At 46.1% G+C, this 51,377-nt stretch overlaps 2 protein-coding genes across 3 annotated transcripts; both read left to right on the top strand.

The window, feature by feature from the left end:
- The first annotated feature begins 3,403 nt into the window (after nt 1–3,403).
- LOC130492789 (myosin light polypeptide 6-like) lies at nt 3,404–29,886 on the top strand. The gene is made up of 7 exons (XM_056866578.1): nt 3,404–3,687; nt 13,529–13,556; nt 20,682–20,825; nt 25,630–25,803; nt 28,320–28,397; nt 28,935–28,977; nt 29,775–29,886. The coding sequence occupies exons 1-6, from the start codon at nt 3,502–3,504 to the stop codon at nt 28,961–28,963; spliced, it is 639 nt and encodes a 212-aa protein (XP_056722556.1). The 5' UTR covers nt 3,404–3,501; the 3' UTR covers nt 28,964–28,977; nt 29,775–29,886.
- A 6,421-nt stretch (nt 29,887–36,307) lies between these two features.
- Nucleotides 36,308–49,836, top strand: LOC130492800 (myosin light polypeptide 6). Of its 2 annotated transcripts, XM_056866589.1 has the most exons (7): nt 36,308–36,327; nt 36,577–36,604; nt 43,907–44,050; nt 44,516–44,689; nt 45,341–45,418; nt 46,186–46,225; nt 49,752–49,821. In XM_056866589.1, exons 1-6 carry the CDS (start codon nt 36,325–36,327, stop codon nt 46,212–46,214), a joined length of 456 nt encoding a protein of 151 aa, XP_056722567.1. In that variant the 5' UTR covers nt 36,308–36,324; the 3' UTR covers nt 46,215–46,225; nt 49,752–49,821. The 2 variants fall into 2 exon arrangements, with proteins under 2 accessions (XP_056722567.1, XP_056722575.1); XM_056866597.1 differs by lacking the exon at nt 46,186–46,225 and having other exon boundaries at nt 49,752–49,836.
- The last annotated feature ends 1,541 nt before the right edge of the window (nt 49,837–51,377 follow it).

Consider the following 51,377-nt stretch of genomic DNA (forward strand, 5'->3'; position numbering starts at 1 on the left):
CGATCCCAATTTAACAATAATTATATATACGGAGAAATCTGCTTTAAGGGAAGGAGTGGGAGGGATGCTGGCTTCTGAAACAGGAACAAGGCTAAATCCTCCCCTTTAATAAAGTTGTAACACAAAGTTGTCCAGAATGTGGGGGAAGAAGCTTTGGCAGGACAACTGGCACCATTGATCAAGTCCTCCTTAGCACAAAGCCAGGAGGTTTGCCTTTTGGTTCTCAGCTGCCCTGTCAATCCTCATCTCTTTTGTTAGCTTTAGACTTTAAGCTAATGTGTCTAGAGCTGGCATCTGAGGATTGCAGAGTGTTCCACTGGCATTCATTGAGCCTCCTGGTTGGAACATGGTGAAAAAACATTCACAGGAAGAACTTGTTTGGCCTAATACTGGCTTCCAGTTTTCCTAGTCCCCCAGCAGGTGTACCAACATCTGGTACGGGGCAGCTATTTTCTCAAAGTCAAAGCTACATCTGAAATGTTGGCAGGCCTGAGGAGTCTGAGTCTGCAGCTCTTTGTGAGGTTGGGAAGTATTTTCTCTTCTGGATGACACTTAGCATTTATATAACACCTCCTAAGTGCTCAAAGCACTACATGTGTGCGCGCTCTCTCAGTGATTTCATAACAGACCTGACAAGTAGGCCGCTATTGTTATCCCCAGGAGATAACCAGGCCGCACCTGGAGGTTGAGAACCCTAATTCCACATGTGTAACCACCAAGACAGACTCATATTCCATTACCATGCATTTAAATGGGTGGGAGGATCCTTTTACTACTTTGATAGATCAAGGGGAAATATTAACTCCCCCTGCTTCTGTTCGTAATATTAACAAGAGTTTGCTGCTATACTACTATTAAGTATGTTCTAAGTTACCAACCAGGGATGAGAAGGAGTTGATACCAAGACTGACAAATAATGAGGGGGGAATTAGAAGAAGAGAGAGAAATCAAGGCATATCATGGAAGGAAGGAAGCAAAATGAAGGAGGACAAAAGTGTGGAAAGAGGAAGAGATTGAGTAAAGAGGAAAGATTGGTTTATTTTCTACAACACACTAAGAAGATCTGGCTGAGCAGATAAAACTATGGAACTGGATGAAAGGAATGGAAGACTGCTGGAAACAACCCTGTTGTGGGAGGCTGAAGCTTGGCAATGACTAGCAGCCCTGAGTTGTGCTGGCTTTTTTTGCCTTGCTCCAGTGCTGGCTTGGTTAATGGGTGCAAGTGTTTGCCTCCTTGTAGTAAACTTTGTAGAAAGGTGTGGTGAGCAAAAAGCAGAGCTGCTGCTGTTTACTGTGCTCTGCCTTCCCTGTGCTCCTAGTGGCTGCAGTGCAGAACTTCGTTAGAAGTAAAATCAAGATGCATTCTAACTGCAGCACGATGCTGGCTTCAGCTGACTTGGGCCCCAGGGATTTTTTCCTCCCAGTCCCCACCCCCCACCCCGTTGGCAGCCATGCAAGTGCCCATCAGGGCCAGAAGAGGTGCCTACCCAGAGGGAAAGAGCAGATGAAGAGACAAGAAAGAAAAGCAAAGATCTTTGCCTTAATCCTCATAGGTACACCACAATGAGGATTAAGGCAAAGATCTTTGCTTCTCTGGTGCTCAGCTTGTGTTTACTGTCTTTAGCTCTCTTGTTCTGCAGCACTGGCCCACAATCCTATATTTGACATCAGTGAGGTTATAAACAGTACCCCCTTCCTGTCACATGACCTCAGTGTTATGTAACTTCCTGCCACATGGGTGAAGCTCATTGAATCATTGAGAGCCAGCGTGGTGTAGTGGTTAAGAGTGGCAGACTCTAATCTGGAAAACTGGGTTTGATTTCCCTCTTCTCTACATGAAGCCTGCTGGGTGACCTTAGGATAGACACAGTTCTCTCAGAACTATCTCAGCCCCACCTAACTCACAAAGTGGCTGTTGTGAGGAGGGGAAGGGAAGGTGATTGTAAGCCGGTTTGAGACTCCTTAAAGGTAAAGGTCCCCTGTGCAAGCACCGGGTCATTCCTGACCCATGGGGTGACGTCACATCCCGACGTTTCCTAGGCAGACTTTGTTTATGGGGCGGTTTGCCAGTGCCTTCCCCAGTCATCTTCCCTTTACCCCCAGCAAGCTGGGTACTCATTTCACCGACCTCGGAAGGATGGAAGGCTGAGTCAACCTTGAGCCGGCTGCCTGAAACCGACCTCCGTCGGGATCGAACTCAGGTCGTGAGCAGAGCTTTTGACTGCAGTACTGCAGCTTTACCACTCTGCGCCATGGGGCTCCTTGAGACTCCTTAAAGGCAGAGAAAAAGTGGGGTATAGAAACCAACTGTTCCTCTGGATTCCATGCTCAATGCATCCTGAGTCTGGAAGGGTGCCCTAAGGCATATCTGCCTTAAGTGTAGTTGAGATGGATTTAGGGTGGGAGCTTGAGCTATCTTGGAGAAGAAAATGGATTTCTGAACCAAAGCAACTCTTCAAATCTGAATCCAGTCCTTGGAAGGAAGTAGAAGTCTTGGAAACCTTCACAAAATTTGGGGATGTATATTCTACTATTGCTGAGGAAGAAAAACTCTTGGTTACTAGAGACTGTTTATGAGTGGTGTCTTTCTGTGTTTGTTTCCTCCCTCTTAATCTTGCAAGCAAAAGTATAGCAACAACAGGGCTAAATATGTGGGGCTGGGGAGAACTGTTGAAGTCTTTCTGGAGCCCCACACAGCTTTCTGACATATAAGCTCTGCTTTCCCCTCTGCACACTGAGGCAGGCCCATTCAAATATAAGCCTCCCTGTAATTCAAAAACCAAACAATTAGTTCAACTAAATATTATTTGGATCAGTATCTCTCCAATTCCCACACAACGCAGCTTTGCACTGCCTTGGCATTGAAATCTTCAGCATTATGTTCTTTGGCTGACCATGCTACCCAGGGTCTAACATATCCTCCAGATAAACGTGTTGCTATTGCTTTGTGATAAGGGAGCAGCCCCCATCTTTCGATTTGCCAGGAATTACAGAAGAGCCCCGTGCAAGAAGAAGGATGGAGAAACTCTGTACTGGGGAAAGTCTCAGGTAACTATGCCACAACAGATAGACTGGGCTCTGCTCTGTAGGTTTATTAGCAGACTGGTTAATCCAGCCTTCATAGAGGATGAACCCCACCCTTGTTTGCCTTCTTTCAGTCCATATCACTGGCACAGAGGTTTTGCTGAGCTGGCTGGCTTGGTGCCTGTTAGGCATGTCCTTAGCTGAGCTGGCTAGCTAAAGGATGCTTTGTTGCAGCAAAGCCCTTGGAGATCTCCTGGACTTGAATGGAGGGAGGAACTAGCATTGCTGAAGGTGACTGATGCTCCCATTTTTAGACACATTCCCTCTCCGTACCCGGCTACTCCTCTCGGGCTGACATCACTGTATCCCACAGAGCTATTTAAGCAGTCACAAGGCAGAGCCAGCCTGAGCTGGGGATCCTGCCTGCGTATGCCGACTGCCCCTTTACTTCCCTCCAAGTAGGAGACACAGAGCAACATGCCCCCCAAGAAGGATGCCCCAGTGAAGCGGCCAGTAGCCCCTCCTGCCAAACCGGCTGCTAAGCCAGCTGCTGCAAAGCCAGCCGCCCCAGCAGCTAAAGCCAAAGTGCAAGACACAGTTCCAGCACCACCATCAGCACCAGAGAAACCCAAGGAGCCTCCAATTGACCTCTCCAAAGTGGTGGTGAGTGAGACATGGCATGGGTGAAGGGGCAAGACACTGGCACTTTGCAGCCTCCACTGGCAAAGAAGCAGGTTGGTGTAAGGAGATGGCTGTCGGGTTCATTTCCCTGGTCTGAGGTCATTCCCTATGAGGAGCCTTTATTGGCGCATGGTGGGCTATTTTATTACAAGATGTCACTAACGTGGCTGGGGGAGGGGGTGAATATTGCTAAAACTGGGGGCCCTTAGTGTGAATTTGCTGTACTAAGAAGAAGAGGTGCCGAATATTCATCTGTGAATATTGATAAATTGGAAGTGTGTGTGTAGAGTGCCGTCAAGTTTCAGCCGACTTATGGCAACCCCATAGGGTGTTGAATATTCATCAGTGAATATTGGGAAACTGGAAATACAGAACACAGTTCTTTCCCACTGAACCCCTGCCACAGAGGGGGTTATAAAGATGTTCGTGATTCCATAAGATCGTGAGGCTAGTGACAGACAATAGTTGTAGTGATTAGAGAGAGCATTGCTTCCCACACCATACACATTTTTCTTTTCTCCTACTATCATCAAAAAAGATTTGTAGATTTTTGAAGCACAAAATCCTGCAAAATCAGTATACCGGTGGTTCGAGTGGTAAATGAGCACACCACTAGCAGGGATTCTGCTTTCAAACCCCTGGCTCTCTGAAAACATTACAGTTAGTCTTCAGTATTAAGCAATATTCCTTCCAAGGATTAAGCTATTTCTCCCAGGCAGGCAGGTCAGAATGAGTGAAAAACAAAGCAAAAACCCTGACTTTACTTGGTGGCTTGAAATGAATGGACAGGCTGTACCTGTGCACGCAGGCACATGCCTTCATGCATACCCATATCTGCAAGAGACACCAAATAATTGGCAACCCCCTACTCTATTGGGTTCTATCCAGCAGCTGGAATCAACTTTCCTAGGGGCGGAAAAGACTGGGGGAAGGGGAATGGCAAACATTTGCATCCACCAATGCCTTCCACCGATGGAATGCTGGATCCAGTCTGCTGTTTCCATTCTATCTCTACAAGCTCAGGTGTCAATTAGATTAAAAAGGTGGGGCTACTGGAATGCAAAATCTAACATTTTTCCTGTGAATAAAACCTCTTGTACAATTTTGCATTTTGGGAGAACTTGGGTTTTGAATTGTTTGCCCAGCTAACTCTAGCTAAAGTAAAACATATCAAATCTGATTTCTCTTACCTTTTTTTTTTTTTTTTTGCCATCAAGTCACAGCTGACTTATGGCGACCCCATAGGGTTTTAAAGGCAAGAGTTTTGGAGGTGGTTTGCCATTGCCTGCCTCCGCGTCATGAACCTGGTATTCCTTGGAGGTCTCCCATCCAAATACTAGCCAGAGTCAGGTCTGAGAGTATGTGACTGGCCCAAGGTAACTCAGCAAGCTTCCGTGGCATGAGTGGGGACTTGAACCTGTGTTTCCCAGAACCTAGTCTGACACCTTAACCACTACACTACTCTGGCCCTCTTCTTGTACTAGAAGTAGTCATTTAAAGGTGTTACAAGCTTTTGACCTTCAAAAGGATATTCTTCAGGCATAAAGGACAAACAAAAACAACCCCCAGGGATCTCAGGCATCTGTCCTGGGCCCTATGTTGTTCAACATCTTTATAAATGATTTGGATGAAGGAATAGAGGGGATACTTATTACATTTGTAGATGATAATAAATTGGGAGGGTCTACCAAATATGGTAGAAGTCAGAGCCAGGATACAGAGCCAGGATAATCTCGATAAGCTGAAGAACTGGGCTAAAACTAATAAAATGAATTTCAACAGAGATAGATGTAGAGTTCTACATTTAGGTAGGAAAAACCAAATGCATAATTATAGAATGGGGGAGATCTGTCTCGGCAGTAGTGTGTGCGAAAAGGATCAAGGGATCTTAGTAAACCATACACTGAACATGAATCAGCAGTGTGATGCAGTAGCTAAAAAGGCAAATGCAATGTTGGGCTGTATCAAGAGACGCATAGTGTCCAGATCATGCAAAGTGATAGTATCACTTTGCTCTGGTTAGACCTCATCTAGAGTACTGTGTTCAGTTTTTGGCACCACAATTTAAAGAGGATGTAGACATACTGGAACTTTTCCAGAGGAGGACAACAAAGATGGTGAGGGGTCTGGAGACCAAGTCCTATGAGAAAAGGTTGAAGGAGCTTGGTATGTTTAGCCTGAAGAGGAGATGACTGAGAGGGGATATGATAACCATTTTCAAGTACGTGAAGGGCTGTCATATAGAGGATGGTGCTGAGTTGTTTTCTGTTGTCCCAGAATGTCAGACAGGAACCAACGGGTTGAAATTAAATTAAAAAGTAGCCATTTTTTTCAGAGGAACAGATCTCTTTAGTCTGAAGATCAGTTATAATTACTCTTACAGCACTTTAAATTTCATCTGTCTTCACAATGTCCTGTGAAGTAGGGCACCGTTTCTTTTCTTTTTTTTTAGACAAGCAGCTAAGGAACAGAGAGAAAGCTTGCCCATGTCTAGTGAATCCATGAGTGAGCAGGGACTGAACCGAAGTTAACAATATGGCAAAATACACATGTGCCCCATAAAGTCCTCCTAATCACTGCACATGAAAAAACAGGAAGAGAGTTTATAAAAGCACTGGTTCTGAATCAATTGATAGTCATGCAGGAAGTCTGATTTGTAACAACATTTCAGCCTTCCTGTGCTTTACAATGCATAGCATGGTGCAGTGGTTAGAGTATCAGTCTATGATCTGGGAAACCCAGGTTTGAATCCCCACTATGCCTTGGAAGTTCACTGGGTGACCTTGGGGGTAGGCACTCTCTTTCAGCCTAACCTACCTCACAGGGTTGATGTGAGCATAAAAAAGAGGATGGGAAAATGATGGTGTAAGTAGATTTGGGTCCCCATTAGGAAGAAAAATGGGATATAAAATCTCTAAATAAGTAAGTAGGTGATTTTGGTCTCTGTCTACAGAACCACAATGGGTCTCATAATTTTGGTAGCTGCAGTGATACAAAAAAGATCAAGGAATGTTTGAATCAGTCAGGTCTCTTATCTCTAGGCAGGTCCGGTTCTCCGGCTAAGCCACCCAAGTGGCTGCTTGGGGAAGCACAATGAAGAAGGGGACTGGACTGTGCACCACAGCGACACATCTTGCTTCAAGCCATCAGGCATCCCCTCTGGGCCCACAACACCACCAGCTGGTCCAAGCCAACCCCCAGCACCATTGCTGAGAGGTCTTGGCTTGGACCCCACCCCCCAGTGGCAGTGCAGAGAAGGTTACCAACTGGCCAGAGGAAAAAATGTCCTGAAGTTTCATATGCAGAAATGGGCAGTTGAAGCTTTTCACGGCATGGAGTTCAATAACATCACCTAATAACTGCTGCAGATCTAATGGATATTAAAGGGACAGTTACGATTTGAAAGTTGGCAGCCTTAAGTGCTGGCCCAGGGTGTGTGTGTTAGGTGTCACTTGCTAGAGGAAAAGTCGATATCTTGAACGGTCTCTGTCTGTAGATCCATTCTGCTTGTAAGGAAGATAAGCACAGGGGCAAGCCTGTGAATGAACAGAAGTTGAACTGCTGTTTTTGCTATGGAGTTTTGCAATGTTAATCTGGCCTGCTGACCATAATCTGTACTGTTCGTCATGATAGCTAAACGAAACCTCCATGTTCAAAAGCTATACATGTTGGTGTATTGTACTTCCAGAGGACTCTTGCTCCCTGTTGGAGCAAAATGCTGGGCTAGAAAGACCTTGTTCTATTACAACAAGGCAAGTTATTATGTCAACGTGCCCATCAGGTTTGACTTATAAAAGTAACAAATAGACTTAAATATGCACAAACTATGATAAGGTTGCCACAATTTTTCCTGGCAGAAATTATGTGCAGCCACAAATTTACCAGGTGCAGACTCACCTTGTTATGGGAAAGCTTCATCTGCTGGATTTCAGTGTGTCATGTAGCTAGCTTCTTAAGGACAGTGACTGAAAGTTATCAGGAAAAGATGGTGACTCAAGCAGAAACTGATGGTTTCTGCTCAAGGAAACTATGAAAATGCTAGACAGTGTTGGGAGAGAAATTTCTCCCACCTTAACAGGGCCTCTTGTATTCAGCAATGACGACTGGGAAGGGCAGCATTGCTAAGGTTAGGGGGTCAGAGGGACAAGATAAATTTAGCAGTTGAAAAAGCTCCTGTTATTTTAACGACAGGTCTGAAACAGCAGGCGCAAAAGCCTGGTATTTGGCTTGCATTCTTGGAGAGCTGGACCAGGGACAGGTGGCCACAAGCAGGGGGATTAGCATATCCCCCTTTTTTACAGGGAACAGTTATTTCGATCCTACCTCTATGGCACTGCCGTGCTGGGATGCCACCTTCTGAGCCCTGGAGGATCAAGTTGCGGGAGGACTGGGGTAAGGGCTTCAATAAAGAGAATGACCACCCGTCCTAGATGAAAAAGAAAGCCCTTGTTTGAACCTGATCTAAATTCCAGTCCCAGGAACCTCCTGCTGGATTGCAATGACTGCTGGACTGAGCATCTCCTGTATGCAGAGGGCTCCTCCATCACCAACATACCGGTAGCTCCCCAGTCATGAGACAAGAATCTCTGCTGCTTAATTTATAATAAACAAAACCTTTAGATTTAGGAGGGGAAGAACTCTCCTAAGGAGAAAGGGGAGTGGGCTAAGCGTAAGGCATTTATATACATAATATACATTTCCACCCACCCTCTCAAGTGAAGAAATGTCCCCTTATTGAGGGGCACGCACCCCCCAGTCAACCCAATGTGTAGATTACCAAAAGAGAGGCTTAATTTAGATATTTTGGAGGTGTCATTCTTCCCACACAGCTTATTTTTAATTTATCTCCTTACAAAATACCCTAATTGGAACATACGAGGTTTATGCAGTAGAGGAACAGGTTTGCTGTGGAAAGTGGCGTCATCCCAATAAGCAATCCCTTAGCAGTAGAGCTTTCTTGAGAGGACTGCAGGGGCACCCAGGTGGGAGAAGGCAGCTTGTCATACCCCCCGCCCCATTTATTTCCTTCCGAGACACTCTAAGTAGAACACAATAGGTTTATGGGGGAAAGTAGGGGTGAATACGAGGAAGTCTAGATATATAAGATCAGTGTCAATAAGTGACCCCCCCCCCCATATTATGGAGAGAGAGAGAGAGAGACAGCATGGTGTAGTGGTTAAGAACATCTGGAGAGCCGGGTTTGATTCCCCACTCCTCCACATGAAGCCTGATGGGTCACCTTGGGCCAGTCAGTCACAGTCCTCTCAGAACTCTCTCAGCCCACATGGAGGCAGGCAATGGAAAACCACCTCTGAAAGTCTCTTGCCTTGAAAACCCTACGGGTCGACATAAGTCAGCTGTGACTTGACAGTGCACGCGCACACACACGTATATTATGAAGAGATACCCCCTCGCAGCCTTAGGCATAGGAAGAGGTGAAGGACGAGGCACCTCAGTGGGGTTTCCTGAGGAAACTATCGAGAAAGGCTCTTCAGTCCTCCTCTTCCCCTCCTCTTTCTTTTTCTTCGGCTCCTCCATCCCACCTTGCAACATCTGGAGCCATCTCAGCCAGCTTGTGGGGCCTCACAGAAATGGGCTTGGAGCAGAAGTATCAGCCGCCTCACTCTCTTCATCCATGCACCGCCAGCCCAGCTTCCTTCAGGAAGCAGTAGGGCTGCCAGGTCCCTCTTTGCTATCGGCGGGAGATTTTTGGGGTGGAGCCTGAGGAGTGGAGGGGTTTGGGAGGGGAGGTGGAGTCTGAGGAGGGCGGGGTTTGGGAGGGGAGGGACTTAAATGCCATAGAGTCCAGCAGCCCAAGTGGCCATTTTCTCCTGGTGAACTGATCTCTATCGGCTAGAGATCAGTCGTAATAGCAGGAGATCTTCTGCTATTACCTGGAGGTTGGCAACCCTAGGAAGCAGATCCGGAGAGTTCAGCAACCAGGACTTCCCTGCCAGTAGCTTCACAATTGCCTGAAGCTGGCTGCAGCAGCAAAAGCCACCAGGCTGGCACTCGCTCGGGGCTTCCGGTGCCCAACATGATCAAAAGCAGCCTGTGCCCATGGCAGCATTTCAACTGAAGGCAAACTTGCCCAAACTTGCCGTAGCACTTTTCTTCCAGCAGGGGCTTAACTAGAAAAAAACCAAGATATTTGTATGCCCAGTCTGTGCTCATTTTCCCCCTGGACAGGAAGTAAAAAAACTGGACCACCCGGTACAAAACCGGGCACCTGGCAACCATAACCAGGCCTGGGGGAGAGACCTCCTTTCCGGCTCAGATAGGGTTGCCAGGTCTCCCCTGGCCACCGGCGGGGGTGTTTGGCTGCCCAGGCAATATGGTAACAAACAAACAAACAAAAAAGTACCAGAAGACTGCCATGTATACTAGTACTGGTAATCCATAACATAATTGGCAATGTTGTATAACCAGTACAAACACTAAAGATAAAACGACATTAAACACATTCATAACTAGGCGATGACCACTGCAGACTATTGTTGGCCACTTGGGGGAAGGAAACCAGGTTGCCAGCTTCACTTTGGGAAATTCCTGAAGATTTGGGGCAGTGACTATGGAGAGTGGAGAGTGAGGAGGGGAAGGGGACAGCAGGTATGTGATGCCACAGAATCTGCCCTCTGAAGCTGCCATTTCCTCCTGGGAAATGGATCTCTGTAGTCTGAACTCAGTTATAATTCCAGGAGAACTCCAGCCCCCACCTTGAGGTTGGTACCAGTAGCCTTAGCGGGAGACAAAAGTTTGGGGATCCTGGTTGCTCTGGGGGCCCATGGAGGAGGGAAAATAATGTAATTTGCTTTCATATGATGTTTTGGTTGAGTGTGGGTGGGGTGAGGGATCTAGGGGCTCAGGTTGGATCTCAGCAGCCCTGGAAATAGAGAAAACACCTGTTTTTGGATTAATTTATTGGTGGGAATACAGAAATTAAGGGGTGTAAAATACTTGGGAGTTTGGGGCAGCACAGGCCATAACAATAAGCAGCAAAACAAACAAAAAGCTATGCCATATACTCTTCTTTCCCCTGCACATGAATCTTGTCTCCCTCTTTCTCTGATAGCACTGACAGGGCAATGAAAAGAAAAACTTTAAAAGCATGAAAGTTGTGGAGCAGATTATTAGAGCATCTGTCTGAGGATAAAACAATCTTGTGCAAGACCACACCACACACTAGCTCTAGGAAACACATGCTTGACACTTCTGTGTTAGCATACCCCCCCACCCAACCCCTTCCATAAGGCTCTGTACATCATTAAGGCCTATGAACTGTATAGTGTGGACATAATTGGTCCAAAATTTGTCACTGTTCTATGCAAAGCAAAGCCCTTCGGCTAAACTTTAGGATTGATCCAAATTCCAGTATAGCCATAAATAAATAAACGGCCTTTGATAAGATACACTCAGGCTTGGATCTTATACCTTGGCTCTGCTCATACTTTCTTTTTCCATTGTGGAGCTCCAAAGTTCCTCGCTCAAGAGGAATGGGGTCTGCAGCAGAGGACTACCTCTGCAATGGATGAAAGAAGCTCAAGTAGACACCAGGTATAGGATGCAAAATTTATATCTGCCTTCCAAAGCTGTGAAGAGGAGAGTGGGGTCCCTTTGCCTGGTGGGGAGGCCAGCCTCTGGGTGAGACTGTTCCAGCCACGAGGACTGGTCTAGGGTGGCATGGTCCCGAGCCCCTAGGGTGGCCTGGTCAACCCGCCCTTCTGCGGAGGCCATGTTGTCCTGGGGTGAGTTCTCCCTCCCCCAGCCACGTCAGGAGAGGAGGTGATACCACAGGACTGGAGGACCACCGACACAGCTGCTGCCCTCTGCTCAGCTGCTCCCAGTGCCCGCAGGTGCTGGATAACTGGTGCCTCAAAGGTGACAGGGTCTGGAGCAGCACCTGAAAAACAGAAGGGAGACATCAGAGACAGCCGTGCTATCACCATTGGAGGATCATGTCACCTCGCCCTCTGGAAAGTGTCCTGAGCCATATGCAGATCATCGGGGTGGAGCAACGTGAGACAGGGGTGCCTGATGGTGGATGACCATGGCCAGGAAGCTGGGCAGAGTGTGGGCCAGTCCATGGGGATTTGTGCCCCTCGTTCCGGCCGCCTGGCATGGCTCCTAGAACCCTCACCCGGGAGCCACCCTATCTGGTGGGCATCTTGCTGGTGTCATCAAAGCCCTGATGGTTGTGATGGCCCCCTCCCCCCCCCCCGGTCTCCACATCTGAGTGGCGGTGGCCACTGATTGGGTGAGGGCCCATCTCCCTAGTCCATTGTGGCTCCTCCACCAGTGCACCACCAGTCCATTATGGTCAGGCCCCCCTCCCCCACACTCCATTCCCCCCAATGCCACCTTTCTATTTTGTACAGGTCCTTTGGGACTCCCTTTAAGAGGGATACAGCATCTTCCAAGCTTGGACATGCCATGCCCTCTCAGCCTGGGTGCAAGAGACAGGCCCTTGCTTGGCGGGTCCTGCCTCCACCTCTGCCCATCCTGGGGTGCAGTTAAAAGCATCCAGCCACTAGGGCTGGACACGGGAATTGCTCAGCCTGAACAGATGGCTGTTCCTGTGTCTGTGCTTGCCCTGGGGATCCCAGGTGTGAGAGCATGAGACTTCCAAGCTCAGATACCACCCAACCCCATGAAGCAGGAATGGTTCTCCCACGGACCCAGGCCCCTGGCAACAACCCTCCCAATCATGGTGGCCCCCACCAACGCTGCTATGGCCAGCCAGGGAGCAAGCCATGACTGTGGCCAGCACCCTCCAACCCCTCCCGAGCCCTGCAATCCCCTCCCTGGGGTGCCCGATCCACTAAAAGTCTGCAGGGACCATATGCTGATTTTTGGGGGCCGGACCAAGGTGGGAGGGGTGTGGTGGGCCACTTAGGCTTGAGTGGATCAGGAATGAGATGGGGAGATGAGCTGGCGCTGAGCCATCCATCCGCTAATCAGTCCAGCTCTTATCTTTGGTTTGAGGGGATGCGGCGGCCTGAGGCATGCCCCTGCACCGGTTTGCATCGCCACTCTGTGGTGGTGCTGTAAGTCCCCCCCACGCCAGCATCCACGCCAGTTTGCATGGCGCAAGTGGCATTTGTGCCGGCGCAGGCCTTCTGCCGCCACCTCCTGTTACACTTTGCCCCCCCACCCACCCCCCGCTTCAGGATTGCATGTTTAGAATCCCAAGTTTAATATTTTTCAGTAAGTTTCTAACTCTTAATGACTACATAGGTATGTTTAAAAATTGATTAATGTGGCTAATGAAGTTGTTAGGGAGGGGGTGTGGCTCAGTGATAGAGCATCTGCTTGGCATGCAGAAGGTCCCAGGTTCAATCCCTGCCATCTCCAGTTAAAAGGACCAGGCAGTAGGCGATGTGAAAGACTTCAGCTTGATACCCTGGAGAGCCGCTGTCAGTCTGAGTTGACAATACTGACCTTGATGGACCAAGGGTCTTTTTCAGTATAAGGTAACTTCATATGTCCATGTGTCCTTCAAACAATTTCAGGTGAAGATTAGATGGACAGGACAAATGTCAAAACTGACACATGCCCAGAAAAAGATGGATGGTACATAAGCCTAGCTTTCATGTCCAATAATTAGCATTCTTTTTAGAGCTTTAACATGTGCTGTGGTCATTCAACCCTGCCTGGAAAAAGGTTCTGCAAGTTTTAAAGACAGCATATTATAACTTTACATTTCCATCCATAATTTGCTCCAGTTAACTATGTCTTCTTGGCCAACTGGACATCCTATTTCAAGAACTGTCACTCCTTTCTTGTGATTGCTATAAACTCTGATCGCTTTCTTTTCTCTTTCCAGATTGAATTCACTAAGGAGCAGCTAGAAGGTAAGTCCATTTCCTATGATGGGCCAATGGCTTTCCCAGTCTTCACACATGTGTTTGTTGGCTTTAGCAAAGCCTGTAGGCAAACCTCTCTGTGATTCACCATGGAACTAATATCCAACTAAAATACTGTTTTGTGTGCATTGGGCATTTATTTGTTGTTTATTTTGCCATAGCTCTCAAGGGCAGAAATCGTTGTTATAATAGTTGCATATCTGGTGCTGACAGAACCAGCTCCAGATCTCCTCCTCCATAACATATAGTAATATAAAAAGCATGACAGTATATCCCCACTTCCACATCCTAATTTTGGGAGCAAGAAAACTCTGAGAGCAATAACATAATGTCACACTTTTAATAATATGGGAAATGTCCAGGTATACCTAGTTGTGGCCTAACATGGTGCCTATGGGGGCCCTGGCACCTTAAAATGTGTTTCTGTTTGCTCATTTGTTTCTTTCCCAAATAATCTTTTCCCCAATGCAAAGAACCAGGCCTGGCTTTTCTCTACTTCACTGGAGTGAGAGAGAGGATTGTCAGCTGGCCATAAGAAAAACATCCTGTCCCTTTGTCATAGGCTTAATCTGTGAAAATGGGCAGGTGAAGCTTTTCAGTGATGTGGAGGCAAATCACATCACCTGGTATTTGCTGCAGCTCAAACTGATAGCTAGAGGGACCAGTTTAAAACTTGGCAATCCTAGTGAGAGATGCTTCAGAAGAGCCCAGAAAGCATCATGTTTGTATCTTTAATAATGATAGAATGAGAAATTGCAGCAGGAACAGATTATCATGTAGAGATGAGAAACAATTCCCCTGCTGAATATATTTTTTAAATACCACTGTTACGTGCACAGAGGCTCTAGTGTTTTCGCCTGCCCTGCTAGATTCAACCATTCCAAAAGCAAACCACATAATATTTCTGGCAGAATGGATGTGATAGTAGAGAACAGTTCAGACTGTCTGTCGACTAGGAAGCCAAGGCTTCCAAGGGCCATTTCCTTCAGATAATAGGCTCCTGAATACAAAATGCACAGACATTCTATCAAGAATTATGAATGCAAGCATGTATGAATCATGGCTTTTCTTTTCCAAGTCAGCTGCTGACTATTTGCAGGCTTCTTCTTTTTTTGGCAACCATCCATTTTATGGAACAGCCTCCTCAAACAATTGAGGAAGGCCTCGCCTGGTGGCATTTCTAAGTGGGGATAAAAGAGAATTCTTCAAGGAGGCTTTTGGAGCTTCCCATCCAGAGGCATTCAGCCTCAGGCTCCAATGCTCAGAGGCAACATCAGGGAGAGCTGGATGGCCCCACGTGTGTAGCAGGCGGCCGGATGAGACAGACCACTGGTCTGACCCTGCTGGGCTCATCTTACATTCTTACGTCCTTTTTGAATGTTTGTTAATGTTGTTATTGTCCATTATTTGCAAATGATATCAAGAATTTAAACTTCATTGGCCGTGATGGGTCACAGTTAGGATTGTGCATATCGATATACCTGAACCAAAAATAAACCTGAAATTTGCTGTTTCTGCAATATTCGGGTCTCGGGTAGACCGAATACCAAAACCTGAGAATCTGCCTGAAGCTGAATAGGTGATTCCCGAAAAAGCTGAATAGATATTTGGCTTTTTCAGGTTTTGGCTATTCGCCTTTGCTCAAATGCACAGCTCTGTGCTTTCTCCCATTTTTCTATCTTTGTCTGGTTTTGTCAGGGCCCCATAGTTGGGGTCCTTTTGACATAGGGGTCCTGTAATTGGAGCCAGCTTGGTCAGGCCAAACTAGTCTGGAAGGGGCTCACCCAGTCCCGTCCATAGGGATATACCCTCCAACTAAAAAATGGCCGCTTCTACAGCTACTTATTGGGCTTTTGAAGAAGACTCCTCACCCTCATGGATGAGCAATCTCCTTCGCAACAGCTACCTTGGTCATGACTTCGGCTGGCTCCGATATCACCCCCCTCCCGAAAACCTGCTCTCAAACTGAAGGTCGCCCTGAGTCAAGGCTTCGTTTTCCTGCACCGTGACCATCTCTTGAAATCAGATTTTTGATGACTGTAATAAAGAACTGTTCACAGCATGTCATTTGACATGAAAATAAATGTTTTCTGTGCCTTATTTTTCTTGCATTTAAGCCGTTTCCCTCAGTTTGGAAGCTAATTTGCATGGACCATGCTACGCGCCCAAGATACAAAGAGAGCCCCCAGACTTTGAGGCACCAGCCTGCCAACTGGCTCTTTCCGCCAGTCCTCGGCAATGCTGAACTTCTGAACCTGAAAACCGATGGACAGCTCAGCTCGCAAATGCCTGGAAGGTGGGGGTGACCCCTTTGCGGGCCCATAAAATTGGACCCCCTGCCCCAACATTCACCAAACTTCTGTGTCCATTTAAGGAGAATCCCTTGCAGCTATGCTGCAAATTTGGTGACTCCAAAAATGCCTCCACAGGCACTTCGAAAAAATCTCCATAGACTATAACAGACCCACATTTTTTTGGTAAACCCAGAAATAAAGCCGAAATACCCCTTTACTGGTATGGGTATTACGCTTATTCTGGTTTTACTGAAAAAATCGGGCCCAATAAACCCGAACATGTATTTTATCCAGTGTGCTTTATGTATGTTGTAAACTGCCTTGAGCTCCATAAGAAAGAAATGTGGCTAATAAATACTCATAAAGAAAGATTTTATTCTTTCTCAGTCCAGAACTCATTCCAGTTACCACTCATTACTTTGATAGGGAATGCTGCCATTTTAATATATTTGTTTCATGCAGAGCATGCAGAGCACGTACTTCATAGTCTGGTATCAGAAGTACCTAAAAAATATTAGAAGCAGCTTAGATTTTATGCCAGTCATTTCTGCTATACATTTAAAACATTTAATGGTAACCAGTTTTAGAAGTACAATTTTATACTGTTGATGCATCTTAACTAGGGTTGCCAGGTATAGTCTGGCAATAGGGTTGCCAACTCCAGGCTTGGAAATTCCTGGAGATTTGTGGGGTGGAACCTGCAGAGGGCGAAGTTTGGGGAGGGGAGAGACCTCAGTGGGGTATAAAGCAATAACGTCTACCCTTCAAAACAGCCATTTTCTCCAGGGAACCTGAGCTCTGTTGTCAGGAGATCAGTTGTAATTCCGGGAGATCTCCTGGCCCACCTGGAGATGGGCAACCATCAACCAGGGGTGTGGACATGTGGGGCTGCTGTCGGCAACATTGTAACAGCATTTGCAGGGAAAACTTGGAAGTGATGTTTCCGGCAATTCCTAAAGAGGATTGACTTCATTTCCAGTTTTTTTCCTAGAAATAATGCCATTGGGCCAACGGCCATTTTTTGTTTTTTATTTTTCACCCACCACTACTCTGAGTAGCAGTGGGAAACAGAAGGTGGGGGCAGGGGATCCCTCACTCCCACTAGGAGCATAGTAGCCCTAATGCTAACAGAAAGCAACCCATCACACTATAGTTTTCTAAATTCCTCTATGAAAGTTGTAAAACTTTTGTACAGGAAGTTAGGAAACTGTAGTTGTGATGGGTTGCTTTCTGTTAAAATGCCTCCACAGTATAAGCTTGTGCTTCTAAAACTGTTTTTACTGTAATGGCTTTTACTGTAACGGCATTTCACAGAACAGCAAAAAAAATACTACATTTATAAACAGTTTTTCTCATTAAAATGGATCACAGGTTGCTTAGTTTGGAGCAATGACTCTTAACATGCCTGGAAACTGGTTTATATTATTAACACGGATATGTCAAAGTCAAAGGTATTTATTACGGTCCAGGACCAGCAAATACAGCAAAAATATAAAAAATGGGAACAATTAAAAATAATCATGGTACACATCAACCACAAATTCAGATAAACGTAGTGTATTTAACATATTAACACTCCTTAAGTTAAGGAGTGTTAATATGTTAAAATATTTATAAAATCACCCCAAGGATTTAAAATCTGTACCGCTCTTTAAATTAAGAACACTTATTAGTTTTTTTGAGGTTATAGACCTGGGCACAAAACCTGGCAACCCTTCGTGTCCTTTGATGGTTTTTATCCGATAGGAGATATTCTATTTTGATTTTATTAGATCTCCCTGGGAATCTTTCCAACAATGGCCAATAGATTCACTGCAGATTTTGTTGTATAAGGCACATTCCAGCAATATGTGCTTAGTTGATTCAATCTCTCTTTGTGGACAAGCACATAATCTCTGTACATAGGATGTTTTCTTATATTTCCCCTCCAGTACAGCAGAGGGTAAGGTATGGCTTCTGGCTAGCGTAAATGCCCTTCTGGCTTTGTTAGATTCCAGAAAATACAGATAGGCTGCTGGGACTGCAGTATTAACACGGATATGCCTTTGGAGACTACCAACATATTAATGTAACTATCCTTCTATGACACTCCATGGACAGTAATCACTTTGTATTTTTATCTTACCCTTCGTCCATGGAGCTAATGTACACACAGTAAAGCTGAGAGAGAGTGATTAGCCTACAGACCCTCGGCGAGCTTTGTGGCTGAGTAGGGATTTGAACCCAGGCCTTTCCAATCCTACCCAGACATATGAACTGCTATGTCATACACCTACTATAATGACAAGTACAGGACAACTCTCCTAATCCCTGCCTAAAATCTATAACTGAGCAAGTCTAAAGTATTCCAGAGAAGATCCTGTATTAAATTATGTTTTATAAAAGATGGAGTAAATATATTTCCAGAAAAATAAAATAATGGCAAAGGGGATTAACTGAATGAACCCAATTTACAGCCTAGTTCTATGCCATGCTTATACAGAAAGTCTCACTAAGCTCATTGGGTCTTACTACCTAGGAATTTTATCTGTTTTGCATAATTTGCAGTTAGCATTGTTTTCTGTAATCCTAGTCTAATTGAATTGTTCATTTGTTGTTTTGTGCTGTTTGATTACACTGTTTTATATCCTGTAATCCAACTTGAATCCCAGTAAGAAAGGCAGACTATAAATAAAGTAAATAAATAATATTAGATGTGGACAGGAGGAATAAACATTCCACTGAAACTTTCAGCAGCAAGTGTATGGAATGCCCCATTTGCTCAACTGATAGAGGAGCATGGGTTTGGGTATAGGTCTCTGTAGAAACAGAAACACAAAGCTGTAAGGGACCTCAAGACGGTCAGTTAGTCCAACCCCCTGCACAACACAGGAAATTCACAACTGCCTCCCCCCACACTCCCCCAGTGATCCCTGCTCTATGCCCTATGTAGGACCATGGCTTAGTGGCAGAGCATATGCATTGCATGCAGAAGGTTCCAGATTCAGTCCCTGGCACCTTCAGTTAAAGGGACTAGGCCACGGGTCGGCAAACTCATTAGTAAAAAAAGCCAAATATCAACAGTACAACGATTGAGATTTCTTTTGAGAGCCAAATTTCTTAAACTTAAACTATATAGGTAGGTACACTGTTTATTAACTTAATAAACTTTAATTAAAGTTTTAAGTCTTAATTAAACTATAGGTGTGTGTGTGTGTGTGTGTGTGTGTGTGTGTTTAGTGCCGTCAAGTCGCTTCCGACTCATGGCGACCCTATGAATGAAAGTCCTCCGAAACGTCCTATCGTTGACAGCCTTGCTCAGATCTTGCAAATTGAAGGCTGTGGCTTCCTTTATTGAGTCAATCCATCTCTTGTTGGGTCTTCCTCTTTTCCTGCTGCCCCCCAACTTTTCCTATCATGACGGTCTTTTCCAGTGACTCTTGTCGTCTCATGACTATAGGTACACTGACTAAAACTTGATATCATACTTAATAGTGATCTTATTTATTGATAAAAATTAAATGGTAAGTCCCTGCCATTTCCCCCTCCCCCTCCCCGTCCGGAGTCCTCGTCTGGAGGCCTGGTCTACCGCCATAAAAGCCTATTGGTAGACCTGGCCTCCGGCTGACTCCCATTGGGAGGCCAGGTCTACCCATTGGCTTTCTTGGCAGTAGACTGGCCTCCGGAGGCCCATAGAAGCCAATTGGTAGACCTGGCCTCTGAAGGGGGAGTTTTCCCCCTCCTCGGAGTCCAGGTCTACTGCCAAGAAAGCCAGTGGGTAGACATGGCCTCCCAATGGGACTCAGCCAGAGGCCAGGTCTACCAAAGGAAGCCTGCCCCGCCCAATAGTTGATAGGCGGGGGGGGGGCAGGAAGCGCCAAGCCGCCCGCCCAGCAATCGCGCGGCTAGAGGGGAGGGGAGGCTTTAGCCTCCCAACCATTGAGGGCAAGGGAAAGGGGGACCCGGCCATTCTCCACGGTGGGGGGGGGGAAGACAGCGCGCCCGCTCACCCGCTCTCTCTCTCTCTCAGGCGCGCCGGCTCCGCAGCCCGGCTGCCAGTGTGAGCGGGCGCAAGAGCAGGGGCTCTGAACCAAGTTCGGAGAGCTGCACACAATGGGCCAAAGAGCCGCATGTGGCTCTGGAGCCGCAGTTTTGAGACCCCTGGACTAGGCAAGTAGGTGATGGAAGGATATGAACCTCTACTTAAGACTATGGAGAGCTGCCACAAGTCTGAGTAGACAGAACTGATCTTGACAGACCAGTGGTCTAGACCTTGTTTAAACCTCTAACACAGTTCCCCTTCCCCCCATTCTGACACGTGCATATAATATCATGAGTAATAAAATTAAAATGTACATGTTATTTTTGAAATGTCATGACTAGGCTGTATCATGATAATGAGTTTGCAGCCCAGCTCTCTCTCCCCCCCACCACATTTGCCATGCCCTGCTTGTGCCCACCTGGGTCTAAATAGCAATGCCTGTGTTCTACCCAAGGTTGCTATAGGATTAGAGGGGACATCTAAATATAAAATGAATTCCTCAGAAACTAAATCTCTTCAGTGAGCAAGATGATGCTTCTTTGGAAAGGGTCACTGAGATCCTCTTCACCTTGGGAAGGAAATGACCCCTCTCTGTTCATATTGGCCATGGGTATTAGAAAATGGGCAGTTTAAACAGACTTCACAGATGGTGGTGTCCAGTTTCTTGGGATTATGTTAATCGTCTAGTTGACAGCTGGCATTACAAGCTTGACATTTTATCCTAAAAAGCCCCAGGCTCCCCACTGCTTGCCAGTTCCAAGACCTCACTGCATTGTAAGTTTGATCTGATCTCCACAGATTACAAGGAGGCCTTTGGGCTCTTTGACCGAGTCGGTGATGGCAAAATCCAGTTAAGCCAGTGTGGAGACTTGATGAGGGCCCTGGGCCAAAATCCCACAAATGCTGATATCATGAAAGTTCTGGGACACCCCAAGCATGATGGTAAGTTGCTTCTGCAGTTTCACATATAAGGAAAGGCTTGGTACCAGAACTTTAGGTTCCAGGATACAGGGGATTACAGGACGGAACTTTGTTTTCATTTAAGAAAAGGTCACTTTCTGGCTATTTATGCTCTGGAATTTTGAGTTGGGTTTGCCTCTTTCCAGACACACAGATTTCTGATCTTAATTCTCAAAACTGGGGACTTTCCATCCCTGGTGAAATATGGAGCTTCTGATTTCCTACCCCCTAACAATCCTGTTTTTTAAGTGGCTGTAGGGTTTTTTAAAAAATACATCACCATCCCCCCTGCCAGCCAACCAGGTGGGGGGGAGCTTACTCCTGGGCACATTTACTCGGTTGCTCCCGCCCTCCAGGAAGCCTGAAGATTTCAGGGTGGGGTCTCTGTGTGGGGGCTTCTCCCTCTTTGGCTTGGGGTGGGGGAGTCCCTTCTTCTGTTCCCAACCTCATCCCTTGGCTGAGCGACCTGGGTGGTAGCAGCGGCACCTGTTGCAGCGTGATGTAGTGGTTAAGAGCGGCGGATGCTAATCTGGAGAACCGGGATTGATTCCCCACTCCTCTACATGAAGCCTGCTGGGTGACTTTGGGCTAGTCACAGTTCTCTCCGAACTCTCTCAGCCCCAACTACCTCACAAGGTGTCTGTTGTGGGGAGAGGAAGGGAAGGAGATTGTAAGCTGGTTTGATTCTCCTTAAAATGCAGAGAAAATTGGCATATAAAAGCAAACTCTCCTTCTCCTCCCCCCTCCCCGGTGGCCAGGGCTCTGTTTTGGCAGCGCCCTGGCTGTGTGTCTTGGGCGGTGATCTCTGATCCATGCCCCCACCCCACCCCCACATTCACACAGAGTGAGCGGAAGCCAGTGGCAGAGGTGACGCACTGGTGGCAAACCCCTGCACCCCTTTCCACAGCTCGCAGCTGGATGCTGCACCAGGGGTGGCTCAGCAACCCCAGGAAGGAGACACTGGATACCCCAAATACCCCGATCCCCCAGCAGGGAGTGGAGCGCCCTCTGCCTGCAGGAAATGAAAGAATCCCATCAGCCCTGCAGAGGGAATCTTTTATTTTAACTCAGCCAAATGGCCCTGATGTCCACAAGCACACACCCATCCCCCTGGTCCTTTTTTTGGTTTCCATGGGTATTTTAGCAAAAAAATGCTAAAATAGTCAATATAAATGAAGAGAAGCCGAGGGAAAGAATTGAACCTAGTGGCCATTTTATGGCCAAAGCAGAGAAGGACAGTGTCAAGGCAGGGGGTCTAGCACCGGCAAACATTAAAGAACTCTCTTTGCTGAAACTGATCAGAAAGGACTCATATGGGACACACACACCCTGCTCCATTTCCTGAAATTTTAAAACACGCTACTGAAAATCACCAAAATGGCTCCAAGGGGGAAGGGTCTGAAGGGGGAATGGGCATGAGGAAAGAAACCTGCATGTAACATAATTCACAGGAATTGTCTTGATTAGCTTCGCTTTGGGATCAAGGCAAAATTTAAATTTGCAATAAAATAGGTTCCTGAAAAAGTGGGACAAGTGCTATTGCCAAAGTTAATGACAAGTATGATTCCTGCTTAATTTCTTTTTTACGCTCCATGTCCAACTTGCCAACATGTATTTCTGGTCCAGCAATTCATTTGAAATTTGCTGAACCATCTTTGGAAGCTCAAGCTTGGATTGCAACATTTACCTTTACTTTAAAAATTCTTTAGTCCCCAGAGGGGTGCTATTTGCATTTATTGGCTAAAGATGGCTTTCAGAGTTCATGGCAAAATTTAGTTGAGGATAGATTGCAGAGAGTGAATTTGGCCCTAAAGGTTTTAAAACAAATGGAATATCCCTCTGCATGTAAATTAGCTAGATATAGAGTGTTGCAACTTGACAAATGGAGCACTGGCTGCAGAGCGCACAGGGTGTGCTCCTTGTACCATCTGGGCCTCCCCATTCTACCTGCTTATTGTAAATTTTTAACTGTCCCCAAATACAGAGTGCTTTTCTCCAAGGCCAGATTAAATGCACTGCCATTGGGGGAGTTAGGCAGATTTTCAGGGGTCCCACTTTGCAATTGTGGATCAGGGAGTTTGGACACTGTTTGGCATTTTTTTTGTAGATTGTAAAAAGCACGATCTCTCCAGAGACAAATGGATCAGGATATATATTCAGAGGTGGGGACCTACCCTAAAGCAAGATATATTGGCAAAGTTATTGGCTGATACTGACCCAAATGTAACCCTCGCTGTGGCAAAAAATTATGTATGGTTTTTAATTATACCTCTTTTTAACTGTACTGTTTAGATATTTGTATGTATGGTTATTTATGTGTTATGGAATGTACTGAATTTGTTTTGCTTATGACCAGTTGGTCCACAAGCATAAAGAATGGAATAAAGTAGAAGTGCGTAGCGGCTGTGAAGTGACTTCTGAATGTAGGAAAATATCATGAATAACTCCTGGGAAGCTCTGAAGCCGTCCAAGGGAGAACGCGAGGCAAAGTAGCCAAGCATAAATGGCCTGTTTCACGTTAAGATTCCCCTTAACTTCCCCTCCTGTCCCCCCCCCCCGCCAACTTGCCTCCTGTGGGCTTGTTGCTTGGTTTTTTTAATCAGTACTTTGTTTTCTGCTGATAGTTTTGAAAAACAGGGCAAGTCCATGGCGAGGGGAAGGGAGAGAATTTAACGGATTGTGGCACTAGATGTGATCCCATGCTTTTCCCAAACCTACTTTGGGTAGGATCTTTTAAGAAAGGTCATGCCCAGGCAGATCTGTGAAAAGTCACAGTAGATCCAGGAAACGCCAAGAAGGGAGATAACCAGACAAGGATGTTGTTTGGAAAACCCAGAAGAACCATTGCAGTTTAAGAGGTAAGGCAGAGCAAGAACTCCCCGTGGAAATAACCTTTGAGTATTATTTGTGTTTACCAGGGTGTGCAGAAAGCCTGGAAGGATGACTGGGAGGATAAGTTTATATTCAGAGCAGTGATTAGTCTGCTCTAAACAAATAACCTAAATTATACACACCAAATTAATGTTGGAAGTTAAATAGATATGCATAATTTAGTCTGCTTCAAAGTTTTGATATTTTAAGGCTTTAGTCCTGTGTATTCTTGCATGTTTTCAAGCCCCGCTGAATATAGTGAGATTTGTGAAAACACATAGAGGATTGCACTGTAAATGACTTGGAGTTCAAAAAGGCTGAATAACTGAAGGGAAAGAGTGGTGTTAAGACTGGAGTTAAATGGTCTTCAAGATGCAGGTGGAAGGGCTGAGAGGTAGGAAGCTGTGCAAGCAGGCACATAAAACACCATCTCTTGGGTCATTTATGCATGGGAGTTTTGCCTGAGGTTCATTGCAGGCTGGACCCACTCTTTCCTGTTGGGAATCTCTGCACCAGCAGCCTCCAAGCTTGAATCAAGTCCCGTCCCTTTAAATGCTGTTTCGTAATTGTAGTGCTCACTGTGAGAGAAGATTCCCCCCCCAAAAAAATGCAGCATAAAAAAGCATTTTAAGAACAAAAAACAAAAACCGGACCAATCTGAAAGAAAGGGGTTGGTGGGAGAAATCCAAACCTCCGTTTTAAAATGCCTTTCTTTTGCTCAGAAAGAGCTCTGAGGAGGCAGGAAGTATTTGAATCTCCACCTCTTTACACGCTGCTTTGTGATTGGCTGTAAGAGAAGCCAATCTTTTTGTGGCCTGGTTTTGCCATCTGCATGGAGATTTCAGCAGGGCTGAGCTCAGGTTAGAGGGAAAGGTGGATTAACAGAGGAATGGGAAAACCCGGACATTGCGAGGGCTGGCAGTGAAGCCATTTCTAATGGACGGAGAATTTGGGCAGAGCTCCAAGGAACAACCGAGTCAGCCTGGGGCCGAACATGAGTGCAAGCGCCCACACATAAATGACCTTTTTTTACTGATAGGGCACTTCCATATGCACGTTTAATTTGCCTTTGAGCTTTACTATGTTGTGAGAACAGCAAGAAAATCTGAGATATGTTGTCTTAACCTGGAATTATTTATTTATGAAAAACAGCCAGGAGAGTGAGGGGGGGGGGACGTTTACACTGGTGCAATCAGCAGTAAAACATTGATCATGATTCTGCTTATCCTTTGAGCTGAGCTCTTAGAACTGGCTGCTCCTGAAAGCTGAGTGTGCAACACATCTTCCTGAATCATAATGCAGTAAACTGCTGGAGGGGGGAAGGAGCAGTAAGATAACAACAAGCTTTATCTCTACTATGTTTATGAATATTGTTAGTGTTGGCCATTTCAATGCCATTTTGTCCTTGTCCCCAGAAAAAAAAGTGTCCTTCAGACGTTTTAAAAGCTCATTGTGCAGAAGCAAGCGATCCACATTGAAGCAAAAGTGAATTTAAACTTCATGCATAAAAACAGCATAAGTCTTGCCCAGTTGATCCTCTGATCCTGTATTTCTCTCTGAAGCCACAGGAGCTTACAATCTTGCCATTTTCAGGGTATAAGATGCAGCTTCCAGATCCTGCATTTTCAAAGTCCAGGGTTGCTATCTGCCTGGAGAAAAAACGTCTGTTCCCTTTAACAGAGACTTAATAGGATGTTATTGACTAGGCGATATTATTTACCTTACTGAGGTAAAAAAACAACTTCAGTTGCCTATTTCCACACACCAGGCCTCTATTAAAGGGACAGAGCATTCTTCTGCAGCCCTATGCACAGCTGATGTAGAATTGGAAGTATTGTGTGGGGATGGTGAGGAATCGAACTTGGCACTGTTCCCTCTCCTTTTGCACACGTGACGTTCTCCCTCTTCCATTTAGAACTGAATTCTAAGCGAGTGGAGTTTGAAGAGTTTCTGCCCATGTTGCAGACTATTGCCAAGAACAGAGACCAAGGCACCTACGAAGACTATGTGGAAGGGCTCAGGGTCTTTGACAAAGAGGGCAATGGCACGGTTATGGGGGCAGAATTGCGTCATGTTCTGGCTACACTGGGTAAGTTCCGATGCCTGGGAGGTGGAAGGAGAGGACTTCCCCACCAGTTTGGCGTTACAAGTTCTGAGAAGTTTTTGGAGCTCATTGGCAACGAAGAACGACTGTCGCAACCCAGAACTCAAATGAGAGGGGGAGGGGGTCTCTTTCCTACCCACTCCATCTATCGCCCTCAGCTGATGTGGCCCCAGTGGGCCGTGTGGTGCTGAGTTCTCATTTGAAAGACGATCATTCCTAAGTCATCTGGATGGCTTTGGGGACATCACTATCTGCGAAATTCTTTCCTTCCAGAAGTTTTGAAAATCATGATTTCTCCCCCATATTTTAGTATCACCGTGATCTATATATCTATTTCCCAAGTGTGGCTCCCATCTACGGATATCTAAATCTGTGGATCAGGGCCACACTTACCCAAACACTGATTTTTCTGCAGACTTGCCCCCCTCCCAGGTTTGCAGAAAAATCTGAAATGTTTTTTTAAAAAAACCATTTGGGCATTTAAATCGCCCCAAATTAACTAAAGTGTTGTCTGCACATGCACAGACCATGCACTTACTGTTGGTAAGCTAGACATGGGCCTGATGGTGGTTGCTGCTGCAGAGCACTGGACTACGGCGGCAGTTGCGGCCGCTGCAAAGCCCAGGAGCGGCTCTGGGCTTGCCTAAGGTGGCAGCAGGCACCAAGAGCTGCTCCAGGCCCAGCCATGGCACTGGCAGATACTGGGAGCTTTTCTGAGCCCAGCCGTGGCAGCAGTGGATGCTGGGAGCACCTCCGGGCTTGGAGCAGCTCCCAGACACCTGCCCCACTGCAGCTGGGCTCCAAGTTGAGTGAAGAAGAAAGCAGCTCCTGGCCCGGCCAAGCCCAGGTGAGGCCCAGAGTGGTGCCCGGCTTGGCCCAGCCAACCCTGCCAAGGGAAGGGAGGTAGTGCCCGGTGTGCACAAGACAACAGGAGCTGCGCCTGGCCTGTCTGAGGTGCAGAAAGCCGCACTTGGCTAGTTGGTTAGGTAGGCTGCATTTTCCTCCTTCAGAGGGTCAGTCAGGCTGCCTCTTCCTCCCCTTTGCCTCCTTTTGGGGCGGGGCCATTTCTCAGGGTTTTTCATTCCCAGTCTACTCCCACTGTCAGGATTGTTCTGACTATAAAATGCAGGATAGGATAATGAAGTAAGGTGCCCGAGTCCTCATGGAGAAAGGTGGGCTATAAATGAAGTAAATAAATAATAAATACACGGGCAGATGGAGGGGCAGATAAAAGGTTGGTGGGTGGGCAGGAAAGAGAGATGGAAGCAGAGAAGGTTGAGGCTGTCCGGTGGATGGAAAGAGGAAATACTGTGGGGAAACTGAGATAGGGGGAAATTTATGCCCTTCGCAAGTCTTTCCAGGATCCCCACTGTGCGACTGGGTGTGCCCTGGCAACCGGCACTGCACAACTGGGCCATAGATTTCCTGGGTGGAGGGTTCCAGAGGTACGTAGGGCAAAAAATTGAAGACAGGGAGAAGATAAAGCTAGAGTGGATGAGAAGGAGAGGAGGGAAGAAAGGGGGACTATCAAGGAAGGTGGAAAAAGGAATTAGTGGGGAAGAGGGAAATTCACCCCACAGATCCTTGCAGGATCCCATGTCAATATACCGAATTCTCAATCTGGCCAAATCTGAGGATACTTAAACCCAGAGACTGCAGCTATGAATGGATAGGACAGATCTTTCTACAAACCTGAAAAAACTCCCCAGGTTTGCAGAAAAATCTGAAATCGTAAAAAAAGGGGGGGAGGTTAGAAAAAAACACCTAAATGATAAAAGGAGGTCCTGTAGCTTTAAGAACTGAATGCCCCCAATGGCCATTGCTAGACAACCACAGCAGTTTTGCCAGGGTTCCAGGGTTGGTTTCTGTCTCTAAGAGGCAGGGAGGGGGCAAGGTCTTTTCCAGGGCTGTTTTGGCCTTTGAGGGAGGACTCATCAGGGCCAGGTCTGGCAGCAACCACTGGTGACTTACTTCCATGTACCTTGCATAATTTACCCAGGTCTGGCTGCTTGCTACTATTCAACAGCAACCACCCCAGAAAAACCAGTGTGGTGTAGTGGTTAGAGTTTCGGACTAGGATCTGCAAGATCCTGGTTTGAATCACCACTCTGCCATAGAAGGAGTCCTTGCAGGTCCCCCACTTGTCAATGTATAATATCCATTTCTCCATGGAATGGAATGAAGAAGGTATTTTGCCCTCAGAGGCTGCTGCAGAGATAGTTGATATACCCAGTTCTTTGCCTATGTATATATATTTCAGAGGGGATGTGTACTTCAGGTATGGAGAGGTGGAGGACTTTTTAAGGGCTTTAAAAACTGGTAATTACTATTGTATATAACAATAACATTTGAACAATCTGTTGGCAAGATTTACTATTTTCTCTGAATTCTCTGTCTTTTATTAAAGCAAGCGTCTGTCCCTTTTCATTGTGAAGAGATAAGTGGGAAAGTGTTCTTCATATGCTGTATGGGAAGCACTCCCTTCTTGTCTGGTATTTCAGGTGAGAAAATGACTGAAGAAGAAGTGGACAGCCTATTAGCTGGACATGAAGATGCCAATGGCTGCATTAACTATGAAGGTGAGAGGACTGGAAGGGTTCTTTGTTTATTTAAGCCATTATTAAATTTGCCACTCTGAGGTCAAGAGGCCTCCAATATAATTCCCATATATAAAGCATATATACTAAAAATACAATAAACCCAGAAAACAACAATTCATAATGCAACAGCAATTTAAAAAACCTGCTAACAAAAAGCTGCTGAAAACAGAAATAAAAGATCCAGTTAATAATAAAACCAGTATAGTGGAAAAGAACATAATATATCCATCAGAAGTTGCATGGTCTGGTACTCTAGATATCAGAAAACCCACTGAGGACAGTAGAGTATTGGGTTCCGTTTGATTCAGTAGTAGTAACAGTATTTCCCTTTCTCAAAGGAAAATGGGTTGATACTAGTTGTGCTTGCTGCAAGGTTGGGGTTCTCATTTGTGCAGAACAATAGATGCTTGCTGAAAAAGAGACATAAAATTTTACATTTTGAAATATTGTGTGGAGCAAACTGTGAGTGGGTAGGTGACTATAATTCCTAATAGCTCTCTCCCTTTATTTCCACAGCCTTTGTCAAACACATCATGGCTGGCTGAGCTGACCTCAGGGAGTAGGTGTCATACCTCCAAGTGTGATTCCTTTGGTGGACTGATGTGTGCTGCTTTTTCACCCTCAAATAACATTTCCTTCCTGCAACCTGCCCAGTACTGAGCCATTTCCTCTGGCTGTCTTTGGATATCCTGGAAGTTTTTGTTGTTGCTGATGATGCTGTGTCTTCCAAACAGGTGTCCATATAGAAAAAAAAGACATTCACAAAAGTTGTACACAGCATCATCAGCTGTGTTTTTCCCTCTTCAAGCTGTGTAGACAAAATATTGTATGAAGCCGCTGTTCACTTTCACGATTAAAATGTGAAAGGAAACCAGGAATGAAGTTTGGTATTTATGTACTTGTTTGACAGTTTCCAGAGAGGTAGCCAGGATTGTTTGCTGCAACCAGAAAAACAGTCTGACCAATGAATGATTTTCCTACAGCATAACCTTTCATGAGCCTGAGCCCACTTCATCAGATGCATGAAGTATTATATATTCAGTGGGCAGATATGTATCAATACACAAGGGTATAAATGGAACAAGGTCCTGAGAGGGGGAATTATTACCAAGAGAGGCCAGAAAGCCCAATATCTCAAGGCATAGATATATTACAATTTAAAAGCAATTTTGTGTTTGCTAGAGAAGCCAAGCTACCTAACCAAAGAGTTTCATCACATTATCAAATATAATGAAGTGGGCTTGATCCTCCTCACCCAAGCCCCAAAAGCTGTGATAAATTTGAGATCGTTTAAGGCATCACAGTATGCTGTTGTTCAGACATGCTTGAGAATCATGCTTTGTTTTTTCTCCTCAGAGCTGCTTATGGTGATGATGAACAAATGTACGCTTCAGGCAAATCTCCTAAACTCATCACTCCTCCTTGGCATCAGTGTCCCTTTTTTATCTTTGTATAAAGAACACAGCCCCTCTCCATCCACCCATCTATCACTTCTCCCAGTACTGGCCGCAAAGAAAATGGCAAGGGGGGGGGGGGAGATATCAACCACAATCACCCACAGAACCAGAAGAGGGCACCAATCACTATTACAGCCTCTGTGAGAAATAACACTCCTCGTGTCTTTTGTTTCTACAAACACCACTCCTTTTTCCTGGACAATAAAGTCTTTGGTTTTCAATTGTTTCCAGTCTTAGTCCACCATCAGCTTCCTTGTGCCAGAGTGAATGCAATGATCGGCTTCTCTTGAGACTGCCAGAGCAGTCTAAATAGTTTTGGAAAGCACAGAGAAGCCCAGGATCTGTTGAGTTTGGAATTACACCGAGATCAGCAATTTAGAATAAAAGTCCATGAAAAAATACTAAAAGGCACAGGTGTTTGTCAATGTAATTCTAAGCAGAGTTAAACTCTTCTAAGCGCATTGACTACAATAGACTTGGAAAGGTATAACTTTGCCTAGGTAACAATGTCGATCTTCTTCTATGTGTGCCACCCATGCACTTATCCTGTCGTGCAGTCCTAAGTAGAAACACAAAGCTGGAAGAGATCCTAAGGGTCATCTAGTCCAGTCCCCTGCACAATGTAGGAAATTTACAGCTACCCACCCCTCACTCCCCCAGTGACCCCTGCTCTATGCCTAAAGGAAGGCAAAAAACCCTCCAGGATCCCTGGGCCAATCTGACCTGGAGGAAAGTTCCTTCCTGACCCTCAAGGGGTGATCAGCATTACCCTGGGCATATAAGAAAAGGCCATAAGACCCCAAGCACTTATGGGTTTATCCGCTCCAACCCTCCCTCTCACAATCTGCCTACACTCTTCAAGCTTCAGTGGTATAACTTTGCTTAGGATTACATTGGTATTCCAGTCAAGGCCAAATACCTTGTTTTATACAAATGCATCTATTAAAATCCAATTGGCTGCTGCTTCTAGCAAAAAAGAAAAAAAAAAACCTTCAGGAGAAAGCAATCTGTAGCTGAGAAGTACTGAAATTGGATTTATCCTTTGTTCATCCACCATTTTCTAGTGTAATTCCCTCCGAGGTCACCACCCATGGAGTTTTAAAAGGTGGAATCTTCCTTCGTTCTGCATTCAAACAATTCACCCAGATTCTGTGACCTGTGGGACCCATCCTCCTCTGTCAGGGGGCAGTAGGGAGGTTTGGGGTGTGTTTGCCCCATCTAAGGTAACTGTCTTGTATTGTAACGTAGCTAGACATGTTTATTTTCATTTTCCTTATATCTGTATCTCCTATGATAGCTATGTGTGTGCTCTTCATAATCTTCATAAAGTTATTTAAAAATTCAATGAATGTCACAATAAGGGAGAGTATTCTTAAACTCACATACCAGTTCAATTTGACACCAGATAGATTAATGAAAATATTATCTTCAGTATCAAATCTATGTTGGTAGATCCTGATGGGCAGCCATGTTAGTTTGTAGCTGTAGAGAAGACCAAGAGCCCAGTATCACCTTAAAGGCTAATAAAATTTCTGGCAGGGTATGAGCTTTCATGAGTCATGATGGTGGGAGCAATAGACATGGATGCAGTCCCACTGCACCCAGTCCTGCTGAAGAAGTATCTGAAGAGGCGAGCTGTGACTCACAAAAGCTCATACCCTGCCAGAAATTTTGTTAATCTTCAAGGTGCTACTAGAATCTTGATCTTTTCTACATGTTGGAGATGTAAAGGGCATGCGGGATCTTTTATTCAGGTTTGGTAACAATGCCCAATTATAAAGGCATTTTAGAATAAGATATTCAAATTAGTGAGTGAAATGTTGTATATAAAATTACAATGGGATCCTGGAATTGCACTTTTGAATGTTATGCCAAAAAGTGTAACATCTAATTCGATTTATTTAATAGTGAATTTGTTCACTGCTGCAAGAATGTTAATTGCACAGGTACAGACACAAGAAAAAGCACCCAAAATAGATAAATGGTTAAGGAAAATATGGTATTCAATGCTCAAGGGAAAATCTCTGCATATAAAAGGTTTTGGGAGGGGATAGACAGTCACAACATAAATATACTAATTTAGTCCTCCTTTATTATATATTGGGACAAAATTAAACCAAAAGAATCAGCAAAAGTGGAACTAGTTAATTTTATTTAGATTATAATGATCTCCTATGAATAGATTGATTTTAGGCCACTTATCTCACTGGCCATTTATGCAGGGATATTTAGTTCGCAGTCCCTGCTGGACTGCTTTGAGGCTTCCTTTGCATTATTCATGATTTTACCAACCTTCAAGTGTGACTTCACTCTGGCCACTTCTTCCCCAGCAGTTCTAGATCCTGTTTTCAGATAAATTTAAATACTGCTTCTAGGCAAGAGCAATGCAAATCCCCCCTATTTCCATGCATAGCTCTTAACTTCGGGTTTCTCTCCCCACGCCCATTTTGGTTTCTCCCTCTCACGTATCTGTCCCTCCCTCCAACCTCTTCCCTCAAAGCAAAGCACAAAAGAGGGAGTTAAACCTTCATGAAATGTGCTGGAAGGCACTGAGGAAGGCTGCAAAAGTTGGAAGGCAACTCCCGGCAAGGAGCTGTTGAAGAAAGGTGGGGAGGAATACCCAGCAAAAGCACACGCAGTCCCTTTAAGAGCGGATCTGCCCCCTCCAAGTAAAGTACAACAAGGCTGTGTTTTCAGGGGGAGGGACTCAGAAGCTTCATGATTCACAGGGGATGCCTAATTAATCACACAGTACTCCTGGAACTGTTGAGGGGGGGGACCCTCATGCATTTGATGTTTGAGAATTCGGAGCAGAAAACCGTGCAGCAAACCAAACCCAAATTTCCGCTGCATAAATGACCACTGAGTTCAGATGCGATATGTGTCTAACATTCTAATAGTGAAGTTAGCTAAATATGAGGATACTTAAATCTGGACATGAGAACTGTGAAAGGAGAACAGATCTTTCCACAAATCTGATAAATGCCCCAGGAGGAAGAAAAATATGAAATCTAAAATAAAATACATTTGGGTTTATTTTTTTAAAACTCCAAAATGACGAAAGAGGCACATGTAGCTTTAATGAACTGGTTCCCTCAGTGGCTGTTGCTAAACAACCACAGCATTCTATGCTGAGTTCCAGTCAATTAAAGGCAGGGGGAGGCGGCAGGGTCCTTTGCAGGGCTCTTTTTGGGGCCAGGCCTGGCGAGGGTTGGGAAATTCTTAGATTTTTCAGGGGGTGCAGTGTGAGGAGGGCAGCGTTTGGGGAGGGGGCCTCTACTGGACATAATGCCCACCCTTCAAAGCAGCCATTTTCTCCAGGGGGACATATCTCTGTTGTAATTCAGAGAGATCTCCAGGTCCCACCTAGAAGTTGGCAGCCCTGGGCCTGGCAGCAACTACTGAGTGACTTTATACTACCCAATTTGCATGAATCCACTAGGCATAGCTTCTTGCTACTGTTCAATAGCAGCCGCCCTATGAAAACCAGTGTGGTGTAGCAGTTAGAGTTTCAGAGTAGGGCCTGGGAGGCCCAGGTTCGAATCCCCATCTTGCTGTGGAAGCTGACTGGGTGATTTTAGGTAAGTCACATGCTTTCAACCTAACTTACTTCACAGGGATGTTGTGAGGATTAAAAAGGAGGACAGGAGTATAATGTAAGCTGCTTTGATCCCCACTGTGGAGAATGAAGGGGTATAAATGAAGTAAAGAAATAATAAATATAGCTGAAGATGGAAGATGGAACTGCCCTGTGAGGAGCGGTTAAAACGCTTAGGGCTGTTTAGCTTGGAAAGAAGGCGGTTAAGGGGAGACATGATAGAGGTCTATAAAATTATGCATGGTTTGGAGAGAGTGGACAGGGAGAAGTTTTTCTCCCTCTCCCACAATACTAGAATACGGGGTCATCCGCTGAAGCTGGAGGGTGAGAGATTCAAAACAGATAAAAGGAAGTATTTTTTCACACAACACATGGTTAAATGGTGGAACTCCGTGCCCCAAAATGTGGTGATGGCTGCCAACTTGGAAGGCTTTAAGAGGGGAGTGGACATGTTCATGGAGGAAAGGGGTATTCGTGGCTACTAGTTAGAATGGATACTAGTCATGCTGCATACCTGTTCTCTCTAGTATCAGAGGAGCAGGCCTATTATTTTGGGTGCAGTGGAACGCAGGTAGGATGGTGCTGCTGCAGTTGTCTTGTTTGGGGGCTTCCTAGAGGCCCCTGGTTGGCCACTGTGTGAACAGACTGCTGGACTTGATGGGCCTTGGTCTGGTCCAGCAGGGCTTTTCTTATGTTCTTATGAAGACAGGAAAAAGCTAGGATGATGAATGGCTAAGGCCGGGATGGGGAACGTCCAGCCCGGGGGCCATATGCGCCCCCCAAGGACATTTTCAGTGGCCCTCGGGAGCTCCAGGGCCCAGCTGCGGAGGCGCAACACAGCGCTGCCCTCCCCGAGGGTGTTCCTGGGGCCCCAGCTGGCGGGGGCGCTGTGGCACCCTTTGGACCGCCTCTCGTCAACTGTTGGTCGGCGAGAGGAGGGGGGAGGGGGAGGGACGCTTCCCCCAAGGCTACCCCTACAGTTGCGGCGTGTAGGAATGCCGCGGCACACTGTGGAACATGCGCGCGGGAGCCAATTGGGCTTGGAGGGCCTTTTTTGAACTCAGGGTGTGGAGGTGGGAGGGCGTGGAGGCTGGGGCCCGGATGCGAGGGGCTGCGTGTGCTGCATTGTGTGTGTTGGAGGAGGCGGGGAGCCTGGGGCCTGGTTGCACGGGGCCAGCGGGTGTGTGTGTGGGGGGCTTTTCTCTCTTTTCTTCCTCTTTTTCTGTCACTATTTCTCCTTTCTCCCCCTTGTCTCTTTCTTTGTCTGTCTCCTCCCGTCCTTTTCTCCCCCTCCATTTCTCTGTTTTCCTTCCTTCCTCCCCTGCAGATCAGCTGCTGGCTGCGCCCCCCCTGGCGACTCGTTTGCTCGGTGCCCACCGCTGGCTGCCCTCCTGCCTGGGAGGGGGGAGGGCTGGGGGAGCAGGGGTGCTCTCCAGGCCTTCTCTGCATGGCCTCCCCTGTGGTTGCCAACCTCCAGGTTGGAGACCTGGCATCCCTAGCCTCTCCCCCCCCCCCATGCCGGGAGATCTACACTTGGTTATGGCCCCTGAATGATGTTATAAATTAGCAAATGGCCCTTGGCAGGAAAAAGGTTCCCCACCCCTGGGCTAAGGAAAGAATGTGGAAATTGGGACATGATATGGGGGTTGCCAGAAGGAAGAAAAGAAGAAATAGTGCAGGGAGATAGATACAGGGGAAAGTGAGGAAGTGCCCCCCTCACAAGTCCTTGAGGATGCCTGACCATATAAGTGGGCCTGCCGGAGGTGCCCATCACCACACAGCTAGGCCAGTCTTCCCAGGCAACTGTGGGGGGGGGGTGGGTGCGTGTGCTTAAGGCAGAGGAACAGATAAAGGTAGATTGGCTGTTAGAGTGGGGGAAGGGAAGAATTAAGCAGGACAAGGGGAGAGGCTATGTGGGCTTTCAGGAAATGGAAAGCGGAAATAGTGGGGGAGGGGGATGTAGGGTTGCAGGGGGGAGGTTTTTGGGGTGGAGCCAGAGGAGGGCAGGGTTTGGGGAATAACTTCAAAGCCATAGAGTCCAATTGCTAAAGCGGCCATTTTCTCCAGGTGAACTGATCTCTATTAGCTGGAGATCAGTTGTAATACCAGGAGATCTCCAGCTAGTACCTGGAGGTTGACAACCTTAGGGGGATGAGATGCAGCCTGCAAGTCATTGCAGGTGCCTGCTTGTTCAATTATAATCCACTTAATTCACTGGAATTCAGTTTGTATAAATGTGTATTTATTGTGTTCATTGTATCATGTTGCACAAAATCTAATAAAAAAGAAAGATGACTATGAACTTAAGGCAACCCCCTCACTTTTACATACAGAAAGGCTATTATTGAGCACAGCTGTAACTTGTACACCTGACTCCTTTTTATGGCATACCTGGAAATGAACCTAGCCTTCCATTTTAGTAAATATTAAAGAAAAAGAAGAGCAAACAACTCTAACTAGCTTCCTCTTCAACTACCGGGAAACTAGGCCAAAAACGTTGCTTACAATAAAGAAAATAACCCTATATTTTCTGTGATGCCACGCAACGGCCCAGCCATCTCAACACCCACGGGAGACGCACTCGAATCGATCCTTCGCGCAGTTTCCACGCGCCGGGAAGGGTGGTGGGAAACTCCTCTCCTCCTGAATAATCTAGGAGCGATGAGCGGAGCGTCCGCCGCGCGAGCTCGCTTTATCTCCACCTCTGTATTGGTGCACCAGCCAATAGGCTTTGAATGTATGTGCGGTGACCTCAGCGCCAGCCAGAGCCCGCACACGCTTGGGGCGGAAGGCAGGCAGGCAGGAAGGAGGCATCAGTTTGCTGCAAAGAGGAACTCACGGAACAGCAATAATGGTGGGTGCTTGCGCGGTCTCTTTGGGCTGCGGGTTTGGGGGGGAGGCTCGCGGTGGCTGGCGGCCTTTTAGGGAGCCGGAGAGGGATTAGCAACACCCCGTGGCGCAGCTACAATTGCAGACTGCTCCTTGTAACGTGGACCTTGAGAGAGAGAGAGAGAGAGAGTTTGTGTGCCTCAGCCATGTTGCTCGACTGGCTTCCTTTTGCACGGCTAACCGGCTTCCTTTTGGTTCTGTTTGTTGCCCACAGTGCGACTTCACGGAAGATCAGACCGCTGGTAAGGTGCTCTTGACGCCCTCCCTCGCATTTGGGAAGCTGGGGACGTGGGCTGGATCAGGGGCCCAAGGGGAGGGGGCTGCGGGTCCCGAATAACGGAGCCGGGCCTCGTTCCTCTAGTTCGAGACTTAATCATCCCGAGTCCTAAATCCGCTTAAAGGCCGGTTGGATTTACGCTCCTGTCTCCTTCCTCTGACTTTTCTAGCCACTCCTGTCTTCCCCCACTCCCATCTCTTGATTGCAGCCACTGGATGGTGAGTCTGTGTGAAACGGTGAATGGCTCCCTTTCTTCTAACCCCTTTCTCGGCTCCTTTGCTTAATGTGTCGGTTTTCTCCCCACCCCCAAATCCCTATGGAGTTCCGCGTTGACTGCATAATCAGGTCTTCCAGCTAGTTTGGGTTTGAGTGGCGCGCGTCCCCGTCCCGCCCCCCCCCCCCAGCTCGTCCGCACCGTACCCAACCCTTCTGCACGGAAATTCGTGTGGCTCCCTTGCATGGCTCATGCGTGATGTATTTCCTGGTTGGAAACCGCCGGAAAGGACCCACCCGGTTTAGCCTGTGGCCTCCATTCTCAGTTTCACAACCCAGGGCGGAAACGCGCGGTCGCTCGAGCCTCCTTTCTTCCCTGTTCCAGCCAGGGTTCAGCCGGGATCGAACGCGCGAACGTTCTTGGATCGAACGCACGAACGTTCTTGGATCGAACGCACGAACGTTCTTCCCTGTTCCAGCCGGGATCGAACGTTCGAACGCGCGAACGTTCTTCCCTGTTCCAGCCAGGATCGAACGCGCGAACGTTCTTCCTTGTTCCAGCCAGGGTTTAGCCAGGATCGAACGCACGAACGTGCGTTCGATCCTGGCTAAACCCTGGCTGGAACAGGGAAGAACGTTCGCGCGTTCGATCCCGGCTGCATCCTGGCTGGAACAGGGAGAAAGGAGGCTTAAGCGCCCTCGCGTTTCCGCCCTGGGTCGCGGTGGGAGGAGCGGTGCCGTCAGCTTGGGGCCCGCACCGAAGCAGACGCCCCCCTCCCCACCCCCGTTTCAGAAATGGGCAAATAGGGGCGCGCAGGCTCCTGTTCTCCTTCGACTTCCTTATATGGGCAAGAATCTCATTGCCGAGCGAGGCAGGGTTGGGAGCCGCGGCGGGGGTGCATTCCAGCCCGGATCCCAGGCCTTGGGACGGAAAGGAGGGATTCCTTAGCCAGGGTGTCTTCAAGGCAGCCGCCATAGGCGTCAAATTCTGTTGCAAGTGCTTGCCAAATCCCCGCTGAAATAAAAAGTGAGAGCTGTCAGTTGCTGTTTTATCTGGCATATTAGCCGCGAATGAAATTTATTTAATTATTGTTATTATAGTGAGAGCTTCCCATTAGTTGTAATGGTTGTGCATGCTTGCGCTTAACAGTAGTCGAGAGCTTTCCTAGTCTTTAAAGTTTGATTCCGCCAGGGTAAAGGTAAAGGGTCCCCTGTGCAAGCACCGGGTCATTCCTGACCCATGGGGTGACGTCACATCCCGACGTTTCCTAGGCAGACTTTGTTTACGGGGTGGTTTGCCAGTGCCTTCCCCAGTCGTCTTCCCTTTACCCCCAGCAAGCTGGGTCCTCATTTCACCGACCTCGGAAGGATGGAAGGCTGAGTCAACCTTGAGCCGGATACCTAAAACCGACTTCCATCGGGATCGAACTCAGGTCGTGAGCAGAGCTTTTGACTGCAGTACTCTAGCTTAACACTCTGCGCCACGGGGCTCCTTCCGCCAGGGTTCTTATGCACATAACACACTGTGCAGTCAAATGGATTATAGTTTTAAGAAATATTTTGTATGTTTTTTTTTTTAATGATCAGACTCTAAGGGCAAACTTCCAGCTTCCAGACACATTGTCTGAAGAAGTAATGGCCATATTAGCACTTTCCACCAAATCTGGGGGTTTGAAATGTCATAGCAGTGTAACAGCCAAAACTGCCTCAAAAGGACATCTGTTCAAAACTGGGCAGTATTGTGGAAGATACAGAGCTCAAAGCCTGTACTGTGATGGCTTGACTTTGACTGAGTATTGTTAGTGCAATCCTAGGCACAACTTGCGTTGAATACAGGGAGACTTGCATCTGAGTGAAGCTACCTAGGGTGGTGCTGTAAGCTGCCCACGGGCTCTCATTTTCAGGGCTAGTTCTCTGGCCAGTGCCGCCCAAGTGATTGCTGGAGCAGCACTGAGAGGAGGGAGCTGATGCTCTGCAGGGGCTCAGCTTGCTCCCAGCTGTTTGCAGCAGCCACTGCTATTGCTGTTCAGGGTAATTCAAGCCCTGCACCAACACTATGGTGGTGTAGACCCAGGAGGTGATGGATGTACTTCTACTGGGATGATGAAATACCTTGAACTGGCTCTCCTTATGAAAAGCCTTGGTTGCCCTTTTAGAGATACCTCCTAGTCTGGGATCTAAAATAGAACAAAAATCCATTTTGATGTTTTTCCACATCAGGTTAGGGCAGGGAAAAAGCCATTGATTCTGTAGCACTGGGCACTTAAAAAATACAGAGATGTGACTTAATGCCTGGTGTAATTGTTCGGCACAGAGGAGTTTGTTTGCAGTTGACAGTTGGCATTTGCAGTTGGCATTTGGTATCAGCTAAAACTTTAGCCTGAGGGGGAACGTTTCTAAAGGAAGGGAGGGGTCGCACCTCATGCTCATAGGTCCAGGCTGACCTGTAGACAGCCGCTTCATGTGTTTGTAAGAAGATGTGATATGTGCAGGAGCAGAGTGAAGACATCAGTTCTCAGATTAGAACAGGCTGAAATCACCATGAGAGAAATTGGTACTTATCTATCATCTCTTTCCCCAGCTATGTGTTAAATAAACAGTGTATTAACTCTTTATTATAAAATGTTACTGCAGACACCAAGGGATATGGTGTTTTAGTTCTAGATGATCTGGCATGGGTCTTAATAGTGGGAATCCCTTCCTCCTCCGTATCTTGTAACCCAACCTAGTTCAGCCGCTGCCTGTTGCTACTTCAAACCTCTCTGAAAGGAGTTGTGTGAGCAGACGAGGCGTTCCCTCTCCGCTCTGGGCACCCTGTCATGCACCCCTGCCCCAGACTTCCAACACAGGATTTTACTGAAGCAAAATAAGTCCAGCCTTTGCTATAGAAAGTGATTGAAGGTTTGGAAGGTCGTCTTCCTTTTTTGAACTGCTGGTCTAGAATCGTGAACAAATGGCAAAGGCCAGAATTACTCCTTGAAAACAACTTGCGTACTGTGTCATACGCGGCTTTGTTCTGCAGGACTCTCTCTTTTAAATTAGGCCACCAAGTTAAATGTACCAAAGTGAATCACCTACAACTCATCCTTGAGAGAGGTGACCTGCTGAGAGAAGCATTTGGTAGAAGACCCATGATAACCTACAGACAGCTGATTGAGTTTGAAACCTCTGCTTGTGGGCAATCCAATTATTACAGGATACTACCACCAAGACATGAGACCTTGCCACAATAAAAGGCATAACCGGTACTTGTTTGTAACACTGAGAACATTGTTATAAGACCTAACAATGCAATCTAAAATATCCAAGGCTTCTACTTGAGTAGCTCTAAAAACATTTTGTGACAGGATATCTTCTCAATAGGTTCTGCAGCAGTCTTAAGTGGGCCAGACCTGTCGCTATTTAGAGAGAACTGACATTTCACAGATCTGGCACACAGTGCAAGAACACCAACAATCCGGTGGTTGAGCATTTTAACCTTCCTTGACATTCCATCAAGGATCTCCAAATTGCTACCCTCAGACTAATTGAAGGCAATTAATGGAATTGGCCGCAGCAAAACAAAGGCAAAGACTTAATAACCAATGTCTCAATAGGAACTGTGGCTGTTCCTTTTATTCTAAAACATGATGGCAGAATTTGTCCTCCTTAAGGTGAAGATTCCTCTTTAAAATGCAAATTACTGCCCTTCAGCATCTGACAAAGTGGACTTGCAGTGTACAGAAGCTCTTGATCTCCCTTGATGTCTTAAATAAGCATTTTCATTCCCATTTCAACATAACTGAGTAAAGACAACAATCTGAGTAAGAAGTTAGTAGAGGAAATAGGTCTATTTGCTGTTTTTAATCGTGGTGGCATTTTGTCTGGTAGAAGGATCTCACACCACCATTGTTTGATAGGAGATATTTGTTTATATTTCCATCTCAGGCTCTATTGGAAACTTTGCTGCTGTCAACAATAATGATATCTACTTCCTTCTCAGATGTGGCATGGAGTTCGCATCTAGATGATCTAATAACAATGTGAATGGATCCAGAGATTAAATATCCAGTGACTAATTCAATTTGTGATATGATTATGCTCCGGCATTTCTTTAGCTTTGCGCAAAACCACCAACAATGTTTTTAAGTCTTTATTCTCTCATGCCCTTTCCAAAATAGTTTTGGATAGTGTAGTCACATAGGATGAAGTTGGTAGAAATTGAGGGCGGGGGAAATCAGTTTGTTTTGAAGATGCTGAAAGTAGAAAATCCCCCCCCCCACACACACACACACATCAGGCTGATCTGGTTACTTTTAAGGATCCGGTTTCCTGAACTCTGTACCTGGAGAAACTGAATCGTGCTTGGAGAGGAAACAAAACTGTGTCCTTGTCAGCTATATTATATCTCTTGATATCTGATAACAGGCTGGTTAGATATCTATTATTTGGGGGGGGGAGTTGGGGGAAGAGGCGGCTCTTGAGTATAAATGGTTTGAATCCTCTCATAAACCTTTGAACAATCTTTTCTCCTGTACCACTTGAGGTGGGTGGGACAGTCTCTTTCAAAACAACCTTGTATGAAGTTACTAGCCTGAAGAAGTATTCTCAGAATTGTTGCTTAGGCCCTTTGTATGTTTTGCGGTACTCTTTTGTGCTGCCTCCTGATGTTCAGTACTTCTTCCAGGCTCTTCCTTTCTGTAACACTTCCAAGCTGTTCCCTTCCTTTGCACTTTCTATATCTTCCTTTAAAAGAAAGGTCCAAGGCCTCTTTTGAGGAACCACAGATTTAAACGTAAGGGGTGAATGGGTAGTTTGATCCCTGTTCCTGTACACTTCACATTTTTGAAGCTTATTGCCTACTGTTGACATATTAAAAGTACTGTATAAAAGGTTGGGTTGCTTTGGGAGTTACTGTTCCCCTTTGCCAGATAAGGGAACTGCAGGCAGTGAGTGACCTGGCTGATGCCATCCAGGGAATCTGGGAGAAATTAATATCTCTTTACATCAGGGGTGTCAATCATGCGGCCCCCGGGCCGGTTCCGGTCCCCGGAGGGCTTTTGTTTGGCCCACGAGCCAAGGCGGCCAGCCCCCACTCCCTCCTCCCTTTATGGGTTTCCAGGCACAGCGAGGCCCGAGTGGCCTCATGTGCCCAGCCAGCAACCCCCTTCCCTTCCTGGGTGCAGTGAGGCTACTCAGACCTCGTTCACCCACCCAGCAACCCCCGTCCCTTTCTGGGCGCAGCAGGGCCACAATGCCCCATGAGCCTGTCCTACCCTCCCCATCCCTCTTTGTCTTTTTCTCCCTCTCCTTCATTCTCTTTCTTTATCCCTGTTTCTTTCTCTCTTCCTCTTTCTCTCCTATTCTTTACCTCTCTCTTCCTTTCTCTCATATCTGTTTCATTTTCTCTCTCTCTCTCTCTCTCTCTCTCTCTCTCTCTCTCTCTCTCTCTCTCTCTCTCTCTCTCTCCCCCCTCTCCCCCTCTCCCTCTCTCCCTCTTTCTGTCTACCTGCGTTTCTGGACACCACCACCCCGTCCAAATCTGGGCTGGCGAGCTTGCTGCGAGCTCACCATTCTAGGCAGCCACACACACACCCCAGTCTAGATCTGGGCTGGCGAGTCAGCTGTGGGCTCACCAGCCAAGGCAGCCCCCCCCCCAGTTTAAAATTTAATGCCAGGTACTGGAGATACTAACTCTATGGAAGGCACAGGCAAAGCCAATTAATGATAGTATTTTTTATTTTAAATACAAACATACTTAAAACAATAACAATAAGACTGTTAAATAAAAGAAAATCGTGTAAGAATGTTATTGCTGTAAACTTGTTTTGTGTTTTAAGTAAAAAACAATATCTTTAATTGACTTTGCCTGTGTCTTCTATAAAGTTCGTATCTCCAGTACCTGGCATTACATTTTATGGTATTGATTTATTTGGTACACATAGTCAGCCTGACCAAGAGACATTTATGTTATATCCGGCCCTCCTCACAAATGAGTTTGACCCCCCTGCTCTAGATCCAAGCTGTGTACTTTAGCCACTGTCCTCCTTCAGGGGGGAAAAAATCTTACCAAATTCTTACCAAAAAAAGGCTAAGTCTGCCTGGTGCCACGCCCCCTTGAGCCTGGAACTGGACCAAAAACAAAGTGTGGGGTGCTATTTGGAATAAATGCCTGGGCTTGCAGTGTAGTTTAAGGGCCCACAGGTAGCAAAACGGTGAGAAAGTACATTCGTATAGAGGCAAACACCAGACAGCTGCTCCCACTGACGGTTGGATCAGTTGATTTATTTGGAAGTGTGTTCAGAAACTTCACGTGCCTGGAATATACAGAATACAGCAAGGTTAGCGGGAACTGGGGAAGGGCTCCTGTTGCTTTTGGGGAGTCCCACATTTAATTAGTTGATGGTCATACATGAGCCAAGTTGGGTGCCAAGTAGTGGAAAAACAGGGCTACGGAGGTCAGTTTACTGATGCTCTGACCTCGATATGGGACAGACAACTCATCCAGCCCTCTGCTGCCCAGATAGGATTGGAGTTTACTGAGGAAAGTGGTTGCAGAGCACATGGGATCTAGTTTCTCCAGCAGGTACATTGTTTCTTCTTTGGTCTGCTGGGTACTTTGCCATTCGACCCTGACTCTACAGTAGGGGCAGGCAGAAGGTCAGCCATGGTCTACTTGGTGGGCCATACAGCACCCACTGGCTGTCAAGATTCTTGCAAAGAGTGCTGGGCTAGGTGGGCCTTGGTCAGATCTAGTAAAGCAACCTTTCTGTTCTTAAACAAGAGTTGCAAAATCAGGGTCACTTAACACTGATGCCTTAGGTGCGAAAAGATCCTGAGTACACGGTCTTGTTTTGTAAACATAAAAAGTAGTCGTGGGACAGCAGGGATTCTAGTTTTTATTTTTAAAAACAGCACTGTTTGAGACTGGAGTCAATTCACCCTTGCTGTGGAGTGTCAGAAAAACCAATGGTTTTAAGCCACCATTTGTCAGGCACATGAATGAAATGGTAGTTGTCTTTGAGCTCTGTGTTGCTTTAGATCTTACCTCTTTTTTCTTACTGTGACTCTGCAGAGTTCAAGGAAGCTTTCCAACTCTTTGACAGAACTGGAGATGGCAAGATCCTGTACAGCCAGTGTGGGGATGTGATGCGGGCCCTGGGCCAGAATCCCACCAATGCAGAGGTCATGAAAGTTCTGGGGAACCCTAAGAGTGATGGTGAGTGGCTCATGTACTGAAGCGGTCCTGTGGTCCTTTGTGTGTGTGGATGGGTGTTTTTTCAGAGGGTGCTGGTTTCCTGTATGCTAAAATCTATAATCCAAAGACAGCATCTCTGCAAATAGAATGTGTATATGGCAAAGCAGTGGCTTTAATGAAGGCTGTTTGCATTTGGCAATTGAACCATGCAAGCTTTGGAATCTTGGGTGCAGAAGTCAGCAATTTGAAAAACCTAGTGTATTCTTTTGAGGAAAAACTTCTAGTCTTTAGTCTTAAAAGTGTGTGATCCCTTGTGGAATCTCTAAAGCCCGAAGAAGTGCTGAGCATTACTTGTGTTTCATCAGTGGGTTATCCAGTGTCAACTCTAGCAGAACATACTGTGAGCAAATGTATGAATTTGTTGCGTCTACAGCACTATGCTTTTCTATGGATTACCTTCTCTCCTCCCCTTTGCGCTTTCTTTAGAAATGAATGTGAAAACTCTAAGCTTCGAGCAGTTCCTGCCCATGATGCAAACCATTGCAAAGAACAAGGATCAGGGCTGCTTTGAGGATTATGTAGAGGGGCTGAGGGTCTTCGACAAAGAGGGAAATGGCACTGTCATGGGAGCGGAGATACGCCACGTTCTTGTCACTCTAGGTATGGCTGGATTATAGTTGCTTGCATTCAAGTTGTTTCTTGACCTGTCAATGTAAACCTGTCAACTGAAATCATCCTGCTTGGCCCTGTTGCTCCCCCCAACAGCTTTTAAAAGCTGCTTGTGATTAAAAAAAGAGGGAATGATCTCTTCTTACAATGGCAGAATCCAAGCTCTTCACTTACTAGATGCCATGAAGTTCCCAGGATTCTGAATATCTTCCTGTTTTGGGGTGCAGCATGATGTGGTCTGGGAGTACCAGCATTGCTGAGGCATAGCTGGAGTGGCTGAGCTGGTTGGTCCCTTCAATGGCATTTGCCAAATGGGTGCCTAAAGTGGCCAGCTTTTTCCGTAGTCGTGAGCTTTGCCTCCTAATCCCAGATTTGGGACAATTTCTGTTGGGCATGGAGCTGCTCCCACATTGCATTGAACATGGAGAACCCATGTGTCTTCTCCCAAGTTTTCTAAAGTGACAGAATCTACATTCTGCTTCCATATTCTGCAGAAGGGAGGGATGGTTTGAAAAGCCTTCACTTAAATAAAGCCTCCCTCCCATCCATCCAATACATTTTCCCAAGGTGTTTTTGCAACGTGACCTAGATTTCTTTCCCTGTAATGGTAAGCCTCCTTAAATCAGCCTGTGTTTCCTGCAGGGGAGAAAATGACTGAAGAAGAAGTGGAGATGCTGGTAGCCGGCCACGAAGACAGCAATGGGTGCATTAACTATGAAGGTGAGGGATGGGGATACTCAGAGCATATTCTCTGATGTGCATTGAATATTAATCTCTCCCGTCCAATGGGCTTGGGGGTCTGCCTCTTATTTGGGAGAAATGTACCTCTGTGCAGAGGATGAAGAAATTTGGTAGCGGAATGGAGAAAGGTGGGCTCGGGAGGTGCTATTAGATATAGCAGGAGGCCATCTGCCTTTCCCTGCAGAGAACACACGGCACATGGCCCTGTTTAAAGTCCCAGCGCATTGCATGTTCTCACTGGCATTTGAGAAGGTGGCTGGGCTTGGCTTATGGAGGGGAGGAGCTGATGTTCAGGCACACCTGTCTTATCCCTGATCCCGCTCTTGCAGCTTGTCGTGTAGCTCCTTTTCAAACATGTAAATGGCACCAGTTTTCTATCTTGAGAAGTCACATGGGCTAATACTTAGTGTTGTGTGTAAGGAGAGTCCACAGACCAGAAGAAAGCTTAATGCCAATGCTACTATGTCATAGGAATTGATGCCCTGTTGTTGAAGTCAAGCTGTTCTGAATGTCACTGAGCCAAAGGTTCCATGTAAAAAAATACATGAACATTGTGGCGTACATGTCTGTCTTGGGGATGTCATGAAGATAAATACCACAAAGATCACGACATCCTAGCAATGCAATAACATGAGCTAGAAATGATGCGCTGTCTGCCTCAATGGGGTGGTGTCAGTGATGTTCCATGTGTCTGGTTTTGTTTGTTCATCTGCTTGATCAATTTTGATCTTTCTTCCTTTCTACAGCATTTGTGAGACACATCTTGTCAGGGTGAATTCGAATGGGGTACGCCTCCTCCAAACCTACCTTATATTTTTTAACAGCCTCCTTTTTTGTTGACATAAAAAGGAAGACTTTGGTTTGCACTCATTTTTTCCCTTCCATCCTTTTTTTGTCCAATATCTTTTGTTTCCTCCAATCTTCAAGCATGTCTCTGCATGTAGCTGACTCTCTAAGTAATCCAAGCAAGGGTGGCTGGGGGGATGAGGCAGCTCTGACTGGTTAAAGCAAGACTGTGCCTTTGTAACCTTGCAGTGGTCAGGGTAGGGAGGTTGGTGGCAGTGTGAGGGGAAGCAGCTTTTTCTAGGCACATCAGAGGCCAGATCGAAACATTACACTTGCCACAATACTGACTAGTGCTGTAATAGATGCCATGAATTCTTGCCATGCTTGCTGATGATAATGTGCATTGTGGTGGGCATTGCAATGGGATGTTTCTCTTTCCTGGAACTCCAAAGAGGTTTCACATTGAATAAATAACTTTTTAAGGGAAGTTCAAGTTCCAGTACACACAGAAGCTGGATGGTCTGTATTCTTTCAGACAGTTTGGGATTGAAATAAATGCCCAAGTGGATACATGATGTCACCTGTGACCATAGAGCAAGCTGCAAAATATTACAGGCACAAAATGATAGTGTCAGATCACTGAGGAATTCTTGTGGTAGCATGCTAACAATTCAACATGCCATACGCAGTTGGTAACTTTTACCAACAAAGAAGTACGTCATGTGAAAACAACACCTGGGGTTTTCTAAGTGAAACGTTTAGACCAGGCCTTAGCAGAAGTGAGGGCCAAGAGACTGCGTCTGTATCATGCAGTCGTCCAACATTGCAACATACATTTGAGTGGCCATTGCAGCCAAGAGGGAACATTCATGCCACCACCTTCCTCATTTGGTGAAAGTGAAGACCTATTAACTGGTGCTTTTCTAGACAATCCTACCCAAAATACTCTCAGTACTATTTGGAGCCCTGGCCCCAGTCCTGTTCTTTCTCCTTGCTCAGTCATTGCTTGCTCTCTCTCCCAAAAGAGCAGATGATCCACAGGGCTCAGGTAACTGGCAGTAGCCCTCCTGCTGGGGTATGCCCCTTAGCAGCTGCTCAAGGTTATCAGTCTCTGGTGCTGGCCATTGATACCACATGTATGCTGACTGCTGGGCTGCACAGGTATCAATGGTCTCTCCCCTGATTGTGTCCAGCTGCTGGGTTCATGGGAATAGCTGTGGCTGCTTCTGGAATAGCCAGGATCTGTGCAGGTGTGAGAAAAAGAGGCAGTTGTCTGTAGAGGCCACTGTGGCCTGTGTGTATGAGCAGAGTATGATGTGAGCCATCCTGACAACTGCTGTCAAAGTTTGTGCTGGGCTAAAACTAGGGTTGGTGGCTTCTTGGCTATAGTCCCCATGTGTGCTCATCCCTATTGCATAGAGGCATCGGTGTCACACTTAATTCCGCTCATGGCTTAGGTCAGACCTAGTTTTCATGTACTGCTTCAGATGATGAGTTTGTAGTGCTTGTTCACCCCCCTCCCCAAATTAATCTGTTTCTCAGCATAATTTGCTGAGAAGGGTAGTGGTAGTTAAAGTCCTCTGTTCTAGCTAGTGGAGCTATTAAAGGCACTGAACTAAGGCTTTTTCTAAAACTCTGTATTTCATCTCTGCTGCTCAAGTGGCACCCAAAGCCATGTACAGGATTATTTTTGTAAACCATGGTTACAAAACGACTTTAAAATCAAAATCCTACTTTAAAAAAATTACAGAAACACAAAGCCTACTTGAAACTAACCCTAAATATTAAAAAAAAATCCATCTCAATTGCTGTCTCATAATATTCCTTAAAATACCCAGAACTTTTTTAAGTGCTAAAATTCTCCAAAGATATATTTAAGTGTACTACCATAGGTAGAGGTGTGGGTGGAGAAGGTGAAACTCTGAGCTCTGCCAGGCAAGATAGCTCTGCCCAGTTATTTCTTCTCTGGGTCTCCTTTTATACACAGCTTTTTTCCAACAGTTGTCTTTAATTCTGAACCAACCTATAGTGTGTGTGTGGAGGGAAATTCACACAATGAATCCAGGGACAGACTAGGGAGACTTTTCTACAAGCCTAGAGAAAGCCCCAGGATTGCACAAAAATATTAAATGGGAAAAATACGTTGAGGGTTAGAAAACAGAATCAAAGTAATGTCTGCTTCTTTAAGAAAAATATGCCACTGAGGATTTATAAGGCTATATGTGAGATCCCAGTGACCATTTTAGAGGTTGCTAGGCAACCTGCAGCCAATATTGAGGATTCCAAGCCTTGGAGAGACAGACTAAAGGTAAAAAGAGGAAGGAGGAACAAAAATGATCAAAAGGGAATATTGAAGGTAGGGGAGGGGCAGATTCTGCCAGAGGGAGAAACAGAAAAAGTAGATGAGACAGAAGGAAAGGGTGTCTTTCAGGATGCAAAGTCCATGCAGAACTCATGCAGTCTTGACTGTAGCATGCTTCAACCAGCATGGCTGTGAGAGTTGCATCTGTGTTCTGTGACATGCCACAAATAATTTTGGTAAAACTTAATTGGAAGAGGATCTGGTAGCTCACTGTGGATTCTCCTGTGAGAAAAATGGTGGCTGTGGGCTAACAGTAAGCTCTTACAGCCTTCATCTTGCCATCAGCTGACTAAACTTCCTCCTGAACTGAAGGTTAATTGGACAGTCTTTCTTTAGGGGCCTGTGCTGTGGCTGCTGCCTGCCTCTTTCTTTCCCCCCCCCCTTCTCTCTTCTTAGGTAGGCTCAGTCAGAGAGCCAAGTCCCTTCTTTACTGTAGCTGAGCATCTCTACAGCTACTTTCCTCTCTGCAGAAAGCAGAGCATCTTCGTAGGATGGACTCCAGAATTCTAATGCCTGGCAAATTAGTTGTAGAAACAGCCTTAATCCCTTTTGCCCATGTTGCCTTTTTGTTTTCTTTGTCTGTCTGGTTTTTTAATTGCTTGTGTTCAGAAGAAGGGGTTCTTTTTATTGAGTATGGGGTGGTTTTGGGATTGGGTTATAGTTAGAACTCCACAGTATGTTGGTACAGGGGAAAGTTATGTGCTGTGATCTGTGATACTGGCTCTCTTGGGAGGTGACTCTTTTTAATCAGAATACCATTGGAGGGATGTTAATGTTTTGGTGTCTGCTTGTTGTTGTTTTTTGGACAAAAGGCATTAAAAGAAGCCTTCCAAAATATACAAAAATATATGTTTAAGCTTATGTCACTTGACCACTATGCTGTATTCTGCAGCCCGGCAGGCAGGAGCAAGCTTGTTTTCTGCTATTTGAAATGCCTGTCCATAGTATGGTGTGCAGCTGCAAAAGCTGTTACAGGTCCTCTGCCTCTAGAAAATTATTTTAGTCATGCTGATTGGTGGGAAGACATCCTTCCTCAAGCTTCTAAGTTCCCTGCAAGCCTTGAATCCCCATGTGCTGGTAGGTTCCTCTCAGTAGGATTAGCCTAGCCCATAATGCTCTGGGGTTTTTGAGTTCTGCTTTCTGATCCATCGTTTTTCTCCACAGAGTTGGTGCGGATGGTTCTGAGCGGCTGAACACCTCTGCTGGCCTCTCCTGTGAAAGTTCTCCTTCAATTTCTTCTTAATATTTTTGTGCCTTTCTAAGCTATGTGTTGAAAACACTCTTTGGTTTCTTCTCCACCCTAATGGTTTTGCCCTTGGCAGGAGGCAGAAACATTCTCTGAAAAAAGGGTGCTCCTCAGTCCACGTTGAAGTGCCCAGAAGCGATCCAGTGGCCGCTTGTCTTGTCTTGCAGTGCTGTTTATTTCCAGAAATGTTCAGCATTTTCTCCCTCTCGATTGCTTCAATAAACTATTCTTAAAGCGTCTTGCTAGCATTGCATGGTATTTCTTTACTAAAGAAGCAGCTGGAGTTTACCGAGTTGCAAGCAGAATTTTTTTGAAAACATGAAACTAGGTTCAAGTGTTACTTAGAAGAGGACTACCTGGAGCCATGGAAATAGCTGTGGAATAGGCTTCTAGAGTTTTCTGAACAAAAATTCCACTTGCTGTTTGTGTGATACATAACATTTCCTATACATTTTTTATCTTGTTCTGAAAGACTGCCACCACCTATCCAATAAAATTGAACATCAAGCTAGTTAACTGCTGTAGGATTAGATCCTAGTAGTTTTTCAGCTGGCTCGCATGTGATCTTATTTTTTTCCTTTCCATAACTGCTGGGGGGAATTAGTTGAGGTTACTGTGTGGGAGGACATTGTTTGAGGGTGTGTGGATGAGTATAGCCTGCTGTAGAGTTGTGCCTGTTTGAGTAAGGGTCGTTTGTGTGTCTCTTTTGCTTGGGTTGTAGCTGATTGCTGTTGATTGGGGAAAGTCTGCTTTGCCTGGGGCAAAGCCCTGCTTTTTGCTGGGTGAGCCTTGAACTGTGTAGGGTTCCTCATTGTCAGAGGCCCGAGCCTTTAGCGTGAGGAATGTATATGTAAGGAAACAGCTCATGGATAAGGCCAAAAGCTAAACCCTCTGGGCATATAAACCATGGATTCTGATGTCTCTACACTAATGCGCAGAGTATGGGAAACAAGCAGGAGGAACTGGAAGTCCTAATACAGGAAGGGGACTATGACCTAATAGGCATCACTGAAACTTGATGGGATGACACTCACAGTAGGAATATTAGGATTGTTTAAAAGGGATAGACAAGTAAGGGTGGAGGAGTAGCATATGTCAAGGATGTGTACACTTGTGAGGAAATACATGAATCTGAGCATAGAAGTTCAGTCGAGAGTCTGGGTAAAAAAAAGAGTAAGAAATAATAGTGATGTTATTGGGGGGGGGGGTGTCTGCTATAGACCTCCAAACCAGGCAGATGAGATGAGAGACTCCTTGACCAGATTACAAAGTTCTCAAAAAGATGGGACACAGTGGTCATGGGAGATTTCAATTACCTGGATATCCAGGTTGGAAGTCCAGCTCTGTTTGAACTTTCAGTTTTTGCAAAGTTGCACTTACCTGTAACTGTTTATCAAGTGTCTTCAGTGCAGGCATGCATGGGAACTGCGCTTGTGTGGGCCAGTCGCACAGAACTGATTAGAAAGCTTTCAGAAGCTTCAGAGCACCTGGAGCGCTCTCCATCCCCTGTCCCAGGCCGAGAGTGAGCCAGCTTCCTGCCCAAC

Source organism: Euleptes europaea, chromosome 1 (genome assembly GCF_029931775.1).
Source record: "Euleptes europaea isolate rEulEur1 chromosome 1, rEulEur1.hap1, whole genome shotgun sequence".
NCBI classification, from domain to species: domain Eukaryota; kingdom Metazoa; phylum Chordata; class Lepidosauria; order Squamata; family Sphaerodactylidae; genus Euleptes; species Euleptes europaea.

Bases quoted from the DNA above. Each gene is read 5' to 3' on its own strand.
- LOC130492789 (XM_056866578.1), top strand. From the start codon at position 3,502: ATGCCCCCCAAGAAGGATGCCCCAGTGAAGCGGCCAGTAGCCCCTCCT. The intron at 3,688-13,528 runs GTGAGTGAGACA...TTCTCTTTCCAG, and splicing joins TTGACCTCTCCAAAGTGGTG to ATTGAATTCACTAAGGAGCA. The intron at 28,398-28,934 runs GTGAGAGGACTG...TTATTTCCACAG, and splicing joins TGGCTGCATTAACTATGAAG to CCTTTGTCAAACACATCATG.
- LOC130492800 (XM_056866597.1), top strand. The intron at 36,605-43,906 runs GTAAGGTGCTCT...GTGACTCTGCAG, and splicing joins CACGGAAGATCAGACCGCTG to AGTTCAAGGAAGCTTTCCAA. The intron at 45,419-49,751 runs GTGAGGGATGGG...TTTTCTCCACAG, and splicing joins TGGGTGCATTAACTATGAAG to AGTTGGTGCGGATGGTTCTG.